General features: G+C 48.8%; 1 long non-coding RNA gene and 2 pseudogenes across 1 annotated transcript; all 3 read left to right on the top strand.

Annotated features, from left to right (window-relative positions):
* Positions 1-16,427: 16,427 nt before the first annotated feature.
* LOC140691628 (uncharacterized) lies at positions 16,428-18,640 on the top strand. The gene is made up of 3 exons (XR_012067375.1): positions 16,428-16,483; positions 16,767-16,935; positions 18,484-18,640. It is a non-coding gene; the product is annotated as an uncharacterized lncRNA (long non-coding RNA).
* A 15,708-nt stretch (positions 18,641-34,348) lies between these two features.
* LOC140691682 (alpha/beta hydrolase domain-containing protein 17A-like) lies at positions 34,349-47,295 on the top strand (annotated as a pseudogene).
* A 3,579-nt stretch (positions 47,296-50,874) lies between these two features.
* Positions 50,875-52,594, top strand: LOC140691706 (suppressor of cytokine signaling 7 pseudogene; annotated as a pseudogene).
* The last annotated feature ends 18,815 nt before the right edge of the window (positions 52,595-71,409 follow it).

Genomic DNA, 71,409 nt, shown 5'->3' on the forward strand with positions numbered 1-71,409 from the left:
ACTTGGTTTGGGGGGAAGGAGAGGGCCAGGCAGGGTCCTGGAGGCAGAGCGGTGACCCAGGTGCGGCTCTGATTGCACGTGTGGAGGACGAGCTTTTCACGTCCGTCCCTTCTGCGTGTTCCTGGTCCGCGCCGGGCCACCTCCCGTGGAGCTGGGGTGGTGGCGAGGAGGGCTGTCCTGCCCAAAGGGGCTGCCTGTTGTGAAGGCGCTGCTTTTGTCAGAGTGCTGGAAGCTCTATGTGCATCCTCGCAGGCAGGACCCTAGGCTTCGTCCACTTGGAGACACCGGCGACGTCGTGTGGCGCCATTGTTGTCCCCCCGTGTCCTGCTGCGCGGCCCAGGCTGCCGGCTGCAGGCCCCAGAGGGCTGGGTGGAGCGTGGGGCACTGTGCTGCTGGGTGGGCACCCGGCGGGGTGTGGGGAGGGTGCACGGTGCCGACAGCTGATGCGTTGGGTTTCGGCTTTTGTCGGTGGTCGCTCCGTTTCTGTCGCCTGACACGGCTCTCCCTTCTGCCCTGCAGGTTACCTTGCAGCGTCCCGGCGTTTGTAGGGACCGGCCCGTCTTGCCACCAGCACCTGGGCCCCCCTTGGGCCCTGTGCAGCCTCGCTCACCAGTACCGGATGCTCCACTTGGTAAGATGAAAGCGTCCATTCCTCTGTTTGTTCCTTGCGTCACTGCAGGAGAAGGGCAGATCGCTCTCCAGGTCCCTCCCAGGGCATGGGCCACCCTGACTGGGCTGTCGGCCGTGCTCCCCTGGTCCCTTAGCGGACGCAATTGATGGACCGCGTCTTCCCCTCCCCCATCGTGCCCTGGGGAGGAGGTGTCTCTTGTAGAGTGCTACGGAGTAAGAGGCCTGTGACAGAAGGCAGGCGTGTCAGTTCTGCACACGGGGCTTCAACAGGGAGCACGTTCCGGGCTCCCCGAAGGAGAAGCCCACCCCTGCCATTGTCTGCAGCGTGTGGAGCCCTGACCTTCCACGGCCGATGATCGGCTATGGAAGAGACACCTGAACCCGTGGCCTGTGGTGTCTCCTTCAGGGTCACGAGACCTGTCTCCCACTCGGTCTGATGCGGGGACGTGTGGGATACGGGGAAGGAAGGCTCACCAGGTTTTGTGTGGCTTCAGCAAAGTCTTCGCAGGCGAGCCTAATCCTCCATCCCTTCTGTGGTTTTCAGCCCACGTAGGACCCGGCCCGGCCCCGGCATTGGCCGGCAGCTCCCGCCCGCCTGCGGCGGCCCCGGAGGCCCAGGTAAGTGGGGTGGCCGTGCTCCGTTGGACGTCGTCCTGGGAAAGGTGAGCTTCCTGTTTTCCCGGAAGCCATTCCCGCCCTCATCTCCAGACTGTGTGTCCTGTGACGGGTCTGGCATGTCGTTCGCTTTCCAATTCAGTCTCCCCAGGGGCCAGTGGGCTGCTTGTCCCTGGAGCCCGTCACCTTGGCTGGTGCCTGCAGAAGCCATGAGGGAGTGCTCAGAAGCCGAGGACCGCAGACTTTGGCTGTGGGTTTGTCGAGATAGCGTGCGGAGGGTGAGCCCTCGCTCCACACTGGCTTCTCCTGGCTCTGCTGACTCCTTCCTGCCGACCTGCACCTGGGGTTGCTCCTGGGTCACTGAGGCAGAGTCCTGTGTCGTCACTCGTTTGACTTGTTTCCTTGCTGAGGCCAGGTGATTCTCCTGTTTAGCATGGCCATTGAAATGCTCGTAACTGAGAAAGGGGCAAAGCCCTCCCTCCAGCTTTGTCCTGTGTGCTTTGTGCAGCTTTGAGTCTACCTGTTTGGTGTGGGGTAAATGTCAGAACCCGTGACCGTCTGTTCTCGGGACGGAGATGTGCCTGGCCCGCTGCGTCCAGTTGTACTCTGGGTAGATGTTGCTTTTGTAGTAAGAAATAGAGGCTTGAAGGGAAAGAGCCCGCAGTGAAGAGGCCTACTTCCCTGCAGGGGAATTGCGACGCGCAGCAGCGTCCTCCCATCGTGCTCCCCACCCCTGCGCCGGGTCGGGCCTGCCCCGGAAGCTGTCAGAGCTGCTCCTGGGCGTCAGCACGACACGTCGCGGGAGTTTGCGCACGGGCCTGTAGGGTCCTTTTGGTGTCAGTTGTGGGATCCAGACATCCCACTTGAGTTTGCCGAAGGACAAAAGTAGTGCGCGCTTCATAGCGCACTGAAAACCCAGACGTCCCTGAGGATAGCGGTGATTGTAGCGGAGCCTGACTACCTCCCATGGGCAGCGTTGTCCCCTCAGGAGCACTTGGGCAGCTCCCCCGCAGGACTCCGGGGTGCCCAGCTCCCCAGTGCACGTTGCGCCCAGGGGAAGCCCCTGCAGGTCGGAGGAGATTACTTGGTTTGGGGGGAAGGAGAGGGCCAGGCAGGGTCCTGGAGGCAGAGCAGTGACCCAGGTGCGGCTCTGATTGCACGTGTGGAGGACGAGCTTTTCACGTCCGTCCCTTCTGCGTGTTCCTGGTCCGCGCCGGGCCAGCTCCCGTGGAGCTGGGGTGGTGGCGAGGAGGGCTGTCCTGCCCAAAGGGGCTGCCTGTTGTGAAGGCGCTGCTTTTGTCAGAGTGCTGGAAGCTCTGTGTGCATCCTCGCAGGCAGGACCCTAGGCTTCGTCCACTTGGAGACACCGGCGACGTCGTGTGGCGCCATTGTTGTCCCCCCGTGTCCTGCTGCGCGGCCCAGGCTGCCGGCTGCAGGCCCCAGAGGGCTGGGTGGAGCGTGGGGCACTGTGCTGCTGGGTGGGCACCCGGCGGGGTGTGGGGAGGGTGCACGGTGCCGACAGCTGATGCGTTGGGTTTCGGCTTTTGTCGGTGGTCGCTCCATTTCTGTCGCCTGACACGGCTCTCCCTTCTTCCCTGCAGGTTACCTTGCAGCGTCCCGGCGTTTGCAGGGACCGGCCCGTGTTGCCACCAGCACCTGGGCCCCCCTTGGGCCCTGTGCAGCCTCGCTCACCAGTACCGGATGCTCCACTTGGTAAGATGAAAGCGTCCATTCCTCTGTTTGTTCCTTGCGTCACTGCAGGAGAAGGGCAGATCGCTCTCCAGGTCCCTCCCAGGGCATGGGCCTCCCTGACTGGGCTGTCGGCCGTGCTCCCCTGGTCCCTTAGCGGACGCAATTGATGGACCGCGTCTTCCCCTCCCCCATCGTGCCCTGGGGAGGAGGTGTCTCTTGTAGAGTGCTACGGAGTAAGAGGCCTGTGACAGAAGGCAGGCGTGTCAGTTCTGCACACGGGGCTTCAACAGGGAGCACGTTCCGGGCTCCCCGAAGGAGAAGCCCACCCCTGCCATTGTCTGCAGCGTGTGGAGCCCTGACCTTCCACGGCCGTTGATCGGCTATGGAAGAGACACCTGAACCCGTGGCCTGTGGTGTCTCCCTCAGGGTCACGAGACCTGTCTCCCACTCGGTCTGATGCGGGGACGAGTGGGATACGGGGAAGGAAGGCTCACCAGGTTTTGTGTGGCTTCAGCAAAGTCTTCGCAGGCGAGCCTAATCCTCCATCCCTTCTGTGGTTTTCAGCCCACGTAGGACCTGGCCCGGCCCCGGCATTGGCCGGCAGCTCCCTCCCGCCTGCAGCGGCCCCGGAGGCCCAGGTAAGTGGGGTGGCCGTGCTCCGTTGGACGTCGTCCTGGGAAAGGTGAGCTTCCTGTTTTCCCGGAAGCCATTCCCGCCCTCATCTCCAGACTGTGTGTCCTGTGACGGGTCTGGCATGTCGTTCGCTTTCCAATTCAGTCTCCCCAGGGGCCAGTGGGCTGCTTGTCCCTGGAGCCCGTCACCTTGGCTGGTGCCTGCAGAAGCCATGAGGGAGTGCTCAGAAGCCGAGGACCGCAGACTTTGGCTGTGGGTTTGTCGAGATAGCGTGCGGAGGGTGCGCCCTCGCTCCACACTGGCTTCTCCTGGCTCTGCTGACTCCTTCCTGCCGACCTGCACCTGGGGTTGCTCCTGGGTCACTGAGGCAGAGTCCTGTGTCGTCACTCGTTTGACTTGTTTCCTTGCTGAGGCCAGGTGATTCTCCTGTTTAGCATGGCCATTGAAATGCTCGTAACTGAGAAAGGTGCAAAGCCCTCCCTCCAGCTTTGTCCTGTGTGCTTTGTGCAGCTTTGAGTCTACCTGTTTGGTGTGGGGTAAATGTCAGAACCCGTGACCGTCTGTTCTCGGGACGGAGATGTGCCTGGCCCGCTGCATCCAGTTGTACTCTGGGTAGATGTTGCTTTTGTAGTAAGAAATAGAGGCTTGAAGGGAAAGAGCCCGCAGTGAAGAGGCCTACTTCCCTGCAGGGGAATTGCGACGCGCAGCAGCGTCCTCCCATCGTGCTCCCCACCCCTGCGCCGGGTCGGGCCTGCCCCGGAAGCTGTCAGAGCTGCTCCTGGGCGTCAGCACGACACGTCGCGGGAGTTTGCGCACGGGCCTGTAGGGTCCTTTTGGTGTCAGTTGTGGGATCCAGACATCCCACTTGAGTTTGCCGAAGGACACATGTAGTGCGCGCTTCGTAGCGCACTGAAAACCCAGACGTCCCTGAGGATAGCGGTGATTGTAGCGGAGCCTGACTACCTCCCGTGGGCAGCGTTGTCCCCTCAGGAGCACTTGGGCAGCTCCCCCGCAGGACTCCGGGGTGCCCAGCTCCCCAGTGCACGTTGCGCCCAGGGGAAGCCCCTGCAGGTCGGAGGAGATTACTTGGTTTGGGGGGAAGGAGAGGGCCAGGCAGGGTCCTGGAGGCAGAGCGGTGACCCAGGTGCGGCTCTGATTGCACGTGTGGAGGACGAGCTTTTCACGTCCGTCCCTTCTGCGTGTTCCTGGTCCGCGCCGGGCCAGCTCCCGTGGAGCTGGGGTGGTGGCGAGGAGGGCTGTCCTGCCCAAAGGGGCTGCCTGTTGTGAAGGCGCTGCTTTTGTCAGAGTGCTGGAAGCTCTGTGTGCATCCTCGCAGGCAGGACCCTTGGCTTCGTCCACTTGGAGACACCGGCGACGTCGTGTGGCGCCATTGTTGTCCCCCCGTGTCCTGCTGCGCGGCCCAGGCTGCCGGCTGCAGGCCCCAGAGGGCTGGGTGGAGCGTGGGGCACTGTGCTGCTGGGTTGGCACCCGGCGGGGTGTGGAGAGGGTGCCCGGTGCCGACAGCTGATGCGTTGGGTTTCGGCTTTTGTCGGTGGTCGCTCCGTTTCTGTCGCCTGACACGGCTCTCCCTTCTGCCCTGCAGGTTACCTTGCAGCGTCCCGGCGTTTGCAGGGACCGGCCCGTGTTGCCACCAGCACCTGGGCCCCCCTTGGGCCCTGTGCAGCCTCGCTCACCAGTACCGGATGCTCCACTTGGTAAGATGAAAGCGTCCATTCCTCTGTTTGTTCCTTGCGTCACTGCAGGAGAAGGGCAGATCGCTCTCCAGGTCCCTCCCAGGGCATGGGCCACCCTGACTGGGCTGTCGGCCGTGCTCCCCTGGTCCCTTAGCGGACGCAATTGATGGACCGCGTCTTCCCCTCCCCCATCGTGCCCTGGGGAGGAGGTGTCTCTTGTAGAGTGCTACGGAGTAAGAGGCCTGTGACAGAAGGCAGGCGTGTCAGTTCTGCACACGGGGCTTCAACAGGGAGCACGTTCCGGGCTCCCCGAAGGAGAAGCCCACCCCTGCCATTGTCTGCAGCGTGTGGAGCCCTGACCTTCCACGGCCGTTGATCGGCTATGGAAGAGACACCTGAACCCGTGGCCTGTGGTGTCTCCCTCAGGGTCACGAGACCTGTCTCCCACTCGGTCTGATGCGGGGACGAGTGGGATACGGGGAAGGAAGGCTCACCAGGTTTTGTGTGGCTTCAGCAAAGTCTTCGCAGGCGAGCCTAATCCTCCATCCCTTCTGTGGTTTTCAGCCCACGTAGGACCCGGCCCGGCCCCGGCATTGGCCGGCAGCTCCCGCCCGCCTGCGGCGGCCCCGGAGGCCCAGGTAAGTGGGGTGGCCGTGCTCCGTTGGACGTCGTCCTGGGAAAGGTGAGCTTCCTGTTTTCCCGGAAGCCATTCCCGCCCTCATCTCCAGACTGTGTGTCCTGTGACGGGTCTGGCATGTCGTTCGCTTTCCAATTCAGTCTCCCCAGGGGCCAGTGGGCTGCTTGTCCCTGGAGCCCGTCACCTTGGCTGGTGCCTGCAGAAGCCATGAGGGAGTGCTCAGAAGCCGAGGACCGCAGACTTTGGCTGTGGGTTTGTCGAGATAGCGTGCGGAGGGTGAGCCCTCGCTCCACACTGGCTTCTCCTGGCTCTGCTGACTCCTTCCTGCCGACCTGCACCTGGGGTTGCTCCTGGGTCACTGAGGCAGAGTCCTGTGTCGTCACTCGTTTGACTTGTTTCCTTGCTGAGGCCAGGTGATTCTCCTGTTTAGCATGGCCATTGAAATGCTCGTAACTGAGAAAGGGGCAAAGCCCTCCCTCCAGCTTTGTCCTGTGTGCTTTGTGCAGCTTTGAGTCTACCTGTTTGGTGTGGGGTAAATGTCAGAACCCGTGACCGTCTGTTCTCGGGACGGAGATGTGCCTGGCCCGCTGCATCCAGTTGTACTCTGGGTAGATGTTGCTTTTGTAGTAAGAAATAGAGGCTTGAAGGGAAAGAGCCCGCAGTGAAGAGGCCTACTTCCCTGCAGGGGAATTGCGACGCGCAGCAGCGTCCTCCCATCGTGCTCCCCACCCCTGCGCCGGGTCGGGCCTGCCCCGGAAGCTGTCAGAGCTGCTCCTGGGCGTCAGCACGACACGTCGCGGGAGTTTGCGCACGGGCCTGTAGGGTCCTTTTGGTGTCAGTTGTGGGATCCAGACATCCCACTTGAGTTTGCCGAAGGACACAAGTAGTGCGCGCTTCGTAGCGCACTGAAAACCCAGACGTCCCTGAGGATAGCGGTGATTGTAGCGGAGCCTGACTACCTCCCGTGGGCAGCGTTGTCCCCTCAGGAGCACTTGGGCAGCTCCCCCGCAGGACTCCGGGGTGCCCAGCTCCCCAGTGCACGTTGCGCCCAGGGGAAGCCCCTGCAGGTCGGAGGAGATTACTTGGTTTGGGGGGAAGGAGAGGGCCAGGCAGGGTCCTGGAGGCAGAGCGGTGACCCAGGTGCGGCTCTGATTGCACGTGTGGAGGACGAGCTTTTCACGTCCGTCCCTTCTGCGTGTTCCTGGTCCGCGCCGGGCCAGCTCCCGTGGAGCTGGGGTGGTGGCGAGGAGGGCTGTCCTGCCCAAAGGGGCTGCCTGTTGTGAAGGCGCTGCTTTTGTCAGAGTGCTGGAAGCTCTGTGTGCATCCTCGCAGGCAGGACCCTTGGCTTCGTCCAATTGGAGACACCGGCGACGTCGTGTGGCGCCATTGTTGTCCCCCCGTGTCCTGCTGCGCGGCCCGGGCTGCCGGCTGCAGGCCCCAGAGGTCTGGGTGGAGCGTGGGGCACTGTGCTGCTGGGTGGGCACCCGGCGGGGTGTGGGGAGGGTGCACGGTGCCGAAAGCTGATGCGATGGGTTTCGGCTTTTGTCGGTGGTCGCTCCGTTTCTGTCGCCTGACACGGCTCTCCCTTCTGCCCTGCAGGTTACCTTGCAGCGTCCCGGCGTTTGCAGGGACCGGCCCGTGTTGCCACCAGCACCTGGGCCCCCCTTGGGCCCTGTGCAGCCTCGCTCACCAGTACCGGATGCTCCACTTGGTAAGATGAAAGCGTCCATTCCTCTGTTTGTTCCTTGCGTCACTGCAGGAGAAGGGCAGATCGCTCTCCAGGTCCCTCCCAGGGCATGGGCCACCCTGACTGGGCTGTCGGCCGTGCTCCCCTGGTCCCTTAGCGGACGCAATTGATGGACCGCGTCTTCCCCTCCCCCATCGTGCCCTGGGGAGGAGGTGTCTCTTGTAGAGTGCTACGGAGTAAGAGGCCTGTGACAGAAGGCAGGCGTGTCAGTTCTGCACACGGGGCTTCAACAGGGAGCACGTTCCGGGCTCCCCGAAGGAGAAGCCCACCCCTGCCATTGTCTGCAGCGTGTGGAGCCCTGACCTTCCACGGCCGTTGATCGGCTATGGAAGAGACACCTGAACCCGTGGCCTGTGGTGTCTCCCTCAGGGTCACGAGACCTGTCTCCCACTCGGTCTGATGCGGGGACGAGTGGGATACGGGGAAGGAAGGCTCACCAGGTTTTGTGTGGCTTCAGCAAAGTCTTCGCAGGCGAGCCTAATCCTCCATCCCTTCTGTGGTTTTCAGCCCACGTAGGACCCGGCCCGGCCCCGGCATTGGCCGGCAGCTCCCGCCCGCCTGCGGCGGCCCCGGAGGCCCAGGTAAGTGGGGTGGCCGTGCTCCGTTGGACGTCGTCCTGGGAAAGGTGAGCTTCCTGTTTTCCCGGAAGCCATTCCCGCCCTCATCTCCAGACTGTGTGTCCTGTGACGGGTCTGGCATGTCGTTCGCTTTCCAATTCAGTCTCCCCAGGGGCCAGTGGGCTGCTTGTCCCTGGAGCCCGTCACCTTGGCTGGTGCCTGCAGAAGCCATGAGGGAGTGCTCAGAAGCCGAGGACCGCAGACTTTGGCTGTGGGTTTGTCGAGATAGCGTGCGGAGGGTGAGCCCTCGCTCCACACTGGCTTCTCCTGGCTCTGCTGACTCCTTCCTGCCGACCTGCACCTGGGGTTGCTCCTGGGTCACTGAGGCAGAGTCCTGTGTCGTCACTCGTTTGACTTGTTTCCTTGCTGAGGCCAGGTGATTCTCCTGTTTAGCATGGCCATTGAAAAGCTCGTAAGTGAGAAAGGGGCAAAGCCCTCCCTCCAGCTTTGTCCTGTGTGCTTTGTGCAGCTTTGAGTCTACCTGTTTGGTGTGGGGTAAATGTCAGAACCCGTGACCGTCTGTTCTCGGGACGGAGATGTGCATGGCCCGCTGTGTCCAGTTGTACTCTGGGTAGATGTTGCTTTTGTAGTAAGAAATAGAGGCTTGAAGGGAAAGAGCCCGCTGTGAAGAGGCCTACTTCCCTGCAGGGGAATTGTGACGCGCAGCAACGTCCTCCCGTCGTGCTCCCCACCCCTGCGCCGGGTCGGGCCTGCCCCGGAAGCTGTCAGAGCTGCTCCTGGGCGTCAGCACGACACGTCGCGGGAGTTTGCGCACGGGCCTGTAGGGTCCTTTTGGTGTCAGTTGTGGGATCCAGACATCCCACTTGAGTTTGCCGAAGGACACAAGTAGTGCGCGCTTCGTAGCGCACTGAAAACCCAGACGTCCCTGAGGATAGCGGTGATTGTAGCGGAGCCTGACTACCTCCCGTGGGCAGCGTTGTCCCCTCAGGAGCACTTGGGCAGCTCCCCCGCAGGACTCCGGGGTGCCCAGCTCCCCAGTGCACGTTGCGCCCAGGGGAAGCCCCTGCAGGTCGGAGGAGATTACTTGGTTTGGGGGGAAGGAGAGGGCCAGGCAGGGTCCTGGAGGCAGAGCGGTGACCCAGGTGCGGCTCTGATTGCACGTGTGGAGGACGAGCTTTTCACGTCCGTCCCTTCTGCGTGTTCCTGGTCCGCGCCGGGCCAGCTCCCGTGGAGCTGGGGTGGTGGCGAGGAGGGCTGTCCTGCCCAAAGGGGCTGCCTGTTGTGAAGGCGCTGCTTTTGTCAGAGTGCTGGAAGCTCTGTGTGCATCCTCGCAGGCAGGACCCTTGGCTTCGTCCACTTGGAGACACCGGCGACGTCGTGTGGCGCCATTGTTGTCCCCGCGTGTCCTGCTGCGCGGCCCGGGCTGCCGGCTGCAGGCCCCAGAGGGCTGGGTGGAGCGTGGGGCACTGTGCTGCTGGGTGGGCACCCGGCGGGGTGTGGGGAGGGTGCCCGGTGCTGACAGCTGATGCGTTGGGTTTCGGCTTTTGTCGGTGGTCGCTCCGTTTCTGTCGCCTGACACGGCTCTCCCTTCTGCCCTGCAGGTTACCTTGCAGCGTCCCGGCGTTTGCAGGGACCGGCCCGTGTTGCCACCAGCACCTGGGCCCCCCTTGGGCCCTGTGCAGCCTCGCTCACCAGTACCGGATGCTCCACTTGGTAAGATGAAAGCGTCCATTCCTCTGTTTGTTCCTTGCGTCACTGCAGGAGAAGGGCAGATCGCTCTCCAGGTCCCTCCCAGGGCATGGGCCACCCTGACTGGGCTGTCGGCCGTGCTCCCCTGGTCCCTTAGCGGACGCAATTGATGGACCGCGTCTTCCCCTCCCCCATCGTGCCCTGGGGAGGAGGTGTCTCTTGTAGAGTGCTACGGAGTAAGAGGCCTGTGACAGAAGGCAGGCGTGTCAGTTCTGCACACGGGGCTTCAACAGGGAGCACATTCCGGGCTCCCCGAAGGAGAAGCCCACCCCTGCCATTGTCTGCAGCGTGTGGAGCCCTGACCTTCCACGGCCGTTGATCGGCTATGGAAGAGACACCTGAACCCGTGGCCTGTGGTGTCTCCCTCAGGGTCACGAGACCTGTCTCCCACTCGGTCTGATGCGGGGACGAGTGGGATACGGGGAAGGAAGGCTCACCAGGTTTTGTGTGGCTTCAGCAAAGTCTTCGCAGGCGAGCCTAATCCTCCATCCCTTCTGTGGTTTTCAGCCCACGTAGGACCCGGCCCGGCCCCGGCATTGGCCGGCAGCTCCCGCCCGCCTGCGGCGGCCCCGGAGGCCCAGGTAAGTGGGGTGGCCGTGCTCCGTTGGACGTCGTCCTGGGAAAGGTGAGCTTCCTGTTTTCCCGGAAGCCATTCCCGCCCTCATCTCCAGACTGTGTGTCCTGTGACGGGTCTGGCATGTCGTTCGCTTTCCAATTCAGTCTCCCCAGGGGCCAGTGGGCTGCTTGTCCCTGGAGCCCGTCACCTTGGCTGGTGCCTGCAGAAGCCATGAGGGAGTGCTCAGAAGCCGAGGACCGCAGACTTTGGCTGTGGGTTTGTCGAGATAGCGTGCGGAGGGTGAGCCCTCGCTCCACACTGGCTTCTCCTGGCTCTGCTGACTCCTTCCTGCCGACCTGCACCTGGGGTTGCTCCTGGGTCACTGAGGCAGAGTCCTGTGTCGTCACTCGTTTGACTTGTTTCCTTGCTGAGGCCAGGTGATTCTCCTGTTTAGCATGGCCATTGAAAAGCTCGTAAGTGAGAAAGGGGCAAAGCCCTCCCTCCAGCTTTGTCCTGTGTGCTTTGTGCAGCTTTGAGTCTACCTGTTTGGTGTGGGGTAAATGTCAGAACCCGTGACCGTCTGTTCTCGGGACGGAGATGTGCATGGCCCGCTGTGTCCAGTTGTACTCTGGGTAGATGTTGCTTTTGTAGTAAGAAATAGAGGCTTGAAGGGAAAGAGCCCGCTGTGAAGAGGCCTACTTCCCTGCAGGGGAATTGTGACGCGCAGCAACGTCCTCCCGTCGTGCTCCCCACCCCTGCGCCGGGTCGGGCCTGCCCCGGAAGCTGTCAGAGCTGCTCCTGGGCGTCAGCACGACACGTCGCGGGAGTTTGCGCACGGGCCTGTAGGGTCCTTTTGGTGTCAGTTGTGGGATCCAGACATCCCACTTGAGTTTGCCGAAGGACACAAGTAGTGCGCGCTTCGTAGCGCACTGAAAACCCAGACGTCCCTGAGGATAGCGGTGATTGTAGCGGAGCCTGACTACCTCCCGTGGGCAGCGTTGTCCCCTCAGGAGCACTTGGGCAGCTCCCCCGCAGGACTCCGGGGTGCCCAGCTCCCCAGTGCACGTTGCGCCCAGGGGAAGCCCCTGCAGGTCGGAGGAGATTACTTGGTTTGGGGGGAAGGAGAGGGCCAGGCAGGGTCCTGGAGGCAGAGCGGTGACCCAGGTGCGGCTCTGATTGCACGTGTGGAGGACGAGCTTTTCACGTCCGTCCCTTCTGCGTGTTCCTGGTCCGCGCCGGGCCAGCTCCCGTGGAGCTGGGGTGGTGGCGAGGAGGGCTGTCCTGCCCAAAGGGGCTGCCTGTTGTGAAGGCGCTGCTTTTGTCAGAGTGCTGGAAGCTCTGTGTGCATCCTCGCAGGCAGGACCCTTGGCTTCGTCCACTTGGAGACACCGGCGACGTCGTGTTGCGCCATTGTTGTCCCCGCGTGTCCTGCTGCGCGGCCCGGGCTGCCGGCTGCAGGCCCCAGAGGGCTGGGTGGAGCGTGGGGCACTGTGCTGCTGGGTGGGCACCCGGCGGGGTGTGGGGAGGGTGCCCGGTGCCGACAGCTGATGCGTTGGGTTTCGGCTTTTGTCGGTGGTCGCTCCGTTTCTGTCGCCTGACACGGCTCTCCCTTCTGCCCTGCAGGTTACCTTGCAGCGTCCCGGCGTTTGCAGGGACCGGCCCGTGTTGCCACCAGCACCTGGGCCCCCCTTGGGCCCTGTGCAGCCTCGCTCACCAGTACCGGATGCTCCACTTGGTAAGATGAAAGCGTCCATTCCTCTGTTTGTTCCTTGCGTCACTGCAGGAGAAGGGCAGATCGCTCTCCAGGTCCCTCCCAGGGCATGGGCCACCCTGACTGGGCTGTCGGCCGTGCTCCCCTGGTCCCTTAGCGGACGCAATTGATGGACCGCGTCTTCCCCTCCCCCATCGTGCCCTGGGGAGGAGGTGTCTCTTGTAGAGTGCTACGGAGTAAGAGGCCTGTGACAGAAGGCAGGCGTGTCAGTTCTGCACACGGGGCTTCAACAGGGAGCACGTTCCGGGCTCCCCGAAGGAGAAGCCCACCCCTGCCATTGTCTGCAGCGTGTGGAGCCCTGACCTTCCACGGCCGTTGATCGGCTATGGAAGAGACACCTGAACCCGTGGCCTGTGGTGTCTCCCTCAGGGTCACGAGACCTGTCTCCCACTCGGTCTGATGCGGGGACGAGTGGGATACGGGGAAGGAAGGCTCACCAGGTTTTGTGTGGCTTCAGCAAAGTCTTCGCAGGCGAGCCTAATCCTCCATCCCTTCTGTGGTTTTCAGCCCACGTAGGACCTGGCCCGGCCCCGGCATTGGCCGGCAGCTCCCGCCCGCCTGCGGCGGCCCCGGAGTCCCAGGTAAGTGGGGTGGCCGTGCTCCGTTGGACGTCGTCCTGGGAAAGGTGAGCTTCCTGTTTTCCCGGAAGCCATTCCCGCCCTCATCTCCAGACTGTGTGTCCTGTGACGGGTCTGGCATGTCGTTCGCTTTCCAATTCAGTCTCCCCAGGGGCCAGTGGGCTGCTTGTCCCTGGAGCCCGTCACCTTGGCTGGTGCCTGCAGAAGCCATGAGGGAGTGCTCAGAAGCCGAGGACCGCAGACTTTGGCTGTGGGTTTGTCGAGATAGCGTGCGGAGGGTGAGCCCTCGCTCCACACTGGCTTCTCCTGGCTCTGCTGACTCCTTCCTGCCGACCTGCACCTGGGGTTGCTCCTGGGTCACTGAGGCAGAGTCCTGTGTCGTCACTCGTTTGACTTGTTTCCTTGCTGAGGCCAGGTGATTCTCCTGTTTAGCATGGCCATTGAAAAGCTCGTAAGTGAGAAAGGGGCAAAGCCCTCCCTCCAGCTTTGTCCTGTGTGCTTTGTGCAGCTTTGAGTCTACCTGTTTGGTGTGGGGTAAATGTCAGAACCCGTGACCGTCTGTTCTCGGGACGGAGATGTGCATGGCCCGCTGTGTCCAGTTGTACTCTGGGTAGATGTTGCTTTTGTAGTAAGAAATAGAGGCTTGAAGGGAAAGAGCCCGCTGTGAAGAGGCCTACTTCCCTGCAGGGGAATTGTGACGCGCAGCAACGTCCTCCCGTCGTGCTCCCCACCCCTGCGCCGGGTCGGGCCTGCCCCGGAAGCTGTCAGAGCTGCTCCTGGGCGTCAGCACGACACGTCGCGGGAGTTTGCGCACGGGCCTGTAGGGTCCTTTTGGTGTCAGTTGTGGGATCCAGACATCCCACTTGAGTTTGCCGAAGGACACAAGTAGTGCGCGCTTCGTAGCGCACTGAAAACCCAGACGTCCCTGAGGATAGCGGTGATTGTAGCGGAGCCTGACTACCTCCCGTGGGCAGCGTTGTCCCCTCAGGAGCACTTGGGCAGCTCCCCCGCAGGACTCCGGGGTGCCCAGCTCCCCAGTGCACGTTGCGCCCAGGGGAAGCCCCTGCAGGTCGGAGGAGATTACTTGGTTTGGGGGGAAGGAGAGGGCCAGGCAGGGTCCTGGAGGCAGAGCGGTGACCCAGGTGCGGCTCTGATTGCACGTGTGGAGGACGAGCTTTTCACGTCCGTCCCTTCTGCGTGTTTCTGGTCCGCGCTGGGCCAGCTCCCGTGGAGCTGGGGTGGTGGCGAGGAGGGCTGTCCTGCCCAAAGGGGCTGCCTGTTGTGAAGGCGCTGCTTTTATCAGAGCGCTGGAAGCTCTGTGTGCATCCTCGCAGGCAGGACCCTTGGCTTCGTCCACTTGGAGACACCGGCGACGTCGTGTGGCGCCATTGTTGTCCCCCCGTGTCCTGCTGCGCGGCCCGGGCTGCCGGCTGCAGGCCCCAGAGGGCTGGGTGGAGCGTGGGGCACTGTGCTGCTGGGTGGGCACCCGGCGGGGTGTGGGGAGGGTGCCCGGTGCCGACAGCTGATGCGTTGGGTTTCGGCTTTTGTCGGTGGTCGCTCCGTTTCTGTCGCCTGACACGGCTCTCCCTTCTGCCCTGCAGGTTACCTTGCAGCGTCCCGGCGTTTGCAGGGACCGGCCCGTGTTGCCACCAGCACCTGGGCCCCCCTTGGGCCCTGTGCAGCCTCGCTCACCAGTACCGGATGCTCCACTTGGTAAGATGAAAGCGTCCATTCCTCTGTTTGTTCCTTGCGTCACTGCAGGAGAAGGGCAGATCGCTCTCCAGGTCCCTCCCAGGGCATGGGCCACCCTGACTGGGCTGTCGGCCGTGCTCCCCTGGTCCCTTAGCGGACGCAATTGATGGACCGCGTCTTCCCCTCCCCCATCGTGCCCTGGGGAGGAGGTGTCTCTTGTAGAGTGCTACGGAGTAAGAGGCCTGTGACAGAAGGCAGGCGTGTCAGTTCTGCACACGGGGCTTCAACAGGGAGCACGTTCCGGGCTCCCCGAAAGAGAAGCCCACCCCTGCCATTGTCTGCAGCGTGTGGAGCCCTGACCTTCCACGGCCGTTGACCGGCTATTGAAGAGGCACCTGAACCCGTGGCCTGTGGTGTCTCCCTCAGGGTCACGAGACCTGTCTCCCACTCGGTCTGATGCGGGGACGAATGGGATATGGGGAAGGAAGGCTCACCAGGTTTTGTGTGGCTTCAGCAAAGTCTTCGCAGGCGAGCCTAATCCTCCATCCCTTCTGTGGTTTTCAGCCCACGCAGGACCTGACACGTCTCAACTTTGGCCTGGCCCCTTCCTGACACCTGATTCCGATGTGGAGGCTCAGGTAAATTGAGTGTTCATAACGTTCGATGTCTCTCTAGGGAATGTGTTGTTTTTGTTTCCCTTGCCTTTGTATTATCCTCTTCTGTAGACATGTGTTTTTAGACAAGTGTTTTGTGTCATTAGAATTTCAAACTGTTGCCCACGGGCACAGTGGTCTTCTCCCCTCAGCCCTATCACTTTCGATGGAGCCTTCAGAAAGCATCAGATTTCTTACATGCTGTGTATCGTAGACTTTGTCTGTTTGTCGAATGTGGGTCTTCAGTTTGAGCCCTTGCTCCACACTTATGTCTCCTCGCTTTTCTGTTTCTTCCCTAACACTTTCTTTTCTGATTGTTGCTGTTTAAGTTATCGAGATTCCTGTTGTCCTTCTTTGGTTTCCCGGCTCAGTCCAGGTGATTCTACTGTTTTGCATGGCCGTTCAAGTCCTCATGACTGGGAAATTGCAGAGGTCTCCCTCCAGCTTTGTTCCGTGGGCTTTGTGCAGCTTTGAGTCTTCCTGGGTGGGGTAAATGTCACAACCCACCTCTGTCTTTTCTCGGGAGGGAAATGTGCCTGGCCCGCTGCCTCCAGTTGTACTCTGGGTAGAAAAGCCTGACTCTCAGAATTGTTGCTTTTGTAGTAGGATGTAGAGGCTTGAAGGGAAATAGCACAAAGTGAAGAGGCGTACTTCCCTGCAGGGGAATTGCAACACTCAGCAGCATCCTCCCATTGTGCTCCCCACCCTGCACCGAGTTGGTCCTGCCCTGGGAGCTGTCAGAGCTGATCTTCTGATTCAGCATGAGATGCCGTGGGATTTTTCGCACGGGCTAGTAGGGTCCCTTTGGTGTCAGTTGTGGAATCAAGACTTTCCTCTTCAATTTCCCAAAGGACACATGTAGTGTGTGCTTCGTAGCACAGTTAAAACCCAGACATCCCTGGGGATAGCGGTGATTGTAGCGGAGCCTGACTACCTCCTAAGGGCAGCCTTATCTCCTCAGGATCACTTGAGCAGCTCCCCCATAGGACTCCAGGCTGCCAAGCTCCCCAGGGCTCTTTGCACCCAGGGGCAGCCCCTGCAGGGTGGTGGAGGGCCCTACATGAGGAGGGGGCAGAAAGGGCCTGGCAGGGTGCTGCAGGCAGAGCAGTAACCCAGGTGTGACTCTGCACGTGTGGAGAATGTGTTTTAACATTCTTTGTTTCTCTGTGTTCTTGTTCTGCAGAACATTACATGTCGTTGTAGCTTTGGAAGATTCCTTAAAATTTTGTTCTCCATGGAGAAGTTTCGTTTTCATAAGGTGAATATTTGTCAATTTGCTGGAACCTCTATGAATTTTTTATCGGTTAGGACCCTTGGCTGCATGAACTTACAGAATTTGTTGGTGACGTGCAGCCTCCGTGTCGTATCCCTGTGTCCTTCTGTCGACCCAGGCTGGGTGGAGCATGTGGTAGTGGTCTGCTGTCTGGCCACCTGGTGGAGGTGAGGGTGACAGGTGCTGACAGGTGGTGCATTATGTTTCTGGTTTTGTCTGTGTTTATCCTTTTGTCTGTCATTCAGCAGATCTCTCTTCTGTTCCACAGGGCACTGTGGATGGCAAAGCGCCCCGTTCTTACTCAGGGCCAGCTCATGTTTCCCCCTGTATGAGTGGCCCAACGTCACCCTTCATGGGCTATTCGCCACCTCCACCTGGACCACCCTCGTGGCCTCTGGGTCCTCAGGCATAAGCAGAGCCACCAGTTTCTCCACTTGGTAAGATGAGAGCATGTTGTCCTTTTCCATTGTTGAGTCTTTTCTGAAGGGGAGATGGCACTCCAGGGCCTTGCGTTGCCTGAGGAAACCTATCTTGGGGCATTATAATGTTCATGTAGTTTCCTAGCACACACATTTGATGGGCTTTGTCATTTCCCCATCCTATCCTGGGAAGCAGGTGTCTCTTGTATAGTACAAGAGACTTTTGACAGAATATCAAATGAGTTTTAAGTCCCTGTTTGGCAGATGTGCCTCCGGCTTGGACCATGTGATGTACTTTTTTTTTTGATGAAGCACACCACTAACTTTTGGGGTCTCAGGGTGTTCCTTCGAGGGTTGAGGGAGAGAGACATTCAGCTTGTCATCACCATAACAGACGTGCCAATACAAAGCCCCAAAGTGCAAAAGAGGGACACGTGAGCCACACAGGAGTGAATAGGACGGTGTGAAGGGGAAGAAAGAAATTGAGGTGCCCAGCGAGGGTTTGTTGGAGCTGGAAGGTCACTCCCAGCTGGGAGGGCAGTCCAGGCAGGCTTTCTGAATGCAACGTGAGGTCCACTCAGAGCCACGTGTGTGTGCAGGGGACTCAGTGCAGCCATGCACATATCCCCGTCAGAACCCACTGCCTCCAGAAAGCCCTCAGTTCACAACGTCATATACAAATGATTGTTCTCTTGGGTTTCTGAAAGTCCTAGATCTGGATGAAAGAAATCTCTGGATATCAGAGAAAGTGAAATTTAGCTTGTTTTTTTCAGAATATTTTGTGTGGCTAAAGTTTTCTTCTGCCCCGGTGATTTGAAAAGTACAGGCAGGATTCAGATCAGCTGAGCAGGTGCCTTGCCCTTCAGCATGAGGCAGGTTCTTTAGGGGAAGTCAGGAGTGGTCAGGAGACCCCCTCCAAGACCCCGTCCCCACACCCCTGCTCCCTCCTGTCACCATGCCCACTGCCAGCTTAGCATCTCTATGTTTATGTGTGAAGATCCAATTTCTGATTCTTTGTTTGAATTCCTGCAGTTCAGCCCCCAACACCAAGACCCATTGGGGCCCCCACAGGGTCTCAGCTTTGTTGTCTGTGAGCCGGGGGTAACACTGGCTCCTGATGTCATTGTCAGGAGGATCAGGTGAAGCACACACATTGTTTTGCAATATGACTGGGACATATTTCTCACTCAGCATTCTCATAGTTTAAAAGAAAGTGTCTGCACACAGAATCATCAAAAGAGACCTCGGGAAGTACATTAAATTAAACTGAAGATCTAAGAGCTCAGGCCCAGAGCTTACTATTCTCTGCTTTAGAGATAAGGTGAAGGGTCACTTTCTTTTATTAAACCTCTGGTCCTACAAGTTAAAGAAGGAAATGTAATAATGAGAATGTGCACATTTTCAGATCTGTGTCCGAGATGTGAAAACAATTATTTCCATTATATATAGACATGGAGCTGCACCCACAGACTGCAGTGTCTGTCAGAGGCCATGCATACGTTAGAGAAGACAAACTCGGGAAAAAATAAGATCCTATTAAAATAAATATTTCTTTTTGCCTTACAGCCCAGTAAGTTTGAAAGCTGAAGGGGACCCCAAGCTGTGGCAACGATGTGTTTAGAGACGATGTCGGAGGTGCATTGCAGCCTAAATGTCTCCCTGCTCCATCCTGCCACCTCTGCTATTGTCTCCTATTGTCACCCCTAATGAATCTGTCACAGTTCTCTGTGTCAGTGTCTGTTTCCTGGAGGACCAGTGGTCACACACTCTCGAGGGCACACAGTGATTCACAGGCACACAATTCACAAACCAGCAGGAACTAGGATGACAGGGCGGATGCAAGGTCACCCCTGTGGGGCAGCAGTGACCATAGGGGCCCCGGGGCTGCTTCTGGGCGGCGGGCACAGCCTGTGTCTGATCCAGTGACGGCTGTGCAGCTTCAGTCTGCAAACACTCACTGGGCAGGTGGACCTGTCAGTCACAGGGGCATCTGGTCGTGAGCCAGATGATCAGAATGAAGTGGCCGTGTCTCATGATGAGGAACAGATGAGGTGCAGAAGGGGCCACGGGCATCCAGCGAAAGGCCTCGCACTGACCAGGCCCGTGTCCCCACGCTGCGTGTCATCTGCCCGGCCGCCCCGGCTCCAGGCAGGCCCTGAGTGGGGCTGAGGGCGGCAGTGCTCTCAGTGAGCCCGTGAGCGCCCTTCATCCTCCCACAGCCTCCTGACTCTGAGGTGGGCGGGGCAGGGTCAGTGGGTGGGGCGCCACCACTGCCAGGGAGGTGGTGTTGGGTATAAAATGAGTCCACTCCACTATGCACCAGCTGTCCCTGGAGCCCGCGGGGCCCTCCCTCCTTCCAGGTTGGGGAGGCGGCCAGCCCTGCAGCAGCTCTAGGGCCCAGGCTGGGCCACCAACAGGTCAAGGTGAGACTGCACTGCCTGGGAAGGGGGGGAAGAGCGGTGCAGCAGTAAATGCCAGCGAGAGCAGCTCTGTAACCGGCTCCACCTCTGTGAGCAGGGCCAGGGCTCGAACTTGGCCGTGAGGGTGGGAGGGCTGGGAGAGCTGGGGCCCTGTGACCCTGGACAGGGCTGAACCTGAGCTCAGGGCCGGAGGGCCTGGGGGAGAGACAGAAAGACACAGGCAGGGAGAGAGAGGGTGTGAGTGATAGAGAGGTGGGGGTTAAGTCCTAGAGAGGGACAGGAGGTGATGGAACACCAGGTAGGGGGAAGCGGACATGAGGAGGCATATCCACTTAATGTTAGGTGTGGTGTTGCTAAGTAAGGTCCACATCAAGTCTTTTCCTGTTTTTTCAGGTTTTTTTTTTTTGCAGCATAATAGGAAAATCCTGCTTCACACAGGTGCATGTAGCAAACGAAGCAGTACACAACCTGCACGCCTCGCAACGCTTGGCTGCTCCTGACTCAGGGTGCTCCAAAAATCATTTCCTGAAAGTTCAGTGAAATTTTGCTTCACCTGGGAATCAGATGTTAAATCAATCAGGCTCTCAAAGTTCCATGCCACTAATGAGGCTGGTTTAAGTTACTGTAGATGGATTTCTAACCCAAGCACTCTTATCCTTTGTTAAAGGAAAATATTAACAAAACAGAACACAAACCCCTGGGGTGCTGCACAGCAGCCATGCGAGTGTCTCCATCAACCATAGGACTAGTCACTGAGTGTAGGAAAACAGCTTTCTTTTGATGATAATTTATCAAATACTGTAAAATCTGTCATATTTCCCCCTTGCATTGACAGAGTAACCGCATATAATTTAGTAAAAATATCTGCAAGATATACAAGTCTTAGCAAACACTATGAATTTGTTAATCAGATCTTCAAAAAGCAGAATCCACAAAAACCAATAGTTCATGACGAAGCTCACAAAATCTTACAAGAACTTTACATCGGGAAAGACACCTCACCTCTGTATTTAGAGGTGCTGTATGCTGGGCACCCAATTCTTCACATAAAATTGTTAGTAGTCTGGACCGATGTGGCTGAGCTTTAATATCATTGATGATTTGGACTGCCTGATCAAGCACGTTTTCCAGAGATGCAGGTATTATTTTAACTGCAAGTGCATGTCTGTATAACAGGTGCTTTCGGGAGCCACATATTTCATCCAGGTGACAGCCCCAGCAATTTTCCCTTCCATCACCCTAGAAGCATCACTACAAACACCAGCATATTTTCCCCATTCAATTTCACATTTTTCCATAAAGCTGTGGACACAGTTGAGAATGTCCTCACCAACGGCATTCCCTGCAAAGATCCACGTAAGAGCAGGTCGTCCTCAGTGCACTCGATAAACCTGCAACGAACAAGCATGAGCAGCACAGCACGTCCTGAGACTTTGGCTGGTTCATGTAGCTGCAGTGAGAATGCGCTGCAGGTTTTCTGTCGACAAACAGGCCCTTCCTTCTTCAGTGGCAGCAGCTAGATCCTTAATTCAACAGCAGTGCTGTCTGACAGCTGCACCGCGTCTATTTGTTTTTACTATACTGTCCGTCACACACCCGCATCACGATGTCTTTTGCACAAGGCTTGGTGAGCAATTCTCTGATGCGTGAGCCTCTCCGCTCGGGGCTGCATGGTAGTTGACACTGCATGATGCTTCTCTAGTGCTTCCATGATCTGTATTGACAATTTTAGGTGCTGGGGGTTTATAGTTTTCAGATGAATCAAGATGTTGCTTGAAAAAGATTATGTTTTTGTCTTTATATGCAGCATGTTTGGTTTCCAAATGTCTTCGAAGCTTAGTAGGGGCCAAAGAGCTTTTCGATAAAATTTCCTTACATAACACACACTGAGCATGAGGTGTAACTCTATTTCCAATGTATGTAAATCCAAAAGACAAATAACTTTCATCATATTTTCTTCTTAGTGGTTTCTTACTAAATGTTATTTTGTTGGAATTGGACATAAAATTGGTCCTGGAAATCTCACTTCCTGAATTTTTAGAAATGGAAGGCTGCAGGGCTCATCTTTACTTTGTAATATTCCGACCTTTTGATCACTTGATTCAGACACAATTTGATAACAAAAAATATTCTACTTCTTGTTTAAGACTTCCTTGTTTCAGCAACACATCCATAGGCAATGTGTTTGTGGTACAAAACAAGGTTAATTTAGAATAAACATTGAGTATCACAAATGTGTTGAAATTAGAAGACAGGACACAGAGGATGAGCCATCATCAAAGAGATGTTACCAAGCATCTCGTCAGTGTCTGTGTGAGTGCTGCCTGGGCACCAAGGCACAGGTGGAGCACCGCATGCTCATATATCGGGCGATCTCTCACTCGATGTCCTGGTGCTCTCAGGCTTGGGACATCTTTTCATAAAGGTAGGTTATCACATAAAAATAAAAGCCATAGCAATGAGTTTGGTAGTCTTAAATTTTATTTTAAAATAAACTACAAAGGGAAAAGTACTGTTAGCATGGATCTTTTCCCCACAACACTTATTAAGTTAGACAATATTGTGCAGAAGACAGTTTGGGAACCATTGGGCTAAGAAATAATGAAGAGGTCATAAGTGTATTTTTAAGGAAGGGACTTTGAGGTTCCATGGCAGGGGCTGGCAAACGTTTCCTGTAAAGGAACATACGGTAAATATTTTTTACTTTATTGGGCCCCACGGTCTGTGTTGCAACAACCCAGCTTTGTAGCTGTGGCAGCAGCCACGGGCAATACGGTAAAGAATGAGCACAGGGGTGTCCCAATACATCTCTGTTTACAAAACCAGGATGGGGCCAAAATTTACCATCCCCTTTCATGGATACAGTGTCCTGGAATCTCTTTGAGCTTTCTGCTGCCTGCTGCCATTAGACACACTCGTTGTTGACACCATTATACATCTGAAGGCTCCTTTCAAGGGTAGCAACTGTTCTGATGAGCTACGTCAAAAACACACAAACATAGTTCAAAGTTTTGCAAGACACAAAATTCTGCTGTATCCTAATTATTGTGTGTTCACATTGAAAAATAAACTATAAACTGAAAGTTAGTTACTATTTCTCTGGACTTAAAATTACATAAATATTTACAGTATACAGAATAAAACTCATTGAAAGTAATGTATATATTTTACTGATTACTCTGCATCCCATTATTTTGTACTGAGGGCTAAATGAAGACCTAATGACAACAAAATCTCTCATTTTAATAGGTTTATTCCTCATAGAACAGCTTTTAAAAAGCATAATTAAATGGAAAGGTAATGCAAGTTTTAGGACCTCTAAAGAATGCTGGCTTTATAAGTTAAGGCATTCATATTTTGTGTCTACCTAAATAAAGCTACTTTTGATTTAAACTTTATGATTTGACTACTGAGTAAGCAAGGGTTTCTCATGTCAGAGCCTGACTCCGAATGGCTTTCCTAGTGACAGCTACAGAGTAAGTTACCTGGAATGAGGAGCCCTCCCTTCTGTAATCACATACTCTCATTGGCAGCTTGAAATGCAGACTCTTTCAAAAAAATAAAATTAAGGGATATGGTGGAAGGGGAGTAACCAAAAGCCTAGAATGAGAATAAATTAAAATTAGACACTGCAAAGCAGAACGAACTACAAACCTCTCAGATGACCATTCCTTACAATTTGTTTTAGAACCAGGCAGCGCAAATGATTCTTCACCACAATGCAGACCTTAAGAGTGAAGTAGAAGGGACCTAGCATAGGAGAAACACTAATGTTTTTGTTCTGTTTACTACCCAGGTAATCTCATTGTTTGGAAATGCTCCCCCATCCACTGACTTCATAGAAAGACATTAAAAAATCTCAGAGACGAAACCTAACTCTTTAAAGTACAGCCACACCTTAATGTCTCTAAAACTAAGCATTGAAAGTAATCTGAAATGGAATTATACATGGAAGTGTTATGCACCGTGACTTTTTGCTATAACTCTTGTCTCAGTCAAGCTCCTAAGGTTACTAATGTTTGAGTGACCATTATTTACTACGTGCCAGGAACTGCTAAATCTCTCATAGATTGGCTCATTTAATCCTCAAAACAAACCTGAGAGTCAGGGACTATCATTAATCTGCCCCCACCAAGCAGGGATAAAGAAATAGACACAGAGGTTAAGCCACCTGCTAAGTTAATACATCTGTGAAGAACTAAGAACAGAACCCAAAAAGCTCACCTACAGAGCCCACGTGCCTAGTCACTGCTGTGTGTCCCTGAATACTCTTAACTTCCCAAGCACTCGAAACACCTGGTACCAGCGGTTGGCTGGTGCAGAGAGAAATGACCAACGATGGAGCACAGCTGCCAGGAAGCCGAGGGCCTCCAACTGGTGGCAGCAAGGCCTGCTTCTCCATTGCTGGGAGCAAATGAGACTGTCCTTCCACAGTCCCGTATGGGATTTGGCGACAGAGAACTTTATGGAGCCGTTCGCTGGGTGACCTAAAAGCTTAGGATCCATCTCCTTTGCTGCCCGAGAAGGACGCAGCAGAGTAGGAAGCTTTGTTATCAGGAAGGAGAGCCTCACCCCCACCTTTTTAGAGGTGCTTCCCCAAATCTCTGGAGGACAGAGATTGTCCTCTCTAGGGAGTAAAGTTTCTATTTGACTCCCTGAAAAGGGCAGGGTGTGGGGGACCCTCAACTTTTGTCTCTTCTGGTTAAGCTGACAGCACAATCCACTCACCCCCACCTCAGGTGGTTCCGGCTTTGAACAACACCCTTGGGGGCAGGAAGGCTGGGGAAGAGCGCAGTCCATTCACAAAGGCAGGGGTGGGCACGGACACCCCATCCAGCATCTAAATGCTTTTTTCAACTGTCACCTCAACCTGCAGCCTGGGCCAGCTGTCCCTTGGCTTCTCCTTGTCACAGGTGCGCGCTGCCCGCAGCCCCTGACAGCTGGGGGCTGGCTTCATGTTGGAGTCCACCCTCGCCTGCAGAGCCCCTCTCGCATCCCTGGATGGTGGCCTCAGCTAACAACCACAGGCAAAGGACACTGTCTTTCTCCTTCATCTCCATCAGTGATGGGGAGAACCGTGCGGCTGGGCTGCGGAGCCTGTGGCCGCCCTTTCACAGAGCACAAGGCAGCCGTCTCGCCAGAGGGCACTGCTGGGCCGCTGCGGGGCTCCGGTCCCCACTACCCCCCCACACCCGCACCCAGGCCTGAGCAGGGTCAACAGCCAGTTCTTGTGGATGGGCTGAGGGAGGGGAGGAAGGAAGCAGGAAGGGGGAGGCAAGGGGAAGGGGGGAAATGAAAAAGAAAACGGAGGAAAGGAGGATTCGGGACGGGACCAGGTGATGCTCTCAGCTCGGGGTAGCGCCTGTGCCTTCTCTGCAGACATCCATTCATCTGAAGACACATTTGGCGCTCTGGGGCACCCAGCTTCCTGTCTTGCACTAGCTTCTTGAACTCACCAAGTTTTGTGATCCTGGCAGCACTAAGTTCTCACACCTCAAGGGCGAAGTCCTTGTCTTCAAGGCTCCTGACGAGGCTGCGACACCAATAAGCCCATCCACACACACCCCCTCCCAGAGAAGGGAGAAGAGTTGGTTTAAGGACATTCTCCCGAGAGTGCAAACGGCGTTTCCATTTCTATCTCTGAGGGAATTTTTGTCACTTGACCACATACAGAGACCTTCAAAGGAGTCTGGAAATTATGATTCCTTTTTTAAAAATTGAAGTAGAGTTGATTTGCAATATTTGTTAGTGTCAGGTGTACAGTATAGGGATTCTGTTTGCTGGCCTTTTCCTTACAGATTATATTTCATTATGGATTATTACAAGATATTGGGTATAATTCCCCATGCTGCACAGTAAATTCTTATTGCTTGTCCATTTTATGTTCGGTAGTTTGTGTCTGTTAATCCCATATGCCCAATTTTCATCCCCCTTTCTGGTAGCCATAAATTTGTTTTCTATGTGAGTCTTTTTCTGTTTTGTATATAGTTTCATTTCTATTATTTTTTAGATTCCACATATAAGTGATATCATATAGTATTTGCCATAGAGTGTTTGTCTTTCTCTGTCTTAATCTGGGTGTATTGAGACTTGTATTTGAGATTCAGTTTCTAAAGGTGAGGTGAGACTAGTTCAGAAAGCGCAGTCTTAAACATGCCCATCAAAGAGCATTCCTCACACCCGTGTGTTCTGGGTACCTGTGGCTGCATGCTAAAGCATCCCAAAGCAATGATCCTCTCTGTGTTCAGGATCCATGGGTCAGGACTTTAGGTAGGACTCAGCTGAGTGATGCTTCTGCTCCCGGGGTTGGCTGGGGTCACACGGTGGCATTCAGCTGGCAGCAGCCAGTCCCTAGCCCGAAAAGGCTTTTTCCACGTGCCCGAGACTCTGGTGGGCGCAATATGAAGGTCGGCTGGGTGGGCGCACTGTCCCTCTCCACGTATTCTCAGGGCTTCTCCACACAGTCTCCCCCGCGGGTAGCTGCTCTCCTACCTGGTAGCTTAGATGCCGAGTGGGCGATCCATGTCAAAGGGAAGCTGTCGAGCTCTTAGCATTCAGACTTTGAAACTGACATGACAAGCCTTCAATGCAAGAGAAGAGACGCGGGATACAGACGCCCCGTCCTGCGGGAGGGACGGCCGGACAGCGCGTGGCCATCCTAAACCCGTCCTCCGGGGGGCGCTCGGCAGGGTCCTTGTGCTCACTCCTACGAAATCCGAATCACAGCGCTCCAACTGTAAAGTAAATAGATAAATTTTTAAACATCAGGTTTAAGAAATACCCTGGAGAGTTTCCCTAGATACAGATGACTTATAAAAAGCTAAGCTACTGGTTGTATCTACATTGTAGGATTTTTCACAATTTAAATTTTAGGTTCTGGAAGTAATTACCAATGTTCAAAAATATTTATTGTCCTTTTGAGTACAAATAGCCTGTTATCTTTCTCTGAAGTTAGTCTGAGAGAAAAAAATTCTAGGGTCACACCTTTCTAAATATAGTTTGGATACCAAGCAACTGGATGTTCAGGGTATATGTTGTGTGTGTGTATTTCAAGTTTAGGAAGAGATTAAAAGGACAGATGAGTGGTCTCACATCAGTGTGCCATTCCTTCTGGGATGAAAATGAAATTTTAAACTTCTAATTTGGTGTTAGATGCAGAAAACAAAACAACCTCAAAATAAAAATAGAAGGCTGACCAAGTGTCATCCAAGACCATTACAGCTCCAGAGACACCCCATAAACCATGTAATCTTCTTTAGTTAAATACACACCCAGAGAGTTCATTCTTTGCTGACTGGACAAGTCTGTTATAACTTTGTAACTAATAAAAGAAGAAAGAGGCCACTTCCAAAAGTTTTATTTGGAGATCCTGAATTTATCTTTAAACCTCCATTCTTAATTAGAGGTCACCTGTACTCTCCATTATTTCACACTTTAATTTTACTTTGAAATAATTTTAGACTTTCAAAAAGGGTAAAATATTACAAATATTGTCCATCTAGCCTTTACGCAGCTTCTCCAAAGACGAATGTCTTATAAAGTCATAGCACAGTCATCAAGACCCAGGAAGTTAACAGTAACGAGACGTCACTGACTAACCTACAGGCTTTATTTGAGCTTCACCCTTCAGTCACCAATGTCCCTTCTCTGGTCCGGGACACACACTGGGTTTAGTCATCAGCTGTCCTCAGTGTCCTCCAATCTGGGGCAGTTCCCAGCCCTCCTGTCCTTCATGAACTTGACACTTTGGAAGAAGAGAGGCCATTTTGTGTATTTTCCCTCATTTGGGTTTGTCTGACATTCCTCAGTTTTATGTTTAAATTGCCTTTTTTTTTCAAAAACACCAGAGACGTGGCTCTGTGCCCTCCTCAGTGCCTCATACTGAGGTGTGTGTGACAGTGATATGTCTCATTATCTGTGCTGTTAAATGAAAGCTTGACTAAAATGATATCCAGCAGGTTTCTTCACTACAAAATTAGTTTTTCTATTTATGAAGTATTTTGGGGGGAGACACAAACATGTGAAAATATCCTTTTCCCCATTATACAGAAATTTTGGCCACAAACTTTGGCATCCATTGATGGTTTTTTTCCTGCAAAAGTTATTACAGTGGTATATGCCAAAAAAAGATTTTCTATTTCCATTATTTTGATACATGTATTAATTGGAAATACTACTAATTGCTTAAAGGAATTCTGGATTTTATTTCCCACTCTACTGTGGCTTGATGATAACAATGACTAAATTTGAAAATAATACTGAGTTTTAGGTTTTGTTTCCTCTCTGTTTTGGGGTAGCTATTATTAGCCTTACTTTGATTTATTTGTGATTAAGGCCATTTTGTAGGGAAGTTTTAAGGCTATTCCATCTTCTTTCTACCTGTCTTTTCCTCTTTGTCTCTAAAACTTTTTATTAAAACCATACTACCTTTCTATTTTCCAATTTTTTTCCCTCTATCATCTTTCATGTGGAAGATACTAACCATAATGTAGAAGCTTCGGTTGTGCTACTATTTGAAGAGAAGTAAATTAATTAACAGAAGAGAAGAAAACAGTGTTTTATTTTGATTTTATTTTTTGAGGCAGAAAACTGACACTTTAGTGAGATGAGAGAAAGCAGCTTGGCATGACCAGAATGATCAATAACTTCCACAGCCCCTGGGAAACAGGTCGGAGGCAAAATTCAAACAAACCAAGGGGCCAGTAGGAAAGGAATTAAGTACACAAGTTCAAAACAGAATAACTGGCCCCTGGAGGATTTTTAAAACAGAAGAATTTTAACTGAATCTTGAAATGTTTCTGACATTCTTTGAACAAGAGGAGAAGTAGCCCTCAGGCCATAGATGGAGTGTTTCGGGGAGACTGGGAGGTGTCCCGTGGGAATCCCGCTGCCAAGAGCAGAGTGAGGGCAGGTGCTTGTGAAGACGTGGAGCTGGCCTGACTGGGACTCAAAGGATGGTGGTGGAAGAGTGGTTTCAATTGAAAGAGGGAAAAGACCTGTAAAGTATGTTTGTTTTCATCTGAAGAAGAGTTAAGGACATGTATCTAACTCACTAAATAAATAAATAGAACAACAACAACAAAAGCAATGAATATATGTACGTTCATGTCTAACTGAACAATTGTGCTCCACACTGAAAATTGACACAACATTGCAAACTGACTATAACTCAAGAAAGGAAGAAAGAAAGAAAAGAAAAGAAAAAAGAAAAGAAAAGACAGGACATGTGTCACATGGTGGTATCACCAGTCAAGCTCATCTCAAGGGAGAAAACACACCATTTTGAGGCAGCAGCCCTTCTGTGTCATTTTTTTCATGGGTAGATGGTAGGCATGATTTATTTTATAATCTTTCTGAGGAAGGCAAACAGCCCATAAGCTAAGTCATAGCTGAACATCGGTCCCAGTCTTCACCTCGACATACTTCTGGTCAACATCTGCACAATCTAAAATGCAAATGATTGGCACATGAACTGGCACCCCTCGGCAAAGAATTCCAGACTCCCAGGATAAACTCCAGCCCACACAAGAGTGGTGGGTGCAGGAAGTCTCAGCTCCTGACACCTGCTGCTTCAGTGCCTTCAAACTGTGTAGCTCTCAGTGGACCAGCTCTGCCCCAGCCTTGGGTGGGAGAGACCAGCAAGCTCTGGGAGGAAGAAAGGGGGCTTTGGATCATGCTCTCAACCATGTGCATTTTATTTTATTTTATTTTATTTTATTTTATTTTATTTTATTTTATTTTATTTTATTCTTCATGTACATTTTAAACGCAGCTTTCCAGAACACAGTATCCCACTTCCTAAATATTTCGTCCTGCACTAGTTTAACAAAAACTCCCACATTGTTGTTTCTTGAACATGTTGAGATGTTTTACCCAGAGGGAAGAGTTCTGGGATGAACATGGTACTAGCGAGCCCAGAGCAAGCCAGTTTACATCCCTGAATAGACCCACATTTGTGACTTTGGGCATCACACCTGACAACACTTAATGTGTAAGTTCTCCCTGTTTGCAGTTACTTTTCTGAGCACTATTTTTCCTGTGCAAATGATCACACAAATCCTTTTTTAAAAACTTTATAATGTAGGTATTATTGTGACTCCATTTTCATGAGAAATAAAAGGGAGGGAGGAGAGAGGGATAACTGGGAGTTTGGGATTAACCAATACAAACTACTATGTACAGAATAGATTAACAACAAGGTCCTGCTGCATAGCACAGGGAACTATAGTCAGTGTCTTGTAGTAACCTGTAATGAAAAAGAGTATATATATATGTGTATGTGTGACTGAATCAACATGCTGTATGCCTGAAACCAACACAGCACTGTAAATAGACTCTAAGTCAATAAAAAAGAGGGGGAATGAGGCACAGAAGTTAAGCAACTTACCCTCTGTCATAGGGTTAGCAAGTATGGAGGCCAGGATATGGCCCCAGAGGTGTAACATAATCTAAGTACCCCAAATTTTATTTATTTATATTTATTTTTATGGAAGTGTAGTGGATTTACAATGTTAGTTTCAGGTGTACAGTGGAGTGATTCAGTTACACGTATACATACATATATACATTTTCTTTTCAGGCCCTTTTCCATTATATGTTATTGCAAGAAACTGAATATAGTTCCATGAGCTCTACAGTAGGTCCTTGTTTATCTGTTTTATGTGAAGTAACGTGTGTCTGTTAATCCCCAACCGAACTTCCTTTGATACACCTAGTCTTCATTTATAAGTTACATATATTTCTCTACCACCAATGAGCACCATTTATGAAAAAGAAACACATGTACTCACATATCCACTTTCCCTCAATATTTTGCGACTTGATGAAATGTATAATTCATGGAACGTACCTTTGTATGTTACCTAATGTTGTTTTCGAGTGGAAAAGGGAAAATCGTATTTGATAAGCAGCGGAGGCCGAGGAAACCTGGGAGGGACTGAGTCTGAGTGGGGAGGGAGAGGTGGGAGACAGGGGTGAGTGACACACACTGCCAGGAAGGAGCCCAGCGGTGGTGACAGGACACAGAGGAGGGGACAACTACAGCGGCAGTAAGCTGACTATGAACTACTATGTTCTGCACATTTTTTTCACTCTTGGCTCATGGCTTATTCCATAGTGGTGTATTATTTTAAAATGTGATTTTTCTAATTATGTCACTGCTACATGCTCATGAAAAAGACACGAGGCTTTTGAAACCTCTCATAGATGCACCCACAAAGAATGCCAGCTGCCACCTCATCACACAACATTCACCTCTGTTAACAATTTTGCCAACAGGCAGTGAGAAGAGTTAATATTCTGACTGCAGTCTGGGACCCAGGGAATTCTCTGGGACACCAAATGACATTTGCAAATCCTGTGCTGGAAGCTAATGGCAAAATACAGAAAGCGAATAGAGCAAGACCAATAATGACAGGAATTCAAGGACTGAAAGTTTGGATCACTTAACAGTCCTGCATCAGCGATACATTTCCTAATTTGACAATTGTACCAATGTTAGGTAAGAAGGTGGTCTTGTTCTTACACAATATCTGTCAAATCATTTAGTGATAAAAGAGCATAAAGTTCCCAGTTAACTCCTGAATGGGTCAGAAAGTGCAATAGGAATACACATAAATGTAGAGAGAGAGATGATGAAAAAATAAATGGAACAAAAGTGTCAGGAACTGGTAAATCTGAGTGAAAAGACATATGGGACTTTGTACTGTTCTTGCAACTTTTCTATAGATTTGAGTTCTATCAAAATAAAAAGTTTTGGCCAATGACCGTTTGGGTCACCTGACCAGGTAAAGGAGTTTAGATCGCTTCACTAGGTAAGACCTGGCTGAGGCCACAGGGTGCTGAAACCACTCCCAGAAGAGAGAGGCTGTAAACTGTGAGTTCTGGCCGGCTGGCAGAAGCCCCACCAAGATGGAGTGAATTACTCGAGACTCTGCGGAAAGTCAAGAGAGAGAGGGAGTCCGGAGGCCACTCCCTGAGACTCTCAAATGCTCCCATGCTTAGTGTTACAATCAAAGGGAAAATCACTAACAGGTGTGAGGGAATGCAGGCATTCAGGGAAAGACAGGGTGGGCTGGAGACTGTAGAAGCCACAATGAGTACAAAGGCTTTGTTTATCTGTAGGGGAGTCATGGGGAGATGGGCACAAGGTACATCTTTAGATATGTTAGTTACAGAGCAGAGCCCAGCCCCGCCAGGTCCCTGTTTTGGGGATAACAGACTGTCTAACAGCAGGCACACCCAGCGTTTATAGATAGCTGAGGGCCTGGGTCGTTGCTGTGCCATGAGCAGTGTGCTATCTAACACCTCAACTGTGCAAGCAAGGCATTGTCTCTGCTTTTTAGGGCCAGGAGACAGGGTTGCGGACGCACAGGTGCCTGCTTGCAAAGCAGTTACTAAGCACAGTTGTTCGTGGTGGCTGGGGTCTGTTACAATTTGTTAACCCTGTCATGGGCTCCCACAGTAAATACCAGTGACCACCAGGCAACCAGCTCAGAAGCGAGGACTGAGGGAAATGCATGCCCGCCCTTGTTACTCTTTAATATAAGGCTCCATACTTCAAAGGAGGATATCAAAGGGGGATTGTGACTGAAAAATAAATAAAACATCATCACTCAGAGTTAGAAGAGCAGTGTATGGAACTATCTATAAGTTGAAAAACGTGGAGTCACATCTTGTACAGATTTGTGAGTGAGGTGTTGACACACAGAACTGACTTGACTCACAGACAACAATTCAACCAAGGTTTTGAGAAGGTATCACTTTCAAAAGAATCGCTTGAGCTACAAGAGGCTGACTGTTCAAGACTTAAAATGGCCTTTTTGATGGCCATTCCCTAACTTCTGTAAACAGGAAGCAGGTTAGAAGTCTGCATTTGCCCAAAATAATATATTCTGCAGTGTGTTCTCATCTGTGGTTGAGGAGAAGAGTATCTTTCAGAAGATGGAATCACGAGTCCTAGAGAACCAGGGGTTTAGGAGCCCCACCCTCAGGGCAGGGCCTGCACGTCTTCCCAGCGGGATCACAGACTTGCTCTGTCCCAGGATGGTGCTGCTCCCCCATTGTTTCCTTCTGAAAGGGAGTGTTGATTATGGTTTTCTGGATTTGTGCAGCTCTTGCTTTTGTGTCTGTGTGAGCAAGGCAGAAAAATTGTCTTTATAGTTAATAGGTTTACAGAAAAAGAAGATCCGCGTAGAGACAGTGTTAAGATGCTCACCAATCCTAGCGCTGGGGCTTTGGGATTAGCTCCTTGGAGAAGAGGGTGAGAGTAGCTCTTGTGCATGGCAAGAAAACCAAGAGGGCAACTGGGTTAGATTGTATTACTGTCAAAGTATCCCCTCTCCTGATGAGTCCCTCGTCACAAGACCTCACCCTGGGCCAAGCAGCAGTTTGGGGCCAAGAAATATTTGTAGAGATGATGTGTGCTCCTTCTGAGAAAACGCCTTATGAGCTATCAGGTGGTTGTGACGCCACCTGCTTTGTTGTGCCAAGACTGCCGTAGATATTGGCTACTGATCTACCCCACGTCCATAAGTGAAGTGGAGGGACAGGCAGACTTTGGCCAATGTTAAGCCTATGTCTCTGTTTGCCACTGAGATTTTGAGACTGTTTATCACTGCAGCACAATGTAGGAGAATCTAACCAATGCACCAAAAAATTAGTAAGGAAGAATCCATGTCTATACCACAGGCAATAAGGCTGGTGTTAGTGGTGATAATCACTGAACATGGAAAGCAGGTATGTGATCCGTCCACCGATTCAACCAACACTTACTGAAGACAACAACTGTATTCAGGAACTGCGCTATTATTGTTATGATTTCTGATGTCCAGAAATGCACATGAGCAGGTTTTCTTATTGTGAAGCACTGGAAATTAATGATCTAAGACTAAAAGAAAAATAGCTTTGCAAGGGATATATCAAAATTACTGCGTCATCGTGGGCAGCATGTGCCGCTGGGAACCAAGCGTAAAAGTGCGCACGGTAGTTCAGGTGAGAGTCGAGAATCTGTCATTAAGTCTGGTAGTTATTTGGAAGGATGCCCCACATAGGCAGCTTGCAGATCAATCTGCAGAAGGCCTAGCCAGCATGTCTTTTCCTCATGGATTTGAGGTTCTGTGGGTCACATGAATACACATGGGTTTAGCAGGTCCCAAGGAAAGAGCCATGAATTCCCATAAGCTAAAAAGCAGTTGGTTGGCTTAGAAGAAGTCCAATGGCATCCCTCATTCTTATACTAACATCCTTTTGAAAGAGACAACAAACAGAGAGGGCCCCAAACTGATGTAAGACACACAGCATGTGTGGAGGTGATGAAGCTCAGTGCCCTAGTGAGTGTGAGATAAATGGACATCGTGGCACAGAGACCAGCAAGTTGTGACATTTGGTGAAATCCTAAAGAGGGAAATGCTCATGTGGCCAAACATCAATATACTTCTATTAGCTCATTTATATAAGACAGTGGATTGAATGACTGAATTAAAAACACACAAAGAGCAGACCCCATTTTGATTTTGCAAAAAGAATTATTAGAAAATATAATTTTGTAATGTGGGTGGTACTAAGGGGACTGCAGACAAAGCGACTAGGCAAGTTCCAGGGACTTAAATACAAACTGCAGAGAGAGGTTTTCTTTAAGGATTGAGGTGAGAATCTGGGGACTCAGGAAGAGACATTGGTGTTATTTAGGAGAAACAGACACTCTGAGAGGAATTTCATAAGTTCCATTACTATAAACAAAGTAGCATGAAGAGAAAGAAGACAGACTGGAGGAGATCAAGACGGTGAAGTGGGAGGTCAAGGAGCTCACCGCCCCCCACCCCCAGACACAACTAAAATATACATCTGTGTGTGGAGCAGCTCTCACTGAAAACAAACTGGAGACAGGCAGAAAGACTCTTCTAGAACCAAGGCTGTAGAAAAGGATCCACACAGAGGCAGGTGGGGAGGGAGGGGAAGCAATCAGTTTGGGACCCAACTCCTAGCAAGTGACACAGAAGAGGAGGGATGTCATGGCCGTGGACTCCTCCCTGGAGAATGAGGGGTCCAAGCACATATTGGGCACCCAAGCCGTGGGGTCCGACACCAGAAGGCAAGTCCCCTTAGCTGGTTTGAAAACTGGTGGGACTTACAGGAGGGCTGTAAGAAGCCTAGATTCTGCTCTTGGAGAATGGGTACACACAATTGCTTACTCTCCAGAGCAATCTGCAGAGGAAGTGGACTGAAACTGCCCGGGGCTCTGGCTGGTGTCCTGGGATGGCCCCAGCACCTCTCCTGGCCACACTGGGCATGCACTCCAGCCCCTCTTGCTCCAGGGCAGCTTCCCACTAGGGTGATGGCTGCTGTCGCTGAGGGGAGTGAGCATTTGGAGGGGATGGGGCTGACTGAGACCCTGCACTGCATCTAAACTGGGCAAGGATAGCTGTTGCTGGAGCTTAGAGAGTGGCAGATCAGGACCAGCCTGGAGCTCTGCCTGATATGCTGGGACCCAGTGTTTGCTCCAGCCCCTCTTGTTCCAATCCTGCACCCCACGGGGGCAAAGGTGCCATTGCTGGGAGTGGGGAGAGTGCATGTAGATGGATTAGGACCAGTTTGGACCCTACCCTTATGACTTCTGCTCCAGCAACTTGGGACCAGGGAGCTGTGACTCCCACTGAGTAGCAGAGAAGCCCTGGTTCACACCTGCCTCTGGCTCTAGCCCCTCCATCTCCAGCCCCACCTCCCACCAAGGTGATAGCTGCTATCACCCCTGAGGGGAATATGTGACCAATACGCACTCCAGATCCTGCTCCCCACCAAAGCCACTGGGTCCAAAGGCTGCAGAGAGAAGCTAGCACACAAGGACACTACTTCAGTACCAGGAGAGGTCACTGCTCCTTCTAATTTCATAAAGACAGAGTAAGCTCAACAAAATGAGAAGACAGAGAAATTTCTTTCAAACAAAAGAACAAGAATAAATCCCTGAAAGAAACGACAAATGAAACAGATAAGTAATCTACCAGGTAAAGAGTTCAAAGCATTAGTAATAAGAATGCTAAGTGAACTTGGGAAAAGAATGGATGAAATTAGTGAAAATTTTAACCAGGAAAATATAAAAAAAGAAAATATAAAGAAGAATCAGTCAGAGCCAAAGAATAAAGTAATTGAAAACAAACAAACAAACAAACAAACACTGGAAGGAATTAACATCAAAGTCATACAGAAAAATAGAAAAATATTTTGATCTGAAATATAGAATAATGGAAATCATTCAGTCAGAATAGCAAGAAGAAAAACAAATTAAAAAAAATTGAAGACCGTTTACGGGACCACTGAGACAACATCATGTGAACTAACAAGTGTGGTACAGTGGTCCCAGGAGGAGAAGAGAGGGCAAAAAGTGTAGAAAATGAATTTGATGAAATTATGGCTGAAAATTCCCAAAGCTGAAGAAAGAAACAAATTTCCAGGTTCAGGAATCTCAGAGAGTCCAAAACAAAATGAACCAAAAGAGACTCACGCCAAGACATGTCACATTTAAATTGGTAAACATTTAACTTAAGTAGAGAATTTTAAAGGCAGCAGGAGAAAAACAAAGAGTCACATAGAGGGAACTCCCAAGGCCATCAGCAGATTTTTCTGCAGAAGCTTTTCAGGCCTGAGGGGAGTGGCATGTTACATGTAAAGTGCTGACAAACCCACAGCCAACATCATACCCAACAGTCGAAAGCCAAAAGCTTTTCACTTCTTACAAGGAGCAAGGATGCCCAATTTTGCCACTTACATTTAACATAGTACTGGACCACAGTGCTAGCCAGAGCAGAAAAGAAAAAGATACAAAATGTATCCAAATTGGAATGCAGGAAGTAAAATTGTCATTATTCACAGATGACATGATACTATATGTATAAAACCCTAAAATCTCCACCCAAAAAGTTATTAAAATGAATAAATGAATTCAGTAAAGTTGTAGGATACAAGATTAATATACAGAAATCTGTTGCTTTTCTATACACAAATAATAAACTATCAGAAAGAGAAATCAAGAAATCAACCCCATTTAAAATCAGAAGAAGAACAACAACAACAAAAAAACACCTAGGAATAAACTTAACCAAGGAGGAAAAAGACCTATATTCTGAAAGCTATGAAACACTGATGAAGGAAACTGAAGATGATATAAATAAATGAAAAGATAGCCAGTGTCCATGGATTGAAATGGTTAATACTGTTAAAATGTTTATACTACCCAAAGCAATCTACAGAATTAATGCAATCCCTATCAAAATATTCATGACAGTTTTTACAGGAATAGAACAAATAACCCTAAAATTTAAACAAAACACACACACACACACACACACACACACACACACACACACAAACTCAAGGGCCAAGGCAATCTTGAGAAAAAGAACAAAGCTGGAAGCATCACACTCCCTGTCTTCAAACTATACTACAAAGATACAGTCATCAAAAAAAGTTTGGTGCTGGCACAAAATCAGAGAAGTAGATCAGTGCAACAGAACGGAGAGCCCAGAAACAAACTCACACACTTGGTCAATTAATCCGTGACAAATGAAGCATGGGTATTCATTGGGGAAAAGACAGTCTCTTTGTTAAGTGGTGCTGGGAAACCTGGACAGCTACAGGTAAATGAAACTAGAACATTTCACAGCATATACAATAATAAACTCAAAATGGCTTAAAGACCTAAACATAAGACTAGAAGCCATAAAATTCCTACAAAAATTAGGCAGATAATCTTTGGCATATATCACAGCAATATGTTTTTGGTATCTGTCTCCTCAGCAAAGGAAATGAAAGCTAAAATAAATGATGGGATCTAAATAAACTTAAAAGATTTTGCATAGCAAAGGCAAACATTAACAAAATGAAAAGACAACCTACTGAGTGGGAGAAAGTATTTCCAAATTATATGATAGATAAAGGGTCAATATCTGAAATATATAAACAGCTCATACAACTCAAAAGTCAACTAAACCCAAACAACCCAATCAATAAAATGGGCAGAAGATCTGATGGACATTTTTCCAAAGGGGACAAGCAGATGCCAACAGGCACTGAAAAGGTGCTCAGCAGCACTCGTCATCAGGGAAATGCAAATCAAAACCACAGTGGGATATCACCTCGCACCTGTCAGAATGGCTAGAGTCAGTAAGACCGCAAATAACAAATGCTGCTCAGGATTTAGAGAAAAAGGAAAAGATATGCACACATCTCAGTATTCATAGCAGACTGATTTACAGTTATCAAGATATGGACGCAACCTAAGTGTCTGTCAACAAATGAATGGATAAAGAAGATGTGGTATAAGTATATACACACACACACAGACAATGGACTATTTTTCATTTATGAAAAGATTGAAACTTTGCCATTTGCAACAGGCAGTATAGATGGATCTGGAGGGTATTATGCCTACTGAACTAAGTCAGACAGAGAAAGTCAAGTATTGTATGTAGAATCACACATACGTGGAATCTAAAAAATAAAGCAAGCAAACTGGTGAATATAACAAAACAGAAACAGACTCACAGATATAGAGAACAAAATCATGGTTACCAATGGGGGAGGGGAGGGGAGGGCATGATAGGGCAGGAGATAAGAGACACAGCTACTAGGGATGAAATAAATAAGATAGCAGGGTACACTGTATGACACAGGCAATGTAGCCAATGTTTTATACTAACTTTAAGTGGACTGTAACCTATAAAAAATTGAATCACTATGTTGTACACCTAAAGCTAGTATAATCTCCACAGATATTTTTAAATGTCAGAGAAGAATACATAAGTTGGTTACTTACAAATGCAACAAATTGCTGAACTATCAGACTTTCACAATGCAATACAGGTGGAGAGCGGATCTTTCAGTGTATATTGTTGTTCCACAGCATTTCATGTCAGACAGCCTTTTGACAGTAAATAAACTATTTACTATTTACTATACATATCTATTCTCAGTTAGCTTTTTATGTATTTACAGGTGATAAGAACTAAGGAAAAGCTTCTTGCAGTGTGAAAAGACTCAAAGCTAATAACAGCCATTTGCCCCAAGTCAAGACTCTGCTCTGTGCACAACAGTAGAAAGACACGTGGTCTAGTAGGTATCACTTCTGACCTCTTCCTTAGAATGTACTTCATCATGAGTTTCTACTCCAAAAATAGTGGGATATAACGAATGTTCAGCAACAAATAAAAAGGTTATGAAGACCAGAGAGCTGTCCTTACCCTCCCCTTTACAACGAACGAATCCATTACACTTCTGCTTTGAAGAGTAAAGCAATGTATGTCAAAATCATTTTGAAGGCAACAACATAAAAACAGAGTCACAAATTTCTTTAAAGGTCACAGGATTTCTGCATCCCTATTGCTTTCTAAGTGTCCTTGATTTCTTGCTTCACTCTAAAAAAACAAACACAAAACCCACAAACTGAAAATCAGAGTGATGTAGGGTGGGTGCAGTTTATGCAATAAAGATGAAGCAAAGAGCTAAGTCGAAGCCTTTCGTCTCTAAATCAGAAAAGATGCAAGTTAACATATTTCAGGGTTATATAAAATTTATATAATAGGTATGTGTATGTGTTTTGTTTTCCACTTTACCTGACTTTTCTAATTAAGCTATGACTTTTCTAGCCTGGTATTGTCAAATAATGCGATCTAGAAAACACATCGCTGGCTGCCGCGGAGAGAGCGCGCCCAGCCCGCCGTGATACCCGCGAGCTCAGGGCGCCTCCTCTCGCCGCGGCCCCGGGCCCGGTCCGGCCGCCCCGCATCTGCTACTGGGGCTGCTGAGCCGGAGCGGGCGCTGGGGCGCGCGGGCACAGGAGCCGGGGGTGGGGGGCAGGTGCAGCGTCGGACAGGTCCCCCCCAGCCGATGGCGGGGACGGGCAGGACCCGCACGCCAAGCACCTGTACACGGGCACGGGCACGCGCGGCATCCAGAGCGCCGCGCACTGCGTCATGTTCTCCGCGCCCTGGTAACTGGCTGCACCTTCGGCCTGGGGCTCCACGGGCGCGGATGGGGCGCGGGGAGGCGCGGGGTGGGCGGGCGCGGTCCGGGACGGAGGGGGAGAGGGCTGTCCCTGAGGGCCCAACCGTTAAAGGCCGTCCCTCAGGCTCCTGTAACCCCCACCCTTCCCCGCTATACTCGCACCCAGGGAAGGGGAGGGGGTCGTCGCCCCTCGTGGTAGCCGGGAGCCCAGAACCCACCTGTGCCCCGCGCCCAGCCTCCAACTTCTGCGCAGGCGGGAGGCAGCGGCCTGATGTGAGGCTGGGACCTGGGGACCATGTGCGACCGCCCAGCAACCGGGGGTCCGGCATGGACATTTGGACTTTGGATCCCCTTAGCTCGCCGCCAGGCAGATCCCCAGATTGAGGGTTTAATTGCAAACCAGGAACTCGCGAAGGCATGATTTCCCACTCTGTGCGTTCCTGAGGTGGGAAGAGGGTGCCTGCATTCCCCCGAGTTCTGGAGGCCCCGCCACAGCTCCACGTGGGAGGGAAGCTGTGCTTTTGGTGACAGGACCCACTGGCCCTGGACCCAAGGCTGTCCTCTGGCACCTGCTCCCCTCTGCTCTCTTGGAGCCTGGTCATCTGCAAAGTGTAAGATGGGAAAGGTCACCACCTTGAATTTACAGCCCCTCCTAGCATGGCTCTCAGGTGGGGCTTCAGTTTGTGCTCCCTGCCAACCCCAGAGGCCCTGTCCTGGGACTTGTCCTAGGAGAAGGACTTCCTGCCATTCACACCTGCATGGGGAGTGAACGCCTTGCTCTCAGGGCCTAGATGCCAGGGATGAAGGAGGGTCCCCGTGGGCCAAGCCGACAGCCAGTCTCAGGGCCCAAGGCCGTTTGCAGACTTACGCAGAACTTGGCAGCCCTCCCCAGAGTGGGAGGGGCCCCTTGAGATGTGCCGAAGGGAAGCAGGAAGGGATGGAGAGCAGACGCCCAAGAGAAGCAGCCTGTTCAGAAAACGCGCTGGTGGTGGGTGGAGGAAGCGTTTCCTCTTTCTCCCCATATTCTGGCTCTTATTTCAGTTCATTTGGAGTTAAATCAACACGTTTTGGTCAGGGCCAGAGCTGTCATTTATTAACAATGTACTATGGGATCCATTGTGTTTCAAGTTCGCAAGAACAAACCGACTTGAAATTTTAGACCTGCCAGTGGTATAGAGAATAACTTTGTGGCATAAAATAACTGATACGGATAATTTCTTTGTGAAGGATTATTCTCAGAATAGCTATTCCAACTAAATATACTAGTTAACGGGAGCCAATTTCAGTGGAATAAATCTGTCCAGGTTTTTTTTTTTAAAAGAGTAGCTGACATGTAGACATAGTAAGTCCATAAAAAAAAAAAAAGAAAACAAAAAACAAACAAAAAAACTCATTGCTGGCAGACCTGAAGTGAGGCTGGAGCTTCACACAGTGGTGGCAGATTATAAATTGGTCAAAGGTTTTTAGAAAACAAAATGCCCTTGGAAATATTAGTACATTTTGAGCATTTCTAGGCATATCTCCTAAGGAAATAATTCCTTAAAATTTAGAGAAAAGATTTCATGTAAAAATGTTTACAGCCAACCATGTGTATACATCATGACAAATCAGTGGAATAAATGATGGTGGCTGAGGTAACACACACACACACAGATATAGATATATGATCAAATTTTATGCAGTTATTGAAGTAAATGGAATATTAAACAGCATAGAAAAAAGTCCTAAAATAATGTTTAGATGATAGAATAGGTTACAAACCTGTATATTGAAAATTATTCCAGTAAATGTAATAATAATTTGGAGAAACATCACCAAAACATATTGTTGGATGCTAAATGATTTTCTCTTACTTTTCTTCATAAGCTTTTACTCTTTCTCAGAATTTTTAGGTGTATAATGTTTTTGAATCAGAAAAAAACCTAAGGTTTGAAATTATTTTATATTACAATTGTGTGAAAAAACATCTTGATAGCTTTATTCAAATGAATAATTAGACTTTTTTTAATTTAACATTTTCTCCCAATCTGAGAACATTTTGCACTGAGAAGTTTGGGAAGAAGGTGCAGATTTTCTGAAAAATAATTTTTATTCTCTGTAGGACCTTGTCTCTGTAAGCCTAGGTAAGATATTCTAGAACAGAAAGAATATGTGTCAAAACTTTGTACCAGGAGCAACTAGTATAGATTAAGAACAAAGAAAGTAGAATTAAGAGCTCTTCCAAGACTTCTAATAATGAATAGCTCCGTTTCCTCTTTTGTAAAATGAGGGATTTTGACTGATTAATCTACATATATATTCTTTCATTTCTGACAGAGCATGTTTCTACTGTATTATCTCCAAAACCTGTAATTAGTTTCCAAATTTGCCTCTGCATTATTAGTCCCTCTGGAGTTACTGCTGTGGGGGGAGGATGAAAATCCTGGTGCCTTATGAATGCTCTTCATTGCACAGCCTTTTCCCCTGTGGCCCACAGTCTCCTTCCAAATTTCTCAATCTCACCTTTCAGAAGTTTTTACTTTTACAAGAAGTGGAATTATTTTAAACGAACCATTTGTTTAAGCTTCAAGAAATTATCATTTTGATTTCAAACCACATAATTTTATTCTTGCTGTTTCACTTTGCTTTGTCTTCCTTCAGATACGGGAGCAGAGAGCATTTCCCTCCTTGTGTCAATTATTTTGCATTCCAGTCACTAATTGGTGACTGTTGGGGGCTCCACATGTGTTTCACATAAAGTTGCCTGGTGTGAAGGTCCTCTGGTGTGAAATGACAGACTCCTTGAAAGTTAAAGACAAGGTGCTTGCACTTTGTCTAAAAACAGACATAACTGGAATGAACAGAAATTTACAGCAGCCAAGGGTACATCCTAACAGCAAACCGTGCAGTCGTGGATGAAGGAACAGTGGTCAAGAGCAACTCTCTCCACAGAGAGATTCCAAAAAACAGGACATAACTTCTCTAAAAAGCCTCGCTCTCCCCCCAACCGCACTCATGCTTTTTAAACTCAGCCCCAGGACCCCTCACCACTCTAATCTCCTTCCCATCTCTTCCTTTTTTGAGGGAGAACCCATCTGACGGTGCCCCAGCCCCACACCCGCAGCCCCTGAACCATCACCCGTAGTAATGCCCAAAAAACCCCAGGAGTGACAGCTGCCAGACAACAAAGCCGTCCTCCTGGGAAGAAGTGGGCAGAGAAGAGGGCACACACCGGTTAGTGGTGGCTTAGTTATTTCCTTTTCTCTCGTCCCCTCAGGGACATGAATGCTGGTTTTGCTGCTGCTGCCCTGGCTACGGTTCCTTCCAACTTCTGTCTCCTCATCACACGGTCACGATGCTGAAAACAGCAGCGTGGTGACCAGATGATGTCATGGCCCCGGTGGGGCTCTGGGCACCATCCAGCCTGGTGCAGGCAGCGCAGAGACTGGACAGCTGTTGAGAATTTTACAGTTTTACGAAAGACACTAAATTTATTTTGCTTTCTGCTGTCACTGCATAGAGTCAATGACAACTTACCCTCATGCGGGGACACCATGTACACCATCCCCACTGGGGGTCACTAGTGCCTGGAGTCTACACTCGCCCCTGTTAACTAGGGTCCGTGGTTCTCCAACTATGTGGGGAAAACAGAGATGTCAGGGGAGGAAGTAACCACGTGCTTCACTTCATGCAAGGCCGCCTTCTGTCTGGTGTTGAGTTGTGTCTACTCAGTGCTTCCTGCCCGCAAAGAACTCAGCTTATTTATTGAGTTAATCAGTTTCTTTTTGGGGAGGAAGAGGTAATTATGTTTGTTTGTTTATTTAATGGAGGCACTGGGGATTGAACCTGAGACCTCATGCATGCTAAGCATTTAGTTAATTGGTTTCTTTTTGGGGAGGAAGAGGTAATTATGTTTGTTTGTTTATTTAATGGAGGCACTGGGGATTGAACCTGAGACCTCGTGCATGCTAAGCATGTGCTCTGCCACTGAGCTACAGCCTCCCCCAAAACTCAGTTTTTTAATCTTCTGTTTATATTGAAATATCCCAATGCACGTACAACCAAATGGCTTGCTACTTTCTTTGCACCTTAACAGGGTATGGACATTTTCACAGACTTTTTTTTTTTTTGAATAGGGATAGCATGACAAAAAACAGTAGTTTTTGTTTTATTTTTTGCCTTGGTGACACAGGTCTATCTAGAGACTTGCTTGCTATGGAAGATTTGTTACAAACAGTAGTGTGGAAGTGTGGGTGTGTGTGTGTAAATTTGTTGGGCCTTTTTCTTTTTTTCTTCCTTAAACCCTATTTTCCACCTTTGATGAGCCAGGAAAGAGTAAATTCCTCATAGACCAATAGCTCTTCTACATGTAGGCGATTTATAAAGTGTGAATTGGAGGTGTTGTGCCCATATAGAAATGGACTTCTTTAGGCTGAAATGTTTTAATTTTTAAAAATCTTCTTCAGAAAAAGTTTGCCATGTTTGTGTTTACATTTCAATAAATGAGGAGAAATACAATTTTCATTTCTGTCTTATTTTTGTGAAAAAGCGCCCTTCGAGATGTAGTCTTTTTTTCTGCCCATCTGAGAATTTTAACTTGTGTCACAAGTATTGGAATTTAACATGTAGAATCCAGAAGTTGCCTTAGAGACGCAAGGCTTGTCACATGTCTCCCAACAGGGTCAGAATTTTATTTTATTCTGCAGTCAGCAACGTGAGAACAGTTAACCTGCAAGTTACCAAGCAGTAAGACTTCTCTTACGATATGCTGTTTGATTTGGATATGGAATACTAGGAAGTAAATTGTAGCTCAGGGGTAGAGCCCGTGCTTAGCATGCACGAGGTCCTGGGTTCAATCCCCAGTACCTCTGTTAAATATAATAATAAATAAATAAGCCTAATTACCTCCCCCCAGAAAACAAAGCACTGACCTCCTAGGTCCACTCCAGCTGCAGTGTGAGCGCGGGCAAGCCCTCCGAGCCGAGCCTCCATGCTGACATCTATGCTGCCCAGCAGGCCCTGCGCACCAGGTGAGCTCTGCACTGCAGCGGGATAGGGGAGGGCAGGCAAGCATTGCCTTACAGGTGATCAGACCAGGTGAAACCAGGTGGTTGCAAGGTGGGCCCCTCAGGCACCCAGGCTGGCTTCCTTGGGGAGGGAGGAAGCCCAAGGGGGTGGGCCTGTAGGAAAGGGAGCCTGTTTGTGGCCACCCTGGGCCACAGGGCAAGGCCTGGCCTTGTGTGTTCTCTGTGTGGTGACAGCGAAGTGCGGGGAGGTGGGTGGGCAGGCTTCAAGCCTCCCTGGGGCTGGCCCCTCCTGGGAGCCCCTTGCCTAAGCGGAGGCAGGGACAGGGCCTGGCACTGGTCCCCATAGGAGTGGAGGCTCCACCTGGATGGAGAGGGGTGGGTGTTCGCCCCTCCCAGTTCAGGAGGTGGTGTGTGAGGCCTGTGTGAAAGGGCTCAGCCCCACCCCCCAACCAGGCTGTGGTAGCTCTTTGGGGCAGGGTAGGTGGGGCAGGGCCTCTGTGTCAGGTGCTGGTAATGGATCATGGTCACATCCTGAGGGCAGGGCTCCTCTGGGCCTGGAAGGCTCCCTTGGGCAGCTTAGTACCCAGCACAGACCTGGTGGCTGGTGGGAGTTCGGCGAGCAGAAGCTGGGTCCTCCGTGGGCACGGTGTCCAGCACACACCCACGGGCCTGACTCAAGACAGGGCCATTGTGGTCTGGTCTACACATCCTTCCCTGGACCCCACCGCCCTGGTCATGCAGACCCTGGCGGACCCTTCCACCCCTGTGCTCACTCACCGAAGCACAGTGGCTCCATCTCAACCAGCGTGTGCAGAGTGCAGAGTGTGGCTCTGCGCCCCGGGCTGCTCTAGAGGGAGACGCACCCAGCCCCCACCCTCCTGGAGACTGCGCCCTCTGCCTCCACAGGGCTGGCTGCCCCAGCTCTGCCCTGCCTGGCCCACTGGAGTGACCAGCCCATGCCAGGACCAAAGCCCACCTGCCCTGGGGAGGCGGGGGCCCTGGTGCCATAGTGATGCCCTAGCAGTCCCTGATGCAGGCCCTAAGAGTGGGGTCCCCTGGCAGTGGGGACCTGTGCTGGGTGGCATGTTGCAGGTATGTGTCCAACCTCGGCCGCTTCAGCCTGTCGCCGCTGGCTCGGGGGGGGGTCACTGCAGAATCACACCCCACATAGGGATGAGAGTTCTGAGTTCCATCTGTTGGTCCTTCTACCAGCCTTGACCTCCAGAGACCAAATCCCTCAGCCCCAACAGCTGAGAATAAGCAGGAGGGAGGGAGGCTTGGGCCCAGGCCATGATCCGGGGCTGGGGAGGCCTGGAAGAGCCAAACTGTCCGGCACCTGCCACGTTTGTCCAGGTGGAGATGGCCAGGTTGCAGCTGGGGGTCCCTGCCTGGAGCTGGGTGATTGGACTGGGCCAGGGCTTGGCACAGCGGTGCTCACAGCGAACCAGAGAGCCGGCCTGGGAGGAACAGCCAGGGTAGTGGGCACAAGGCCAAATGGCATCCCCGAGGCCTGGAGGTTTGTCTGGGGGTTTGGGCCAGAGGACAGGAACAGTGCAGATGGCCCCTGGGTGGACAGGGAGATGGACAGTCTGGCTGCCCAGGTGAGATACAGCCCTTCCCTGGCCACTGAGAGGAGAGGCTCCTTTGGGATCAGGGTCATGGGTGTGTGGGAGGAAGGCCACAGAGACCTCCAGCACTGGAAGGTGGTGAATGGTCCTCGTGTGGTCAGGAAGGAGCACCTGGTGGTATGGTGCTGGATCAGCCGTGCTGGTGTGGGGCTAGGGGAGCTTGGGGTGGCGGGTGGGCCCCAGGACCTGGCCACTGGCAGGGGAGGGGCCCAGAGAAGGAGGTGGCGGCCACCCATTTTCCCTCAGGAGCCGTTGTTCCTGCTCACCTTTGTTGTACTAACCTAACTGGGTATGGGGACACTGAGGGGTTGCAAACTCGCTGAGGCATCAGAGGATACAGCTGCCTCCAATCGCCACCCCACAGCTTGCGAAGAGGGTGGATGAGGGTGGGGGTGAGGGCTGCTGGAAGACACGCCCCCTTCCAGTGCGACCAGGAAGGGCTGTCCAGTTCAGAACAGCAGAGACAGGAAAGTCCCAAGCAGGTTCTGCATGTGGCCCTGGTCAGGCATGTGTAGGGGTGGGGATAGCTGGATGACCAGGAGGAGCGGGTGGGGCCCTTACAGGTGCACTGCCCAGGTGTGATCAAGTAGATACTCTCTAAGAAACGGCAGAGTGGGGTGGCTGTCGCCCAGCTCCCCTCACACCTATCTGGGTTCTACCTCCTGTATTGGTCCGACCGCCTCCTTGGTGTTGGGGTTGGGGGTCAGGGGAGGGTCCTGGGCCGAGCCTAAGCGTGGAGAATAGGGGACTGCCCCAGGAGGGCGGGCAGTGGGAGGGGTGTGCGCGCGTTTTGTCCCAGCTGATCCTGCCCCCACCGCTGCCAGGTACGGCATCAGCCGGGACAGCAACATCCTGTAGGGGCAGAGCATCCGCACGGTGCCCACCGTGGACCTGGCTTCGCGCTATGAGTGCGCCACGGTGGTGCTGCACCTCAGGCATGCGCATCGTCTTCCCCGACACCAAGAAGACCTACTACTTAGAGGCGTTCCCCAAGTGAGCGCGGGGCGGGACCCAGGGGGCGGGGCCTCAGCGGGGGTGGGGCGCGGAGGCCTAACGTGACTCCCAGACCGCACAGCATGGAGAAGGGGCCCAAGCTGACGTCGCCGGTGCTCATCATCCACGGGTTGGAAGACGAGGTGGCCGACTTCTCGCACGGGCTGGCGCTCTACGAGCGCTGCCCCAAGGCCTTGGAGCCTCTGTGGGTGGGGGCCTCCGGGCACAACGACATCCAGCTCCACAGCCAGAACCTGGAGCGCCTGCGCCGCTGCATCTCCCAGGAGCTGCCCCAGCCGGCGCGCCTAGCCTAGCGGCCGCCCAGCCACACCCAGACCTCAGCAGTAAGGAGGGGGCGCCAGGACCCCGCGCCGTTCCCGGGGGGCTGCATGTGAGCCCCCGGGTGCTCCACACCCTCGAAGCAACCGGCAGGCAGGAGTCGGGACCTACCCCAGCCCAGGGACCGTGGACAATGTACAGGCGACGGAGCTATGCTCTCATTTCCTTTTGGAAACAGAACGATAGAAGAACGTGAAAGTGGAAATTAAGGATTTAAAAATTTTAGAATAATAATAAAATAAAATAACATAAAAGGAAAAAAACCTAGTTGAGTAAACCTGAATGCAAATAAAAGGATAATAAGGTGTAAGAGACACACAGGCAAAGCTCTGCGTAAGGTATCACCCACAAAGGAGCACTGGGAAGACTGCAGAACAGTGGTAAGAGTGTAACAGTGAGAAAATCTAAGAGCATGAGAGGAGGATCGTACCACATATGTGGATAAATGAGGAGACATTTGTCAGATACTCAAAGGACAAGATAATAGTTTGTAAGAAGGAGGCTAAGACATGGAGATGGTAATTTAATAGAATGGAGGAAGAGCCAACCTTAATCAGACAGCTCCTATCGTGTAGTATTTAGCATCCATCTGTAACGTTATCTATAGCCTGTCCTGGGTGAAACTGATTTTTGTGAATTTTGCTTTTTACACCACTCCCCACAGGTAACAGTGCATTTGTCATTGGCTTCCCTTATGGAGTCTCTCATGGGTGATTTTGACAAGGTGACTGCTCAATTTAATTACTGTGTAATGAGACATAATTTTTTAATGTATTTGTATGGTGTTCTGATATAGATTTTTCAATGTGTTAATTTACTAAAACCTAAAGCTTATGCACTTAGGGAACTACAGAAGCTGGAGCAATGTCCCTCCTTCCACCCAGAATGCTTAACTTTTCCATATTATCTTCCTAGTCCTCGTGGATGTTAGCCAAACATAAGCTAGTGTTTGATACAAAATATAAAGCTGTGAGACAGAAAATGTGTGTTTCGTCCCCAGTTCCCTGTATGTATGAGTTCAGATAATTCCCTTAACGTCTTCATACTTTCATTCTCACTAATGTAACAATAGAGATCATGCTCTGTACATATCTCTCAAGGCAGGAAGAGTAAACAAAACACAAGAGAGTACTGTCAGCCCTTCTGAACACATATCAGTCTGGGGTACAGCTGAGCCTGACTGTGTAACCCACCTTTCAGAATGCTACTACCATAAGTCAATGACTTGTGATGCCAGGAACCTCACATCCCCTTCTCTCCTGGAGTGCAGCTGAGAGAGGAAGCTCTTCTTGTCTGTGCAGAGGGGAGGCTATCTTTTTCCTTAGACGGCACTGTGCTCGCCATAAGATTTCTGCCCATCCCTAACCCCTACCTCCACCCACCCTCCCTAGTACGGTATTTGGTGTGCAATTGCAGGCTGGTTTTGAATGACCAGGAGGCCAGTGACTGGAAGGCAGCATGGTTGGAACTGGAAGCTCTCTGACCTGGCTCTCCGCCTGAGCACTACACAGCTCAGACTCTTAAGCAACATCGTCCTAAGAGTTGAAAACTGCCCTAAGAGTCTCTGAAAAATGCCCAGAAAAGTGCCCAGCCATCCACATTCACTGGCCAGCAAAACGCCAGGCATGTGGCCAGTTTGAATGATATAGGGAAGGCACATGGAGAGGGATGGCTCTTTCCTCCAACAGGCTTTAGAGCTTCAAAGGGAGAGTTTGTTTGATTATCATTATATCAGCCAATCCCCCAACATCTTGGACCCCCTACAGTTCATCAGGCACTATGCCTGGCACTAGGACAAATAAAAAGAGAGAAGACCTATCTCTAGCACCAAAGGATTGAGACTAGATGGCAAAACGCCTAACAAAATAATTACCCACAATAGTCATAAATAATAGCAATGATGGTTGTTTTTGGAAATCCAAGAAAGGAGAGTATGTGTCAAAATACTCAGGGATGGCTTCACAGAAAGGGTTGGAACTGAACCACCTTGAGGGCTGGATCTGTTTTGGACAATTAGAGAGGAGTTAGGGAGCAACAGTATGAACAAAGCTTTTTCTGGGAATGTTCCTAGAAAGGCAGACAATAATTAGGCAGTAAGAATGGCAACAGGGTTGGCAAGATGAGTTAGAAAATTGTTGTTTAGTGGTGTATTTAACAACATCCACTCAACATTTGCTGTAAGTGAGGCATCGTACTGGAAGCTGGTTATAAAGTGATGAGCAAAACCGACCAAGTTCCTGTCCACTTAGTGCTTACCTTCTAGTCAGGGAGGTAGCCAACAGGTAGGTATGCCAGTGCATAAGCAGTCATTCTAAATTGCTATTATCACAGTGCTATGGAGAAAATGCTCTGTTGCAGGAAGTTCCGAAACCTAGCTGGCTGCCCTGGGGGTGGCTGCCCAAGATGAGATACTTACTAAACTGAAAGCTGATGGATGACAAGGATCCAGTCACTGAAAGGGTTGAGCATAAGCTTATTCCAGGCAAAGACAACAGAATACAAGAAGGCCCAAAGAAGGGAAGAGTTTGGCATATTTCATATATTAAAAGGAAGCCAGGGAGGTTAATTGCATAGTCCTGATGATAACATTCTTGACTTATTTCTTATCGTGTAGAATTCTTGGCATCTCAGTGTTGGAGGATTCAGGTAATTGGTACTGAGCTTGTTAATGAGGACTTCTACACGTTATTGTGTAAATTACCTAGGTAAGTGGAAGTCGAGGCAGTGAATACTACCTTGACCATCCAGAATGTGAAAAGGAGAGTGAATCAGTATGCATTTACTTTAAAAAAATTAGATGCTTTGAGCATACACAAGTTGGTGAAGTTGAGGGTATGAACATTTATGTAAGGCATTCCTTTTGGGTAATATAAATAAGATAATGATAAAGCAAGAAATAAATTTTAGTTCAAATTATAATATACATCTTCTGTGTAGTAAGAGATACTAGTGCTGGTGATATATTAATTCTTAAGATGTCGAAAATGATCATAATGTTGTTCAAGTCCCTTATCACACTGTTCTGTGATGTGTGAAATAGCAGTGATACTACAGAAGAGAGTGAAGTCCAGATGAGACGACACCTAAGGCAGTTGCCTTTGGTAATTCAAAAGCAATATTTAGAAAATTATGTGAGTATACATTTGTGTGGTGTGTATGTATAAACAGTTTCTTTACTTAACTGAGCCTCAAACCTACAAGTGAAAATAGTCCCATTAGTAATATTTTACAAGAGTTAATTGAGAGCATTCTAATATATTGATTGACATCTTCCAAATCATTGTGTGTATGTACTGAAACTATAAAGAGGGCTTTTTAAAACTTCCATTGGATTCTTATCTTTTCATCCTTCTGTTTGTGATGATAACAATTGCAGGCTGAAAAATTAGGTCATGGGCGGCGGCGGCCTGAGACCACAAGGGGCCCGGCGCGCCCCCCGCCCGCGCCGTGAGGCAGAGGCCGCGGCGGCCGTCAGCGCTGTCGCTCCGGGTCGCGGCGGGCGGGGCTCCGGCGGGGCCCAGGCTCGTCCCCAGCCCAGCCCGGGTCCCCGCCGCCCGCCCTCCGTCTCTCTGCTCGATGCCCAGGGCTGAGCTCAGGGATGGCGAGGCGGAGGCGGCGGCCGCTTCGTACCGGTTACGGGAAGGCGCCACCGAGCCAGGCCCGCCGCCGCCGCCCTCCCTCGCGCGGCCCGGCCTGCGGGGCTCCCGGCCGCCGCAGCTGACGATGCTCCGCAGCGTGGCTCAGCCGCCAGAGGGGGAGGGGGAGGGGGAGGGGGACGCAGAGGTGGCCCCGGAGCCCGGCCCCTCGGAACCGCTGTGTCGCTGGCACCGCTGCGCCCTGGACCCCAAGGCCCCGCCGCCTGGGGGGGGCGCTCGAGCGGACGTTGGGCCCGGCGCCTCTGGGGCTCAGGCAGCCGGCGGGGCCGGGGATCAAGACGCTGGGCGGGGGCTGCTGCCCGTGCCCCCGCCCCCCGCAGCTCCCCCTCGGCAGCCCGGGCCGCCTGCTGCTGCCCCGCAGGCCGGGGAGGACCCCCCTGAAACGAGCGATGCGCTTCTGGTCCTGCAGGGCCTGGAGTCCGAGGCCCAGGAGCTCAGCAGCCCGGGCCGCGGCGGGGAGGAGGGGGCGGCAGGCTGCTGCCGCAGCCCCCAGGCCCTGAAATACCCCGGTGCCCTTCCCGATGCGGGACTTGGTCCCTCCAGGGCGCTGGAGTAGAGGGAGCAGCAGCAGCAACCTCCCCCGCCCCCTCCTGGGCCCTTAGGCCGCTCACGGGCCCTTCTCGGAAGGGCTCGCTCAAAATCCGCCTCAGTCACCTCTTTCGCACAAACAGCAGCAGCGGTGGCCCCGGCGGTGGTGCTGGGGCCGCAGGAGGCCTTTCGGAGAGCGGGCTGCTTCATCTGCGAACCTGACAGACATGGGAGGCTCTGCAGGCCGGGAGCTGGACTCGGAGGGGAAACCCAGGTTGACAAGAACTCAAAGTGCATTTTCTCCAATCTCCTTCAGCCCCCTGTTCACAGGTGAAACAGTGTCACTTGTAGACGTGGACATCTCTCAGCGGGGCATGACATCTCCACACCAGCCAACCCCCGTCTCCCACAAAGAAGCCTCAGTCTCCTAGATGCATTTCCCCGGATTGCTCCCATCCGAGCAGCCGAATGCCTGTAGAGCTAGTCCCTGCAACACCTTCAGTGTCCCCTCTACCCACCCGACTCAGCAGCTTGGCAGCCAGCCTTCAAGAGTTGGAGAAGTGTTGGTATTGGGGGCCAATGAATTGGGAAGATGCAGAGATGAAGCTGAAAGGCAAGCCCGATGGGTCTGTCCTGGTAGGAGACAGCTCTAATCCTCGTATCCTGAGCCTCAGTTTCCAACCACAGGGTACCGCCCCCCACACTAGAATGGAGCACTGCAGAGGAAACTTCAGCCTGTGGTATCATCCCAAATTTGAGGATCGCTGTCAGTCAGTAGTGGAGTTCATTAAGAGAGCCATCATGCACCCCAAGAATGGAAGTTTCTTTCTTTCTTGAGATCCAGGGTTCCAGGACTGCCACCAACTCCAGTGCAGCTACTCTGCCCAGTGTCCCGTTTCAGCAACGTCAAATTCCTCCTGCACCTTTGCCTATTCCGAATCCGACAGCTCGTCTGGATAGATCACATCCTGGATCTCCCACTGCCTAAGCCTCTGATTTCTTGTATCCGGAAGTTCTACTAGTGTGATCCTCAGGAAGAGGTATACCTGTCTCTAAAGAAAGCTCAACTCATTTCCAAACAGAAGCAAGAGGTGTTGGAACCCTTCACGTAGCGAGGGGCCCCCTGCTGGTCACTGCCTAGGGTACACGCTCTCCGCCTCACCGTCCAGCCGAGTCTCCTGGGCAGTTATCATCATGCACTGGGCCTCGTCCCCCGCCCTCCCACCCCATGTGTATGCCCCTGATACAGGCATCTGTCCAGAGAGTTGCCAGACCTGATGCTGGAGTTCCAAGTGGATACATATCCCAACACGGAGAAGGGCGGATAGACACGAGAGGCTTGAAGAGTACTTGCCAGGCAACGTGCGAGCTCATCACTGAGTGTATATAAAGACGAAGACACACACGAGCAGCTAACTGTGCATCCTTCTCTCCTCCTCTGGCTGATCTTTTGTTTAAACCACCTTCATTTTATCTCCAGTCCCCCATGGCTGTCAAGTTATAAGAACGGAAAAATCTAGGCTCGCATTAGTAGTTGTTACAGCAGCTGCACTGTGTGTGGCAAATATATCTGGGCAGAAACCTGTGTCTTAGTTCCATCCCAGAGCAGCTGCCTTCAAACTGAGCCAAAATCCGAGCCAGCCAAAGAACCATCGCGATGAGTGGATATCAGAAAGAAGGAAAGAAGAAACCAGCCTGGGAACTTGGGGTCAGCAAACAAGGAGCGATGAAGTCCTTCCAAGCCGGCGAGGAGAGCCGCCCCCGCGGTCACTGGGTCACTGCATCCGCACAAGTGCGCTGCGGCCACTGCGCGCGGCGGCCGCTGCTGAACCCAGATCCTAACGCGAAGCGATACCCACCGCACACTGATGCGCCCCTGTGAACATGCCCACAGTCCTGCTCCGCGGCGTTGGAGGGAGTTCCCTTTCTCCTTTGTCCTCTGGAGGCTGCAGGGCCTGGTGATGCTCTGGCTCCACAGCAGAGATTCCGCAAATGATTGTGTCTTGCTTTTGCTTAATGGTGTCCCTGTGGATCCTAGTAGTGAAGGTCACTTGAAAATTTTTCCCTGGCTCAAGCTCTGAAAGAATTTCCCTTTCAGGGCTTGAAAACTAAAGTCAGAGAACTCACCCAGCCAGACGACGATTTTGTAGACTTCTCCCTTGGCAGAGACAAAAGGACTAGTGATTGTAAACAGACCTTGGTAAGGGCCTTCTTTACTCCAGCAAGGCGGGGAACCAGACTTTGATTTTATAAAATACCACTGCTTAATAAGACAATTTCTGTACACAATGACAACTCTTAGCTGGCTAACTCTCATGGTGGACAGACCAGCTTAGGAGGAATGTTACAATCTCCTTTACAGTTTTCAAAGTCAATTATAATTTTCAAAAGTTTTGTAAATTCAGCTTTCATCCTTCTAACTATCTATGTACTCTTAAAAGACAGCACACTATTGCCCACAGCAATTCTGTGCAATATTACCTGCACGCCATTAGTCATAGATACTGGTGGATACATTTTCTGATTTATATACAATAAACAGGGGAAGACAAAAAGATTTCAGGCTCTTGTAGTTTAAAAAGAACTCTTTTGTTTCATTCTATCGTAAAACAATATGTATCAATTACTGAAAATTTAGAAAATATTAAAAAACAAACAAAAAAAAACATAAATAATAGCCACCATAACCCTACTGCCCTGAGATAACCAAAATGTAATTTGTATATTCCTTGGGGGCAGGAACTGCACATTAATTGTGAGTCCACCACAGGGCTCAGCTCAGACTCTTGCACAGATGAGGGCCTTGGTTTCAACCCTGACTGAGCATCTGTGGAACTAAAAATAAGTACATAAACAGAATGAGTATCCTGGACTCTACCTCAGGCCTATACATATTTTTTCAGTGGTGGCCTAGGTAGCAGCATTGCAAGGAATTTTCATGGAGAATTCTGCCAAGGTTGAAAAGTAGTGGATTCAGTACTCAAAGAAAAAAAAGCTTTTAAATTGAATTAGAGATTTTTGTTGCAATCAAATAAAAGGGGGTACTCAAACAATTCATAATGGTCTTTTCCCCCATCTGCTGAATTTGCTTACATTCCTTGAAGCCTCACTCCAGCAGAAATTATCATGCATGTTTGAAAAGTAGTTTCCTGTCCTGAGAGCTTTTCCTCAGTCTTCTCGAACAAGGCATGGCCTATGATTGTACCTAATGACTCCATTTCTAGCTTTTTAAGGTTGGTTATTCTATGCACTACTTACTCCAGCACCTAAGAGCAAGCTTCAAATATTACAAGCTTTGAGTAATTGGCTGCACCACATTCCAAGCACTTGGAACCTGTCTTTCGGCTCCTCAGGCTTTAGTTTCTATTAAATTCTCGCTGCCTTGGCCAGTGGAACCACGTGCTAGGATGACAGTCTGGCTTTTGCCTTTAGGGGACCTTAAAACTTGGAGACTAGGTCATAAATACAATTTAATTAAAGTACCCTGAGATGTTCTCTTCACTTCAGGGACCCTCTTTTTTTTTGTTGTCTTTTCCAAGATTCTGTATTTGTGTCTATAGTGCCAATACTGATTGAGCACTCATAATGTCCCGGATCTGTTTGAGGTTCTAGGGATTTAAGAATAAATTTAACCTGAAAACCCTGCTCCTGTGGCTCTTACAACCTAGTGAGAGATAATTGAAAACAAATGTGTCAGGTGGTGATTAGTGCCATCACTAATAAGGGAAAATTGAATAACTTAAGGAGATACAGTTGTAAAACTGACCGTTTTATACAGAGTGGTCAGAGAAAGGTCTCCTGAGGAATAGTGAGCAAGTGGCTATTTTATGTAGAATGGTCAGAGAAAATTGCTTTCTGACCACAGAATCTAAGGCTGAAGGGAGCAAGTCATGTCTGTGTATCTGGGGCAAAGAGTGTTTCAGGTTGAAGAAACAGCATGATAAAAGCTTTTTGGAGAGCATGTGTAGATAAGGAAAAAAGCGGGACTGTGTTGTCTGGGCATAGCAATGAAAATACAGTGGTAAGAGATGAGGTCAGAGAGATATTGCAGGAGCATGGGTGAGGATATGTAGAGATGTACAAGAAAAGGAAAGGACTTTGCATTAATTCTGAGCTGATATGAGAAGCCATAGGAGGGTTTTGGGAACATTAATGACATTTCTGACATATTTTAAAAGGAACACACTGACCACTGGGAGAGAATAAGAGTAGAGGCTATTGCAAATATCTAGATGAGGGTCATGTAGCTTGAATTAGATTAGTGGTATTGGAGGTGGTGAAAAACTGTCAGCTTTTGATGGTGGAGCCAATAGTATTTGCAGATGGACTGGATTTGATGTGACTGAAAAAGAAAAGTGGACATGACTCCAGCATTGTTGTCTGGAATAACTGGTAGAATGAAGTTTCCACATATTAAGAAGAGGAAGAAACTGGAGGAAGCAGGTTGGAGGTGGTTGAAATCAGGGGCTTGATTTTAGGCACATTAAATTTGAGATTCCTGTTAAATATCCATGTGGAAGTGTAAATAATCAGATATGAATTTGAGCTCAGGGGAGATGTGGGGGCAGGAGTTAGACATTTTGAGGTTATCATCTTAATGATGGTTTACTGTTAGGATTACATTTGGCTGCAAATACCAGAAAAGCAAAATCACACAGGTGTAAATAAAGTAAGAGTTTTTATTTCCATTATTCAGAAATTCTGGAGATGAGCAATCTAGGAGCATGGCTCCACAATCATGAAGGAACTCCTCTTTGTTGCTCTGTTATCCTCAATATGTGACTTTGATCTCATGGTCTAATGAGGCTACCTGAGCTCCAGCCATTATGTCCCCATTCATGTCATCAAGAGGAGGAAAGAATGAAAAAGGATATGGTCCTTCCCTTTAAGAACACTATCTAAAAGCTGCGTGTCCAATTACAGCTTACTAGTCAGAACTTGGTCATTTGGACACACCTAAATGCAAGGAATCTGAGAAGTACAGTATTTATTCAGGAAGATCTTATACTAGATACAAACTGGGGTTTCTCTTACTATTGGAGAACAACTAAAATGCTATATTACAGATGATATTTAAGTCAAGGCACTGCGTGACTTCTACAGTGAATGTACACCTGGGATTGAGTAAAGGTTCCAGGGTTACCCATCTAGTAAATGTTAGAACTTGCAGGTTTAGCTCAGTCATTCTCTCACATGTGACCTGCTCCTCAGGCTGACTCATTTTACATTTCTTGCCTCTGTAGTTTTAGAAATGATGTTTCTTCTTCCAGAAATGCTTACTTCTCCTTTGGCTGCCTGGGTATCCATTTTCTAAATGTAGTTTAGAATATCATTTCTTGAAAATCTGTCCTGATAGCCTTTTCCTCACCTTCCAGTGACTTTAGCCTTCCCTCACCTTCTTAGGTGCCTTATACATGCTCCTAGGTGTAACTGTAACTTTAGTAATTTTAAACTCTAATTATCGTGTTTGTCTCTAATAATATACTGTGAGCTCCAATGAGGGAACAAACATTAAAAAAAAAAAATTCACCTCCAGGAAGCAGCCTAGTGTTTGGCAGTTAGTTCTTTTACTGATTAAGGATTAAATGAATGAAGGCCTAATCTCTGCCTTTAGACATAAGTCATAAACATCTGGGGCCAAGTTGACAGCATCAATATAGGCAATTAGACTCACTCTAAGCACGGGGGAATGGAGGGGTGTGGGGGGAGCGCTATGGTGATTGCAGAAATCTTGACTCTATCCAAAGATATTCAGACTCAAAGTTTTAATAAAATAGCAGCTCAGCTTAAAAAAAAAAGTCTACAGGTAAGAATAGGCTTATGGGATACAACTTTCTACTCCCGTATTAGATAGTTTATAATCTCATAAAGAGGGACACATTCTAAGAGAAACAAGAAAAGGTTGCATTAAATTGGAAGAGGGGTAACAGTGGAGCTCCCATATTCTGTTGTGCACTAAGGGGACAGAGCAGATTAACTACTTAGTTGGATCATAAGCCACTCCTTTAAGTGGCTTCTTTGGTCACAAGCACCTTCCCTTCTTTATTTGAGTGCTCTTTATTCAGTGGCAGTGTGAGAGTTAACACAGCTTCCAAGGGTGGTGCTGGTGCTATTGAAAAATCACTACAACCTCGATGACAATGCTATTATCCAGTGCAATGAGCGTCATAGCAGAAGGAACTACTCTATTCATGGACTCTTATTTAGAGATGGGTAAGGACTTTAGAGATCATTTAAGCCCTGAAGTTACATTTATTTCTTCTGGTCACATAGGTGATGTGTCAGAGCTGAAATTAAAGCATTTAAGTCCCTAGATGTCCATCCTGCACTCTTTCTACAACTTGGCATGGGGAAGCTAATGATCTCACCACTGATCCTTTAGTTGAGTCCTTTATAAAATTTATTCCGTGGAGCCCTAAGCCAAGGAGGCAAGGTCCTCAGTCCCTACTATTTGAGCTGCTATAGTTTTTATGTTTTAAATATTGGGCTTCTCATATTTTTTAAATAAATGCCTTTTAATATAAAAATGAATATAAAGAAAATAAAATCTCAGTGTAGTCACCACCCAGCTTGGTTAAACCTCAACATTTTACTATGCCATATTTCCCTTCTTCCTTTCCTTCCTTTGTCTTCTTTTTCTTCATTCCTTCATTCTTTCTTCCTTCCTTCCTTTGACTCCTTCATTTCCTTCTTGCTTTCCTCATTCCTTCACATTTTTCCCTTCCCTCCTCCTCTCTGCTTCTCCCTTCCTTCCTTTTCTCTTTCCATCTCTTCTTCCTTCCTTTTTCCTTCTTTCTCCCTTTTAAAAATACACACATTACAGATTTGGACAGAGGCCTCATCCTTGTCCCGTTTTCCTTCCCAGAGGTAACCTCTATATTCAGTTGGTGTTTCTCATTCCTAGCCCTATTTTATAACCTAATTATATATGTATATCCCTAAACAGTGCGTTGCACTCTTTGTGCCGCTTTGCATAATTTTTATACAATGGTGTCTTTTGCTTATTTTGTTTGTTTGTTTGTTTGTTTGTTTCTGAGACAGATGTTAATGTACAGGACATTTACAAAAGAAATTTTGGGGGCTCACACCTGTGGAAAGGTAAGAAAGGAAGCATGATAGGGCAGAGATCTGTCCAGTAAATACTCGGACAGATTCCATTCTTTTCCAACAGGAGCTCTCTTCTTAGCATAACAGAACTGCTTTGTTTGAGAGTTTAACTTTGTTTGGAGCTTGACTATTCTTACAATGAATTCCTGAGCCTTATTCTCAGCTTTCTCTTCCTTCCCACTGCAGGGAGTGAGAGTTTTCTATATGCTACCAAGTAGGTTCTCTGACTTTCACATTTAGCTTTTAATTACCAATTAACCACTCTCAGGTCTCTTTGGCACAGCTTAAATTGCATTGAGCAAGAGTCACACAAGTCTACTGCTCTTATACTTACCATTTCCTCCACATTTCTCAAGTGCCTAATATATCATATATTACCTACTAATTCACTTGCTTCCATCAGTGAGTCATCTCAGTTCATTGCCTTTAAATATTTTAAGAGTTAAACTGCTAGTTTGTGCTAGGACTATCTGTGCTCTATTTGCTCCTAGCAATGGGGTCTTCATTTAATTATTCTGGACCTGACTTCAGCTACATAAAATATTTTATTATTTTTTTTATTACAAACAGATGTATTAATGGGTCTATGATCACAGAGTGGTTCTTCTGTGGGGCTAACTTATATTTATATTTTATATCTACAATTATCATTCAATGAGTGGATTCAATTCAAGCACTTTCTGCAGTTTGGACCAATGAGACATTTGGAGACCAGCTCAAAAATCATAGTAGTAGGTTTAGATTGGCCATGTTTATATCAAACTTATGAGAATTCAGTAAATGATGTTTTATAACACTATCAGTTATCAGTGTAATGTACTCCATTAAACTACACATTTTCAGTTTTTAGGAGCCTAATTTTCTTGGGTGGCAAAATTCAGTGGAGGTGAAGCTAGAGGTGAGACAGGATGGAAGGAGGCAAGGCACAGCCATTCAAGGAATGCTACAGCAGTTAACATCAAAATGGTGAAAGTCAACTGCCAGTAGGCCTTGAGGCTCAAGATGATGAGAGACTTAATTTCTAGTAGATCTTGAGCTTCATTATACACTCATTGTAATATATTAACGTGGTGAATAACATGCCCACAGGCACAATGGCAGTCCCAAGGCTAGCCACAAAACATCAAAGGGTGGGAAATGGCCAAATTCCTGGGAATCCCAGTCCCTTCCCCAGGCTACTTAGACTGGTCCTACCACTTATTAGCATATGAAGTCACCAAGCCATAAAAACCAACCATAGTCACCTCACAGCTGCCCCTCTTCCTCCCCCTTTGGAGACAGCCCACATTCTGTCTATGGAATATGTACCTACTTTTAATCTGAGCACCCAACCCCCAAACCCCATGGCCTTTCTCTTGCCTTTCAGTGTACCTCTGAATAAATCTACCTTTACTCAACTGTGGCTCACTCTTGAATTCTTTCCTGTGCAAAGCCAAGGACCCACACTTGGTGGGGCACATCCCAGGGGCTCCTCACACCCCCACATCCATTTTCCTGCATCAGAGGGTTGTCATGGAAGCAGCCAGTCACTCCAGTTTTTTTGTTTTGTTTTGTTTTTTGTTTTTTGCTCTAGTCAAAGAAGTTGTGAAGGAAAAGCCAGGCTGGTTTAACAAGATAACTCACAAATCTAGGAATGTGAAGGAGAGGCTGGGCTGGGCTAACAAGATAACTAACAAATCTAAGTATCAGAATACTGATCTGAGTTCTGCTGGACTAACTTGTAAATCTAAGTTAAGTAGTGTTGGTTTGCTGATTCCCTGTTCATGGTTTTTTTTTTTTTTTTTTTTTTTTTTGCTAGCCAGCTGGATTTTCAAAGAGATATATCTGGCTTTGGAATGTTGGTTTGCTGTCTCCCTGCCTCCACTTTTGTGATAATGATGCTGCTATAGCTGTTCCATGCCTATTGGCCTAATACCCCAAGCTTGTATTTTACCCTATAAAACCTCGTGCACACGTCTTGGAGGTGCTTAGAGCTTCAGAGCAGAAGCCCCTCTGAGCCCACCGTCATAATACATCTGAACACTCCAACCCTCTGAGTGGTGCTTGTTTCTTGGCTGGCCTGTGGTTTCTGTAACAAAGTTACCCCAACAGGTAAAGACCCCAGTTCTTGTCAGACCTCAAAAGACAAGTTTACAGTTGGGAGACAGTGCCTTGTGTAGCAAAAGATTTTAAAGATTTATTTAGAAAAGAACAGGAGGCAGGCTGTTCCAAGGGAGGAAAAGCAGTGGCTTCTGTTTTCCCTTTCTCCTGTACCCTCACTTAGAGGTGGCCTTTTGATTGATTGATGGCTCTTGTCCCTAGAATGCTTAGTCATGTTTGGCCCCTTTGTGCATGTCCTTACTACGGTGTACACAGGAAAACCCATGGCGGGGAAGGGCACTAAGCCGCAATGTTAATTATAATACGATGAACATTGGACCATGTCCAGTTAAGTCCTTTCTGCTACTGTGCAGTTGTGGCTGTCGGGCTTTACCAGTTTCTTGCTGGCACTCATTTAGAAGTAAAGTCCCTTTATACTGGAGGTGGGCATAACACCGTCTTCCAGACCATCCTCCCTCTCCTCCACCTGTCTGCCCGGTGCCCCCACGTATCTAATTACCTAACAAAAGTACTTCTGAACTCCTATCACTCAAATTTGTATGTTAACTTCTATTAATTTTAAGCAGTGACACTTGTGTTAGAGTTTTGCTTATCATTTAAGACTTTTAGCAATCGCACTGTTTGTTTCTCCATGGTTACTCTTATATTAGTAGCTCTATACATTTCACAAAGCTCTCTTAGCCACATGGATTTTGAGATGCTTTGGGGGGGTATTAAATGGAATTTTTCATGGAAGAAATTAAATTCAAGTTAAACCCAGGCTTTACACAGCAAAATCCATGTTCAGATATCATGGTCTGAGGGGCAAACTCTACTACACTGATCAACTAGGATTATGTGATTTATCAGCTGTTACTGTTGTTTTATCAGTGAGAAAGGATTTCATTCGTGTATATACACTGTGATTCTAGAACATTTAAACTTAAAGCTTACCTTGGTAATTGGAGTTTTGTATTTCTAAAAATGAATCCCAATCTCTATTTGTGTGCTGCCAAGACTACATCAAATAGCTGAATATAGGAAGGAGTGAGTTGAAAACTTGCTAAAGTGATGGAAAAGTGTTAGTACTTAGTGAAGTTATTGAGGAGAAAGGGAAATGACCAAGTATAGGCCATCTTTTCTTTCGTATATAGCTTAAAAATTAACTTTTAATTTTAGTAGAGATGGAATAGCATGGGCTTAGCTGAGAGTTTAGAAAAGTCCCCCTCCTACATAAACTTAGGAATGAGTGGTAGAGTACTGACTAACTCAGCAGAGATCTTTCATTGGTGAACTTTTTTTTGGTGGGGCTGGGGGTTGCTCTTAGGAGGGTTGGGCAAATATTCCAGAGTGGTCAGAGAAGCAGATGCAGAAGGAGATGCCAGGTCCATCATGGGGTTTCATTTGGTACATGCTAATACTAGGCCAATTATCTGGTAAACCACTGGCAAGTCTGATGACACGCTGCAAGGTAGGGCTTTGCCAAATTAGGAAACTCAGGTATTGTACGCCATTGCTCATTGATCCTTGGAGTTTTCATCTCTGTTTCAAAAGAACTTGGCAATCTTGTGGTTTGGTTTAGAGAACTGTTTATAATATTCCTGGTGCTATACCATGGCATTGATCACCTTCTCATGACTTAGGGGAGAGAGCAGAGCCAATGCCCAGGTAACTGTGAATAATGTGTTCTCCTGAAGCTCTGCAGACCCATTCTTTTACCTGCTCTTGTATCCATTATAATGACATTTGGTTCCACTATCCTATTTAACTCCGAACTCTTCCAGAAGAAACAGAAAAATATGAAAATGACTGATGTAAGCTGTGAACAACTAGTTAAGAGAAATAAATTTAAGTTCTGGAAATTAGTTCTTAAATGGTAAATAAAGGCTCCCCCCCCCCCAGTATTATTGTGATATAATTAACATACAGCACTGTATAAGTTTAAGGTGTGACACATAATTATTTGATTTACATATACTGTGAAATGATTACCACAACAAGTTTACTTAACATTCATCATCTCACATAAATGCAAAAAGGAGGAAAAGAAAAAAAAGTTTTTCTTATGTAAAAGCTGTTTTAACAAGGGGTTCTCTAACAAGTAGTTTTTGATTTAACAGCATCTTGATAAACAAAGGCCAGTTTCAGGGCCAAGCCAAATTTCTCCTAAACTCTAATCTTATTACTTTGAGGAGCAACTGGCCCAGCATTGTACATAAGTTTTGCAAGGCTCATAAAATAACCTCTCCCCTGACCCTCTAGAATCCAGGCATCCAAGTGCATGTGACTTAGTAATATTTGCACAGCAGTATCCTGCATGCTTTGAGTGATGTTGCCATTTGCTGGAGTTCTCAGCAGTGCAGCTCTTCCACCCAGTTGCAACCAATTTCACTGATCAGTAGCTCTGGCTTAGCTTCACCCTCATAAATTTAATAATTCACTTGACAGGTGCAGAGCAGACAGAGCTCAAAGAAATGTGTAGATTCTTGGAAGAGTCAGGAAAAACACTAACTGACTTTTTATTAGCTTTTGGATCCTGACATTTAATTTGAATAAGGGGATGATGCGGTAGTTCAAGATGCTCAGGCACAAGAGATTTTTTTTCTTTTTCAGTTCTTAAATTTTTATTCTTCTTTCCTCTGTGAAATGACGCCAATCTGTGGAATCCATTTACGAACCATGGTTGTTAAATGTGGCCAGTCATTGGCCCATAGGGTTGGGCTAGTAAAGCATAAGAACAGAGCATCAACTTTGTGCTGACCCTTTACATTGCTGGGGGCACATGTAACTGCAATCATACAGAGACTTGGCTTACGTTATGTGTACACACACACACACACACACGGCCAGACTGTCTGGATCCAAATCTCTGTGATGCTTCTTACTAGCTGAGTAATCTTGGGCATGTTATTCAGCCTCCTTGTATCTCATTTTTAATTTGCAGAAATTGGTATTTCCTCTCTCATTGTGAGGATTGAACAAGTAAATAGATGTAAAACAGTTTTAAAAAGTGTCAGGAATATCAGAAACTCTCAGTGAATGTTAACTCTTATTAAAATTGTTATCCTCACTCTTATGTAAAGGTCTATCATTTATAATTTTTTCTGTAAAGCCCAAAATTGATCTTTTTGTTTTTTGCTTTTTAATTTTTAAACTGGTAAGTTATTCGTATGGTAAAAACTCACACAAAACTAAAATATATATAGTAAGTTAAGTCTCCTTCCCAATTTCTGCCCCTAGGTCCTGCTTTTCCCCTTCTCAAAGGTAACCATTTTTTTTCATTTCTTAAGTATTTTCCAGAGATATGTATATATAGAAATGAATTTACTCAAATCCTCTACCTAGGACTTTAAAATATATTTTGAATACCAATTGAAGACTGTTATCTATAAGGGAAATAATAAGTTTGCCTCATTTGTATTATGACTAATCAAAATAGTATTAATCATAGTTTGAATAATAATAGCTGTCTTTGCTATGAAGCAGACACTCTGCTAATTTCTAAAACCAAAGTATCTGATTTAGCACCTGTAGCAACCCTCTGAAGTGAGTATTGTTATCATCCCTAATTGACATATAAAGAAACAGTGGCCAAGAGAGACTACATTTTGGAGAAGTCTTTGGATATCACTTTCTTGGATGTAGATCCAAGGGAGCAGTTGCAAATTCCCTGATGCTAGAGAATTTTAAGTGTAATATGGGGAATTCTGTCCCACGAAACACTTCAGCAAATCTCAGCGACCTAAAGCTCTAGATACAAATACTTCCAAGGCATACTGGTGACATAATGCATGTACATATTACAGCATCTTCTTTGAGCCAAAAAGTGTCTCCTGACATTTCATGGGACAGTCCTCAGAAGTGTAATTCTGAGCAGTAGGCACTGAAAATTGTCATGCTTACTTTGGTCTGTAATTTCTTTGAGTCATTTTGTCTTTCACCACTGAAAGACTGATCTCACTGGGCAAAGTCAGCCAGAGCAGCTTCTTAGATCTGTTAGCATAATTTCTTATTTATTTTTAAGGAGGAAGCTTGAGTTTTTAGAAACTGGTGGAAAGACAGAGTTGGAAGGGGTTTAAATGAGTTCAGAAGTAAATGACAAGTGAAAATGATGCAGCAGGAGAAGTTGTGTTCAGCTGCTGGCCTCTGTGTCTTCTCTGATTGCTCTCCAGCCTCAGCACAGCCCTTTTGTACTCAGGAAAGCCTCTTGGTACTCATGTGGTCCCTTTATCTTTTCTGCAAGAACTTGCCTTCACACAACTGCCTGTAAAATTCCAGCGTGCTGAAGTGATTCATCACTAGTTATAAGGGCGAACACAAATTATAAATAAGAGGCTTAATTATCCTGTTTGAAAATAAGGGAGGAGACTCCCTACCCCTCCCCTTTCCTAGAGCATTTAGTTTAGAAACCTAACCATTTTAAGTTCTTTTCCATTTCTTTGAAATTCATGTAAATCTTTTAAAAGCTAAATAAGCCTCTTGCCAAGACTGTCTCTCTCAAGGACCTGGGAGCCACCTGTCAAATATAGTCAGTTGAGGAAGATAACAACCCAACCTGCGGGAGGGCAGGAGTCTGGCTTCAGTGAGCACTTCATTCCAAGTTGCAAAGCTACCTCCTTTCATAAAGATATGAGAAATTTACTTTTCCTTTGAACAAAGCCAATTAACCAACACAAATGGCCACAGAGATTACCAGGTGAATTTAGGATGAACCATATGTGAGACAAATGGTGCTGTTAAGTACTCTTATTTGAGGACTAGTTATTGGTTGTCTTAGCACAGGTATGTAATGGGTCGTATCTGCCCAGCTACATAGAAAGGTGAATTTTCTTTGTGTCTTTGCAGTCTCTTCAAAGGCTACCTATAATGCTCATCACATTCTGGTTTAATGCTTATTCAGTAATAAAATTGCTTTCTTTCCCTACATTTGTGAAGAGGTTTTTCTGGGTTGGGAGGAAATTTTTTTAAATTTTATTTCCCAACATAGTATACTCTGTTCAGAGGCACCTATTTTTTTAACTGAGGTCAAATCTTAAAGATTATGTCACTGAAAAATTGGCCACTGCACCCTGAAAAGCAGATTCAAACTTGGAGGTACAGTTTTGGTAGCAAGGAGCAGCTTTATTGTTTAGCCCAGCATAGGGAGTCATAGCAGGCTAATGCCTTAAAGACTGAATATTCAGGTTTTATATAAAAACTGGATGGAACAGAAAAGGTGATAACAATCAGAGCATTTTACAGAGTGCTACATTCCTCTTAACCTCATTGAATCTTCAGGAGGATCTCTGGAGGGTCTGTCTATTTGCAGATTATCAGCCTGATATCTCCTTCCTGGAGCATAGTGTTTGGGTTAAAGTTATTCTCAGTAAAGAATGAATCAGAAAACAGCTTTGCATCAGGGAAGTCAGTTTGTTAGTTTGCTTTATACTCCTTCAATTAGAACACAAATTTCTATAGCATTTTAAGTACCGTAAACTGAGATGGGAAGTTAATCAGGAAAACTGAGTCTAGACATAGCCAAGGAATACCTGAAGTTGTATCCAATAGCCAGTCTCTTGGAAATGTGAAGTGCTTTCTTGACGGGGTGGGGGAAGGCGGGGTGGGGGGACGGACGGGTAACTACCCTCCAGTGTTTGACTCCTGTTTGGAGGACATTCACACTCTTCGAACATTAAAAGAGAGCAACTCAGCCTTGTTCATAGGAATTTCTCTGGCCTGAAAATCTGACATTGTTGCCCCTTGTAAATTTAAATATTTTCATCAAATAATAATAAGAGACACACACTAAATTTAACATTTTTTTAGCAGTTCAACTGTCTTTTTTACTGGGCCACTTACCAGCTTCCCCAATCGTTCCTGAGTTTCGGTAGCACTCAAATAGCATATTGTAGTTTTCCTTGCTACTGGTGATGTCATCCATGAGGTTTATATGTCCTTGAGGATAGAAACCATGTTTTATTCATTTCTGTCCCCCAAACATCTGGGCACATAGCAAGTGCTCATTAAATACTTGGACGAACAAATAAATACATGGGACTTCCAATGTACAAGGCTTATAAAACACAATGAAGAATACATAGGTGATAAAAAATAGCTAATGATCCTTGAGTTTTTACATAATTGATATTGAAAAAGCCTGACTCATGGGAGATAATTATCAAAAATTTTATTGTTTCCCACTCTTGCTTTGAAATCTTCTCGTTTGGGATAGTTCTTCAACTACCCCGTACCTTTCCTGACTATGACTTGTTAAGACAAAATACTGAGTTCTAATTATCACCTCCAATTTTACTATATGAATACATAGTTTGAAGTTGTTTTAACTTTGAGGCACCTCCTCTCCAGCTCAGGTCTGACAAAAAAGGGGAGCATCCTCAGTCAGGGAATGGGGAGTGGTCAGCTTCTCTTCTCTTACCTCAAGTGAGATTTTACCTACTTGGGATCTTATTTGTATGGATTTCTGGTGTTGTGGGAGAATAGGTTCTTGCCTTGCGCAGGAAAGAATTCAAGAGCAAGGCATGGTAAAGTGAATCAGGTTTATTTAGAGAGAAACACACTCCATAGACAGAGTGCAGTCTGTCTCACTCAGAAGGGAAAACGGCTTAGGAGATACACACTCTACAGGCAGAATGTGGGCCATCTCAGAAAGGTGAGAGGAAGAGAAGCCAAGAGGTGTGAGGTGTTTAGTTTAAAGTAAAAGTAGATACTCACTCCATAGACAGAGTGCAGGATGTCTCAGAGGGCAAGAGAGAGCGACAGAGCCAGAACGACCAAGAGGTGCAGGGTTGTTGGGTTTTATGGGCTTGGTAATTTCATATGCTAATGAGCAGGACGATTATTCCAACTACTTTGGGGAAGGGGTGAGGGTTTCCAGGAAACACCCCCTGCCCACTTTTTGACCTTTTATGGTCAGCCGCGTAACTGTCATTGCACCTGTGGGTGCAACATGAGGCTCAAGGTCTACTGGAAGTCGCAACTTCTGCCATCTTGGTTCTAACCACTTTGTCCTGTCCTCAGTGGCTGTGTCATTCCTTCAGTGGTTGTGACCTGGCCCCTTCGCTCCTATTTCAGTGGAATGCCCTTGGATTGAGTTTCCTTTGGTCATGCCTGACGGAACAAATGGCACTGAGTTGTTTTAGTTGTTCAGATAAAAAGCTTTGGCGTCATCCTTGACACCTATCTTTCTTCCATGAGCTATGTCCAATTCTTCAGCAAATCCTTCAAAATTCTCCCCCATCCAGCTATTTCTCTTGCAAATGCCACTTCAGGCTGCAACCCCCACAGCCTCTGTTTAAACTTTAGCACTAGTTTTCTACGTTTTCTCCCAGCAGATTCAATCCGCCACCTCTAAGTCTACTTTCCACTCAGTACCCTGAGGGGTCCTTTGAATATGCCAGATTGTATCATTTCATTCTTCTATGCTAAAACCCAGAAGGATTCCCATCCCTCTTCGTTATGGGTGTTTAGGCCAGCTGATTTGAGAAGAGAAGGTAGAAATTGTGCCCTGTGACTCTGAATGTGTGTTTTTGCAGATAATAAATATCAGCAGAAAAAGGATTAGGAGGCTGTCATTTCACCAGTCATCCCCTAGATGACACTGTGGGACCAAGCAAATTTCTGCCCGGGTGGTGATTTCCAAGGGTCTCGGAGAGCACAGTCACTTCTAGAGGAATACTTTGCTTCAGGCAGTCGGGACTAAAACGGACAGAATTTCCTGATCTTTTTCTTTCTTCTTCTTCCCAACCCCATTTTTTAAAGGGAACCGACTGTAGCCTGAAAGAAATAATTGGAAAGATTCTGAAGGGGCTGAATTCTCGCAGAGAAACAGGTTGCTGCTGTTTGATGACGGAGAATGACGGGGATCCGCGCCCAGGAGGTTGGAGGGTCAGGGCGGGCGCGGCGCGGAGAGCACCCCAGCCCCCAGGAACTCGGACTGCTTGGAGGGGCTTGTTCCCGAGCCGAGATGCCAGACTGGAAGCGTTGGCGTTTGGAAAGAAAGTTCACAAAGTTTCATCCGAATTCGTCACTTTTACGAAACGTCTTCTTTTCTCTGAGGCCAAGCTTCTGCGAATGCAGAAACGAGGCGGGTGTCAACAGGCGGCCTGAGGCGAGCAGGTGCAGGGCGGCGGCGGCGCGGGTTTAGGGCGGCCGCTCCTCGCGCCCCGGCCGACGGGGAACTGAGCCTGCGCACGTGGGGCGGGGGCGGGGGCGGGGGAGCGGACGGTCCCCTCAGGCCTGCGGGGAAGGAGGAGAGCGGAGGGCGGTGCCCGCGGCCTGGCCCAGGCCGGACGCGGCCCTGAGCTGTGTCTGAGGAGGGGCCGGCCGCCCAGTCCTCCCCGGTGTGCGCGGCGCCCCGCCGGCGCCTGCGAGTTTTCTTCAGGTGGGCAGGGGGCCCGCTGGGACGCCTCCGTGTTTAGGACGGGAGCCACCAGAGTCGCCAGTTGTGTCCCGGCTTGGAAACAGCCCGCACACGCCCTTGTTGCAGCTCTTTCGCTTGGTCAGTGTTGTTTTCGCGGAGGCTGGAGGGCTCCCTGAGGTTCCTCTGGGTCGTGAGGAGAACATGATTTGCGCGGCCCAGAGAAAAATGAAATTGTGCGAAATTTTAAGAATTTCAAGACTGTGGTGGCAGAGCATTGGAACAGACTGGTCCTCGTGAGTGTGACTGCTCAGGTGTCGCCCATTAAGCCCACGACGCCAGCCCTGCTTCCAGGCACCCCCTTTCCCGTGTTCAACCGGGGGTATCCGTTTTAGCCCCGTCTCCCCTACTTTCTTGACCTTTAGGGGACATTGTTGTCTATCTCGGACCTACAGGGGAGGGACTCTTTCAATAAAGGGTGAAAAAATCCGCTACCTTTTTAGAAACCATGTTCCTAACCCCTCTTCTCATTCATGTTAATTTAATGGCTGCCTTGATATCTTTCAAAGGAGCTTCCTCAAAACCGTGTGTTTCTGAAGCCCAGGAACACTTTCTGTGTTGTTCTGAACACGCTTGTAAGGAGGACAATCCTCGGTGTGGAAGAGCTCAGGAGAGGCCACAGCTGAACTCAGACATCAGGAGAGAGGGGCTTTGAAACTGCCTGAAAGCCATCCTGGTTTTGATGACAATGTGCAGGTATCTGGTTCTTTTTAATGCAGGGAAAAGATGTTAAGTTTAAAAAAAATTTTTTTTTCATTTAAAATCTTCCAGATTATTTTCCTTCTCCCTTTTGAATGAAATTTATTTAATGTTTTGCCGTAAATAAAATTAGTTGATTTACCATTCTTTGATTAAAAATGAATAAACATAAGTGCTATAGTCAATTTTTAGTAATCACACCACTCTCACACACAAGATTTCATTTAACTCTCACAGAATCCCTGTGGGGAGACCCTCACATTGCCATTTTCCAGAAGAAAAACAGCCTCAAGAATATGAAGTGACTGACCCAAGGTCACACAGCTAGGAATAAGTGGGGAATAAGAGGTTGGATTCTCAGGTCAATGCAGATCTTTTATTTCCAAATCCATACCTACTCCATTGTATCACAGTGCCTTTTCAATAGTTAGTCTCTTGGCATACAGATATGAAAGTTCACAGGTTAATCCTTTGTTAGAGTCTCCACTTTTTGTAGCCAGAGATAGCTTCACAGTAGATTAAAATAAAAGTCAGCATTACCTTTCTCTTGAAAATATTCAGTTAGTGGTCAAAGAGTGGGATAGTTTTGGCCTCATTTTTAGGATAGTTTCCCATGAAGAAGTCTGTGTTGAACAATACCAAAAGTATGCCCGCTGTGCCTTCTCCCATCAGCCAACATCTATTGCATATGTAAAAATCCTTTCTGTGTTAATATAAATAGAATAGACTAGCATTTATCTTTTATAAATCTGCCTTTCCAATTGACCTTAAGTTTTCTTTTGACTTTTGTAGTGGTAGCCCTTCTGGGGCTGAGCATGCACGTATTATTTATATTTTATCAGTTTAGAGTCTATATTTTGGTTAATAAGTTTCATCTCACATGCTTGTCTTGATGATTGGCAATGAATTTCTATAGCATTGTTGTGAAATAACGTTCTCCCACCGTGCAGCCCATCATTATAAATAACACTAAAATATACCTAAGTTGTCTACCATTCCTCATCTACTATAGATTATTTATACTGGGGTTGAGGGAATCATGTTTCAATGGGTTTATTATGTCTACCATTGCCAGGAAAGTCTGCTGGTAGTCTGCTGAACATCAGCTAAATCTTCTTTAGATCATAGTGACCTGTCTGGAAGCACTAAAAATTGCTATCTGTCTTCCTGTTGTTTATCTGGCTGCTTCACTGCATCCCAAATCTAATGCAGATTTTCCTGGCATCCCAGTAGCTCCTTGGTAGATAGACCTCTTGCTTCCTCCTGGCAGGCCAACTGACAAATGCCAGATGCTACCTCTTGGCTTCCTTTGATTTGCCCTTCAAATATATGGCCAGGTCTTTCCTCATGTGGTCGTCTGATTCCATGTTTTGTGTGCTCTTCAAAGACAGGGGTCTCAGGCACAGAAATTTTTCAGAGAGAAGTAAGTCTATGTAGAAATTTTGAGTCTCATCGACTATAGTAAAATACATGAATCAGATAATTAGAAACTTGAGAGCTGATTCAGTTCACAACTAAAACATTAAAAGTCTCTTTATGCCAGATAAGTATTTGCCAAATTTAAATCAGAAGATCATTGGAGTATGAGAACCTTAACAAGTCTCATGATTGGGCAAGCAATGTTTC

Source organism: Vicugna pacos, chromosome 36 (assembly GCF_048564905.1).
Source record: "Vicugna pacos chromosome 36, VicPac4, whole genome shotgun sequence".
In the NCBI taxonomy this organism is placed as follows: domain Eukaryota; kingdom Metazoa; phylum Chordata; class Mammalia; order Artiodactyla; family Camelidae; genus Vicugna; species Vicugna pacos.